At 35.6% G+C, this 72089-nt stretch overlaps 1 protein-coding gene and 1 long non-coding RNA gene across 5 annotated transcripts; one reads left to right on the top strand and one right to left on the bottom strand.

The window, feature by feature from the left end:
• The first annotated feature begins 16951 nt into the window (after window positions 1-16951).
• Window positions 16952-23221, top strand: LOC115919078. Its single transcript, XM_030999208.1, has 6 exons — window positions 16952-17010; window positions 18421-18471; window positions 18716-19594; window positions 20200-20318; window positions 20850-20960; window positions 22114-23221. Exons 2-6 carry the CDS (start codon window positions 18450-18452, stop codon window positions 22387-22389), a joined length of 1407 nt encoding a protein of 468 aa, XP_030855068.1. The 5' UTR covers window positions 16952-17010; window positions 18421-18449; the 3' UTR covers window positions 22390-23221.
• A 6237-nt stretch (window positions 23222-29458) lies between these two features.
• LOC105440558 lies at window positions 29459-57590 on the bottom strand. Of its 4 annotated transcripts, none has more exons than XR_004066620.1 (9): window positions 57317-57590; window positions 46263-46342; window positions 42665-42715; window positions 41505-41555; window positions 40255-40305; window positions 38990-39040; window positions 32399-32446; window positions 30582-30705; window positions 29459-29555 (listed from the first exon to the last, which is right to left on the bottom strand). It is a non-coding gene; the product is annotated as an uncharacterized LOC105440558 (long non-coding RNA). The 4 variants fall into 4 exon arrangements; XR_004066619.1 differs by having other exon boundaries at window positions 46263-46345; XR_004066623.1 differs by lacking the exon at window positions 42665-42715.
• Between the last annotated feature and the right edge of the window lie 14499 nt (window positions 57591-72089).

Below are 72089 nucleotides of genomic sequence, written 5' to 3' on the forward strand. Positions count from 1 at the left end.
GTGCGCCATTTTAAACAAAGCCAATGACCTAGAGGTCATGTATTTATGCGTAAATTAGGATTGTGCCCATGCAAATTTTGATAATATCACTGCCCTACGCGCTGCGTTGTGCGCGCACATCATTATTTGCATGGGCGCAATCTTAATTTACGCATAAATACCACTGGTCAAAGGTTATTGGCCCCGCTTCCGGGGCCAATGACCCGAGGTCAACTGTCTGCGCATGCGCACTGATACAACTGTAAACTGGTGTATTGGATTTGTTTACTCGTCAATTAAAATGGCGCACACAACCGTAAACTGGTGTATTGATAAAATTGTTTAGGTATTTTCCCCCCTTTTTTTAAATTATAATAATGCACGAGTTTTAAACTTGACGACTTTCAGAAATGTATTTTTAGAAAATATCATTTTAAACAAAAAAAAATGTAGTTCCTTAATTGATGGGTCACGAAAGTAAATGATTTCGGCAAATGGAAACCTTTCGCCAATCGGAGACTCATCTGGCCGATCGAGGAGACACATCTCGCCAGTATAATTTGTCTAGATTTGTCTACTAAACGTGATTTTACAGAGACACATCTCGCCACGACACCGGCGTTCCACTAACTGAGCTGTTTGGCCGTTTAATGTTCCCTGTCTCCTTAGTTTTTTTCAAAATCTTTGTTAGGGGCTGCCAGCCGGAAGCCATACAACCTTTAACTGCCATGTAGCCAGGGATATACAATTACAATCCTAGGTGATTCATATGAAGGCATGCATTATAACCACTGAACGAACACAAAATAATCCGGGTACAATTTTGTTTTCCTTCAATTTCTGTCATGTTTGTATTTCATTGAAAAATGAAACCACATAAATTATTGTTATTGGAACTTGTTTGGGCCTATTCTATTTGACGAAACGGCTCGGTTATACTTCAATTTGGACTTTGAAATTGTAATCAAATCATTTGGATAGGCATATTTCAACTGTTTTCAGGCCGCAAATGCTTTCAAAATGCATGGTCATTGCTCTTATTCTTGTCTATGACATTTATTGTGCCCTTTTAGAACCTAAAATTGCTATGAAGGTAATTTTAGACCCCAAAATGTGTGAAATCTAGCCAATACGATCATACCAATTCAGCTCCACTTTCCAAAAAATACGGTGACCGTTAATCAATTATTTAATTTTAAAAAACACTACATGGGACGGCAGGTTGTGTGTAATATAACCTACACAGAAGTGCCAACAAAAAGCCAATATCGGCTTTGGCTCTAATACGACGTAAAAGGCGCTATTTCGTTTTTTTCAACGGCTTTTTCAAATTATCTAATATTTGTGGTGCTACACGAGTATTAGACATCGTTATATTTAGGGATATTTCAGCCGTCTCTGAACCGATTTTGATCAAAGATGATTTTGTCATTTAAATTGTATGTTCTTTCAAATTTGACACTCAGTTTTTCATGATCTCACTACAAAATAATTTGTGTAGCGCCCTCTGCAACAGAACTGATCTATCCCTTTAACAAAGAGAACTAAGATTTCTTCATTAATATTAGTATTACTATTACTATTATTAGCATTATTATTATTATTATTGTTATTGATATTTTTATTAACAGTTTGAATATAATATGCTTATCAACCATGTCAACAAGAAGCCACTGTAATTTATCCAGGGTATGGATTATATGTTGTTGCCAAGGAGTGCGAGTCACTATGCTCCCTCGAGAAAAAAAAAATCGGATTCCTTACCATTAAGTAGTTCGCAGTTCCGACCAGTGTAGGGTTCAGGACAATAGCATACATAACTGTAACCATATCCAACACACCGTGCCTGCTGTTCACAAGGATTGGGAAAGCAGACTGCTAATACAAAAATAGGGTAGGTATACTTGTATAACATGCATAAAAAATCACTGTAGATTGTAGAATATGGGGTTAATAACGTGCCTGTACACATCGAAGTAATAAAGGGGACTTTGCTTGAGCATTAGCATGACTTGTATGGGTAGTCAGTGAAATATCTATTTTCCGCTACGACCCAAAGAACCAAAAGAACATGTTGCTGCTACTGGCCCAGCCTGGCCGCCATGTCATGAAACAAAATATCCTATTATGCAATACCAATGTAAGCCTACTGTTCTTGCTAAATCATTCCAAAATATCTCAGATTGCTGTATTCTATTATATATTTATATATTCATCTAATCTAGGCAAAAAATGCGCTAATAATCTATTCTGTTTTTAGATGTGCAATATGGGATTATATACGTTGTAAAAAAAAAACACGTGGTGAGTAAGCACCCTCTCTCGGACAATAGCGAGAGGACATGTTTTTGACATAGTTTATAGTCCTTTGGTGTACAACCAATCTTCTACTATCCAAATGGTCTATTTCCATATGGCCTCATCCAGCCCTTCTACTTTTCACGTGGTCCAATAATCATTTCGTCTACTTTTTATTTGGTCTATTATCCATAAGCTCTGATATCCATCATTGATGATGATTATAATATGTAATTTAATGGTTATTACACCATATGGAAAGTACTCTTAAGTACTCTAATGGGCATTAGACAAATTTGGAATCAAACCGATTTATTGGAGATTAAAATAAATGAAAAATATACCAAATGACTGATAGCCCAAATGGTAAATAGACAAAATGATAAGAAGACGAAATGATTATGAGACGATGTATATTGTAGACAGGCTGAGTGTAGACCATATGGGAATAGACTACTTGGGAAGTAGACGAACTGGTTGCAGACTAAACGGCAATTCACCGTTGACATTGTTCCTAACTGATGCATGTGGTTCATCTGTTAGCCCAATGAAGGGGTGAGAGAAATATCTATAAAACTGCCCCCCCCCTCCAAAGTAGATTTATCTATCCATTCATTTATTTTGCTCTTTTTTTATACAGGGTGGTCCTTTTAATATCGCGTACCGATCTTCCAAGTGGCACTGTTTTTGCAGTTAAAATGCATAACAAAATATTATATAACGTATAATACATCATAAAAATCAACGACAAAATACAAAAATACAAACATATATAAAACTAAGATAAAGAACAATAACATAGCATAACTCCAAAAAACAGGTTTACAAAATATGACAATACAGTCATAAAATGTATATATAAATAGGAATCAAAGGACTGAAATCGGATCTCAGAGGGCATTCACAATTATACTTATCTGTGATCCTTTGTAGTGAAGGGATTTTGTGAAACAATCAGTTCTAGGTCTTGTGATAAAGACTAGAGAGTGTGCTTCCAGTCTCGTATGAATGGAAATTATATTAAAAAATCGGAGTAATAATTGTTACTTAGTAATTGGTATTTTATTCTTTGACAAACCGATTGCCAAGAAATTTAAGATAACACGGTAACAAGAAGTGTAGAAATCTGCGTTTAGTATAAGCCTGGCATAGTGGGTTTGTAATTGTTTAACTCTAGTAATGTTACATATTACACTCTGTCCCCCGTATACTTTAGTCAATGTACGATTAAAAAAAAATATTATTATATTAAAGTCATTATAAAAACACATTTGGGCAAGAGATATCGATTGCGTCTGCTAAAACCAATAGTGTTTTTGTATTTATTACATAATATATAAATGCGACAATTCCAAAGTAGGCAAAAGGCATTGATCAATGCAGTGTACTTACATTCTTATTTAAGTTGTTCGAAAATGATGATATTTCTTCTTTAAATGCCGTAAAATCAGATCAATGCAGGATTTTACTATTATTCAATATTCTAGTATACTGTTGATTTTTTTCAGTTAAGATGACAGTGGGTTATCAATGAGGATTATTACAAGTGAAATCTCCAAGGATAATAACATTTGAGTAGATTGTACAGGTTGTTCAAATTGGAGATATGCTTTAGAATAGAAGTCAGTGGAATAATTAGGTGTTCGATATACAATAGCAATTAAATGAAATTATGGATGTTCACATCTCACTTCAAACCGTTACATGTCCAGGTTTTCATGGTATAAATCATTTGTACGGGTGTAAATCCAATTCTAATTAATATAACAAGCAACAACACTTCGTGATGTACTTTTATCTTCCTATCAAGAATCAAGGCTTGAATCACCTTTCCCAGCTTCTTGCAATTCGAGTATACCGAATGGATCATTTTGATAAAACAACAAGAATATCTACAGAATCGTGTGAGTCAATAGGCCAATCGTTGAATAAACGGGTGTTATTGTTTCCTCTACCACTGTCCCATTAGTAATAGCATCACGATCCGCGACATGGAGCTGTTTGGCCGTTTATGTTCGCTGTCTCCTTAGTTTTTTTCAAAATCTTTGTTAGGGGCTGCCAGCCAGAAGCCATACAACCTTTAACCACCATGTAACCAGGGATCACACCCACGATACAACCTGGGAAGTTAATTTTCTTCACCATTTGATTGAGATTACGCCCCCTGACCCCGTATCCACTTCTTCTACGCCTTACGAGATACACAACATATTACGGTCATAATAAAAATTTGTCATATCTGATGAACTGGAAAACAAAATACGTTGAGTTCATCCGTCGCTTTAATCTCAAATCGCACATGAAATTGAAATTCAGACAATAGAGTAATTTGTACTAGTCCACTCTACATAGCTGGTGACTGAGAACAAAATATTTGTCACATCGACTCTTCCTGGTTCAAATAGAACGCATGCTTCCCATTTCATACGCTCCCTAAATAATGCGGTCAAGCAATTACAATCCTAGGTGATTCATATGAACGCATGCATTATAACCACTGAACGAACACAAAAGAATCCGGGTACACATTTTTTTTCTTCAATTTCTGTTATGTTTATATTTCATTAATGAATGAAACCACATAGATTATTGTTATTGGAACCTGTTTGGGCCTATTCTATTTTACGAAACGGCTCGTTTATACTTCAATTGGGACTTGTTATATTGTATTCAATCATTTTGGATAGGGACATTTCAACTTCCTCTAATATGATATCTGTTCATACCATACCATGTTAACAATAATTGTTTTAACATCAGGACCAACATCCCAACATAACAAAGATAACATATTCCATACGTCAGATTGGGTAAATTGAATTGAATTGGATTGATAATGGTTGTATTGAGAATAAAAGAATAGCAATGCATCGCGGCCTAAACGGCCAATTGGACAATGTTTTACTAATGTAAAATACAATATATAAAAACATTCATATACAAACATCAAAACTGAACGTGAATGAGTAAATTGTATAAACAAATAGTTCACTTTAAAAAAAATTATTTCTTATTTGATCTCCCTAACTCATTTTATATAAAATGGAGAAAAAGAAAAGTGAAGAAGAACATGATAATGGTGAAGAGTAAAGAAAGAAAAGAAAAGAGGATATTAAGATGGTAAAGAAGGTGAAGAGGAAGAAGAAGAGGAAAAAGTATAAGAGAAGGAGGAAGAAGAAGAAGAAGATAGTGAGAGGATAAACAGAGGGTAGTGCGAATAGTAACACTATCATAAGGTATCGATATAAATATCCAAGCATTACACATTATACAAAGTACAAACGATAGAGGCGAAGTTTATATAGAAAACACGTATGACTAATTGTACGAATTAATAATAGCTACTCTAAGTAAAAGGTTATAATGTTTTATCCAGATTATAAACAGGGGAATTATAAGAAGAAGAAGCAGACGAAGAAAGGGGATAATTTCAGTCATTTAAACAATTACAAATGAATGGTTATCATAGATTTTTAACTTCGATACAGAAGATGTGGTGTATTTATTATAAGGATACAAAGATTAGACCCAAGTATGAATATAAAAGAGGTATATATATATATATATATATATATATATAATATAATATACATAAAAACTTGATTTCATTACATTGTGTGTATCAGTATTTGAAACTATAGTTTGCATTCAAGTATTGCACTTTTTGGATTACATTATAACTATAATATTGGTGGTATGAAACATCTGTTTTAGTGTTAACTAGAATCCTAGATGCGTTTAAGTGGTGGTGTGTGGCTTTTGGTTCACTCTGTTTGTTCGGCAACGTATTTCGGGTAATTTCTTAGTATGTCTAAGAACTCTTTTCTGAGTAATCTGGGATAAGATGTTCTTTAATTAGTTACTGGAAATACATTTTCCAATGTAAGATGTGCACAGCGAATGTCTCCTTTGCTCAAGTGTTTGCATTTCAAAGCAGGTATTAAAAAGCGTTCTTATAAGTTGTATACTGAGCACCAACGATGATGTGGAGGGCTCGCTTTTGGAATTTTTCTAATCTTTCGCATTGTTTTTTGGTGATGCCGCTATTCCAAACCGGTGTTGCATATTCAAGAATGGGCCGAACATATTCATCATATATGGTTAACAAATTGCGACCTGGAAGGCAGTGCCTTTTAAGATACGTAGTATGTGAAGTTTGCTGTGTGCTCTTTTGATGATATATGTTACATTTGATTCCATTTTCAGGTCACTTTTGATCAGAATGCCATGAAGCTTTATAAAAATATACTTTCTATTTTACTATTGAATTATATAAACCAAAATGATGGTATTTAACATCGGTCAGTACGTTACGGTTATACCAGTCCACAGAAATAATCCTTCCATCAAAACCTGTCAAATGAGGCCATCCCAACACAGAACTTGGCCTTTAAAGACAGTTTGCCTTTCTAGACATCTTACACAATATTTCTTTAAATGTATATATATATATATATACAAATATATGCTTGTTTTACTAAAGGCGTCATTAGAGGGTCTTTTGGAGTGAAAAAAAATGAGTCATTAAGTAGACATTGCCATTAGGAGGACAATTTGGTGTCCTCTTAACGTTGTTTACGTTTAATTTCTCATAGAAGGTCCAATTTTGTTATATATCTCTCTCGATATATGTAATTTTACTAAATGCGTCATTGGAGGGACATTTGGAGTGAAAAAATGAGTCATTAAGTAGACATTAGGGTAAGGTTTAGGTTTAGGGTTAGGGTTAGGGTTTTTATGATGTCCACTTGATGTTCCATGTATAGGGTTATATATATATATATATATATATATACATATATATATATATATATATATATATATATATATATATATATATATGTAAAATGTGAATACTAGCCTTTATAAAAAACATATTTTGTTAAATTTGCTGAAACAGCAGACTCTCGTTTTAAGCTGAGAGCTCTGGTTCGCAAATCGATATTAGTTTCAGACTTAGAGTGCCTATATTGTCACCAGCCGCTTCTAGCTGTGTAGAATGCATGTATACCTCTTTGGTATGATGTTTATTGTGTGACTTTTGTGTGTGTGTGTGTGTGTGTGTGTGTGTGTGTGTGTGTGTGTGTGTTTGCAAAAGTTTGTTTTATCGCTTGGTCTGTAACCATTATCGTTACGCTTTTGTTTTATCCATATGCTGCAAAAATGCTGAGAAATTAAGATAGCTCAGTCATCTTTAAACGATGTACAGTAAAAAATATCAAAGTAGTTCTACTTCTTGTCGGAACTTGTTCATTATTACGTATTTTGTGTTTTTGTTCTGTTGGACAGAAAGTAATGACTGAAATAAATAAATGAATACAAATTAATTTCTTGAATTTTTAATCATATAAAAGCAATTCACAATCTTGTTGGAACTTGTTCTTTATAACGAGAGACAATTTCGTGTCGTGTCTGTATATAAAATAAAAAATCTTGACAGAAAGTAAAACAAACAAAAAACACGAAAGTGTACAGGCGTTAATGCTTTTTTGCATCAAGTTAAAGGGGAAACTATTTCGTGAACGACTTTTTCATGAAGAAATTTTGAAATACCGCCATATCCTGCGCTCTTTTTTGCCTTTTTTAATCCACATTCGACACAATTATCAATAACTTCTGTTTCATTAATAGGAAGAAAGAATATAGATTGAGACCTTCTTTTTTGAAAACGTATAGAAAGGTTTTGTGGGCGTGGGGATGTTATCAGCGAGATTGCAAAATATGTATTAAATGCTTCAGCAATGCCTAGGGAGTCTTTTACGACATTACCATTATAAATAATGTTATCCAAATATATTAATTTTTTTAACTTTCCTGAAGACATCATTAATAATTGTCCAAGTAGATGTTATATCTTTTTCGTGAGTAGAAAACTGGGAAGAAAAATAACCCTTTTTTCTGACGTAGCACAGATGTTAAAACATTACGATATGAGGTTATTTGAATTTAGCTTCATCAGTGCAACAGGATTTGATATTGTAAACAAAACTATTATAACAGGGTCATAGTAATCCAGACCTGGCGACTTTTTAATAGTTTGGTTTGAACGGTGGTTTTATTGAAAAATGAGTATTAAACAGAGACAAACATTTATCAATGAACTATATATGCACAGTCCACATCATTAGTATCAAGTACTTCAGACCAGTTAACTTGGGAAAAGCTCAGAAATAGCACGAGATGCTGTTGTACGCTTTACTGTTTCAGGTCTGAGACTGAACATGCGCGGTGAAAACATACCTAGGGTAGTGGTCTGATATGTCGGCGATAATAATAGTTTGGTCACTACAACAAGACATGTTTACAAAAATGTTATCAATCAGTGTTGATGAAGCATCTGCATCTATTGTAGGCCTAGTAATGCATGGGAGGAAGAAATTAGAAATCATGGTATCTAGAAAATCTTGACAATATTGAATTTCATTACAGTGAAACAGATTTGAATTAAAATCTCCCATTAAAAAACAATGATTGTTGACGAGGGATGGTGAATTTAAAATAGAGAGTAGTATATCCATACATTCTGTAAAGTTGCAGTCGGGTGGCTTGTAAATTTATCCTACTATAACTCTTTTTCCCGTGGGTACATCTACTTTGATATAAATACTTTCAAACGAATCAGTCATTTAACACAAATTGTCCTTGCCTTCAAACTCGAAGTCATTGCTTACGTAAAAAGCTACACCACCCCGTTTTGTTGCTCTATTATTCGAGACAAATTAATAGCCGTCTAGAGTAAAAGGTAGGGCGAGTAGCTCGGATAGCCAGGTTTCACACAGACCGATGACAACAAATCCTACATTAATGGAATTTAGAAATAAATGCAATTGATCATACATTTTTCAAAGACTTGTTATATTATAATGCAGAGCTGTGACATTATTCCTAACTAATGACAAATTATCGTTTGTAAATAAATATTGGGTTTACAAATAGACAGAACATTTATTATGCGATGAAGTGTCGCTCTCATCATTAACCAAGTTAAAATCGGGCATTTCGGAATTCAAGCGATTTGTCATTTTCTGTTCAAAATAAGAAGTGTTTCGACGGTCCACGTTTGTATTTCTAGTGGGTACTGAGTCATGAAACGCATCAGATAATGCTTGGAATGGAAAATGACTTATGGCGAACTAACAATAATTCGGCGGATAGAAAATTAACGAGATAACTGCACAGGTTCAAACATATGAACAATTTCTTTTTAACAAACATGATTCACGTCATATACTTACCTTGTGCCACAGCCTGTGATGCCAGCAAAAAAAGAATTACACAATCTAAAGTGAAGTTCATCTTGCTCGGCATCGTAGAATTATTGAATCTTGTAAAATGGTCCCCTCTGCAAAACTGCATTTATGTTGCGAAAAAGGGAAGAAAAGGGAGAATGAGGAAATGAAAAAATAAAAGCGAAACGTCGTCACACGCAGGCGCGTACGCAGGGGGGGGGGGGGGGGTTGAGGGTAAACCCCCCCCCCCCCCTTTGTATTGTTTATGTGTGTATTTTGGAGGAAACCCCCCCCCCCCTCCCCCAACGGAGCAAAATGTCAAATTTTCAAATTTCGAGACCCCCCCCCCCCCAAAAAAGTGTCCTCTTACCCCTCCCCCTCCCCTTCCCCCCCCCCCCCCCCCTCTCCTCCCCTATATTCCCCTATAGGAGTAAAGATACATACCATCATACCGAAGAATAAAAGAGAACAGACGAATAGCTTCGACTATTTTTTTTTCTTCAACCTTCACGATAAATATAGCCTAAGGGTGACACGTTTCTATTCTAGTATTAGCAATGGCATGGTCAAATAAATACCATTGAACCATCATAACACATTGTGAATTTCCACGCTACCGTACACACACATACACTATATCCGGTCTTACAATTTCCTGATGAATTCTCTTTAGAAGCTCAGTGAGTGCCAAAACACATTCGGTAAAGGCGGAAATTTATGAATGTATTTTGTATTTTGTTCATATGAAACGCACACTGCTTTTCGGGTCTCATTCCTTTGCGTTTAACGTGTTTTCCTGACCCTAAACGGGCAATCAATTCTTTGTACTAATTTATTTTGTATGAAAATCGAGAAATAAGAGTAAAAAAAGGGGAAAAGATTGACATTAATCGGATCAAAAATGTGAAAGTTATGAGTGTTTAGAATGTGAGATCACTAATCTCAAATAGCCAATTTAGTTATTGGATTACAACGTAGTCGCGGATAACTCTCCCGTTTGTCCAGTGTACAAAAATACCACAAAAATCAGTTTTCTTAGAAATGGCCTTCTCCTTTGGGGCACTACTCAATATGTATATTATATATATCATATAATTAAAGCCTCCCTAAAAAAAGACACTCACGAGTAATGTTAAACATTTAAACAAAGATGTTTTAGAAAAGTCGACCAAACAAGTTTATGCTGTTAGTATCCAAAAGGCAGTTATACAAGGAAATTATTATATCATTTTACGGTTGTGTCCGCCAGTCGTGTCATAGTTCCTTTAAAGGGTGACTAAATTACAACTTCATGTTGATTTTGTTGATCTGTAATAATGTACTGTACATTACATATCTTTTGACTCTTTGATGTACATTTATGTCATATATTTTATATTATGTGTTATATTACTTTTGTTCTACCTGCTAAGCTCCACCTCTAAAAAAAACACCTCCAAAAGCAAATGACTTCTCTGACAGTATCGTTTTATTGACTTTCGTTCTCCTTTTAATCGTGGCAAGTTGGTCCGAGAAAGAGGGTGCGGACAACTAAATGGCGTATGTCCAATATTCACCTGCTGCGGGGGTTAACTTATGGGGCTTTCACATATTCACTCTGGGGCCCGTACGGCGAGTAAAAACAAACATTTTGGGAATTTTCGGCCGGTGTCCGGCCGGTTGCCGTAAAGTTCCTACGGGCGCCGGGACAGTTTTTTAAGCCGTACGGGCGCCGTGGTGCTGAGTTGGCTGCTCCCAATTCTCCCGGCGTTTTTATCCGACCGTTAGGCCGTGTGCGTGTGCGCGTGTCTGACTGCCTTTGATCAATGCACTGTTTAATTCCTCACCCAATAACTTGGCGCAAGTGAGATCTGGCAGTCTTGTAAAGATTGTCTGATATTCAATTTCAATTCAATTTCAATTTAATATTTATTGTCCATTTCTGGATATTTGATTCAGTGATGCATGCAGAGATTCAAATGAGAATGGTACCTAAATGTATTGGGAGGATAACTCTATCAAGATATATCATGAAACCCATGATTAAATATTCATACTTCAAACAATACAACTTTTAAAAGATGGGACATTTTTTCTGACTCGCTCTGTAGTTCAGTGTACCGCACGGCACCCGGCCGGGCGCCTTGAGAACCCCGGCCGGGCCCCGGCAGGGCACCTTCCGGGAGTCATGGGTACACCTGCTCATCGGACGGAGCCCGTAAGGTTACTGGTCGGCACTCGGCCGGCACCCTGCCGGCACCCTTACGGGCGCCTTGCATTTCACTCGACCAATTTTCTCTGGGCACCTCCCGGGCGCCGCGGAATATGTGACCACACATGCCGTAGAAATGAAAATCGTACGGTCTCTAAATCCACGGCAAGGCGCCAGGCAGGAAAAGTCGTACGGGGTCCGGTTTATATGTGATCTAGGCATTACGCCGACTAGGAAGCCCCCGTCTGAACATGGCTTATAAGCTGACAAACTCTATTCTACAAGATAACTATTTTAGAACTACTGTTTGTTTCTTTGTTCTCTCATAAGTCATAACGATTTTCGCTTGAATTGGCTTCAACAATTAGGTACCCAATGCACTAAGGTTGTTCATACAAATGCTTTGTACATCAGGTTGAATGGGACGACATGTTTTTCCCAACATTTTGCATGTGCTTAGTGAAGGCATTGTTTAATAATGTTTCCACTTTTACAAATCTCAGATACATGCCCCTACCTTATCAGTGTCTGTGATATGGTGTTATATTGAAGCCCTACAAAAATAGCGTGTCAAAATGATCAAGAAGTGCGTCAAAAAAGTAAAAGTCTTTCAGTGACCAGTTTTACCATACTCATTTACCCTAATGGCTGTAGTGTTGTAAAAATCCGTTGGGAAATTGGCTTTTGAAATTCCGAATTCCAATCCTAAATATCTTGATAATCAAACATGCGAGTGGCTTGTAAACGTCATGGGATTCATTTCTGACCTAAATGTTTTGATTATGATTGCAGAATGAGCTAAATCCAAGTTTTTGTTTAGAATCAAAGGCAAAGTTATACCGTTAAGGGCGGGAGAGACATGTAAATCTTTCTTTCCTTAATCAAACAGTTTGACATCACTAGTATCGATACCTTTCCCCCAATCGTGCAAAACTTGCATTCACCAGAATCAGAAATGTCTTAATACTAATTAACAACAACAGATGAAACCGACAAAACAAAGAAACATATAAGGGTAGATTTTTTTAAAAGCCGGTCTGGTTGGTTGTCGGGCTCGTGTGCCGTGGATAATCAATCCCTTGAAACATTGTCAGGAGGCATCGGTCTCACGTGCTGTCGGTCTTGTGGGCCGTTGGTCTAGTGCCGTACTGGACCTTATTGCGAATTTCCTCTTTTCTGTTTTGTCGGTCTCTTGGGCTGTCCGACTCGTGCACAGACGATCTCGTGGCATGTCGGTCTAATGAAAATTAGTGAATGTCGATCTAAGGGTTGCAGATCTCGGGAGCTGTCAATCTAATTGCATGAATCTTGCAGTGTTGACTGGTAGGCTTGCATAAGTAAACCTCAAATTTAAAAGTTTCTCATGAAATAGTCCAGATAACTTTTTAAGGGTTCACTATCAACGGCCCAAGATTGACACCCAACCAGAACGACATTTTTGTGTCTATCTGCCCTCATATATATTAATTTATTTTGTCGTTTTCGTTGGTCAGTTGACATTGAAGTTCATTTAGTGCTATAAAAAATAATAACCACTCTCCTGCAGGACTGGGGGATTTTTAAAAAAGTCATCTCAAACATCCCCTTTAAAGCCCCACTACACTACGTATAGCTAACTGCGCCCTCTATATATCAAACAATGCCTAATCGGTGCCTGTCGGTCCCCCATGATCTTCTTTTTATTATGTTAATTGAGAGCTGATTTGATGAAATAACCACCAGTCGGTGACCTTGCAGGGAGGTATAACCCCCCCCCCCCCCTGGTCAAACTATTACAGACGGGCTTTAACAACCCGTGTTTATACATCATACCTGTCTAATTCTGCTATTGATTCCTTGACATCGCTTTGTGTTAACGCCAATTCTTTATAGCCCGAATTGAATTGTGTTCGTTGAAATCATTGCCTTTCAATTAAAGATTGTATTTCGGATATTCAGCATGAATAGAATGTTTGTGCTTGAAAAGATGAAGTCATGCAGTGTGATTTTGCGATTACCATATTGCAGTTTGCATGGAATTCAGCAATCAAGTACATCGTGGGTATTAAGAATAGCATCTACTGTAGTATACTGACTGTGAAATTTATTAGCACAATAGACCCCCCCCCCCCTTCTCGTTAAAGACTGTTTTACTAATAGTTTCACAATTAGCAAACTCAAATACATGTACAAACAAATAGACAACGCTTCAAAGCTGAATTTCATGAATAAAAAGAAAATAAAATGTATATGTTGAAGAAAAAAGCGTATAAAATCACGTACCATAATATACATGACATAATGTCCACGCTCATCTTGAATACAACGCTTTATCCTTGGCCTCTATATCTCTTCCCTTCTAATTCTCTCTCTCTCTCTCTCTACCTCTCTCTCTCTCTCTCTCTATCTCTCTCTCTCTCTCTCTCTCTCTCTCTCTTATTGTCTATTTTTTTCTTTCCCATCCCATCCGTGTATCTTAACGTTTTAATTTGATTTCAACTTCGACCCTAAGCCGGTCGAACAAGAAAGGGAAAGAAGGGGAAAGATGGGAAGAGAAGGGAAGATAGAGAGAGGGGTGAAAGAGGGGAGAGAGAGAGAGAGAGAGAGAGATAGGGAGAGAGTACGAAGGAATGAAAGGAACAAAGCCTTGTCCAGAATACTAGACATCTTCAATACGTCTCGCTGCTTAATCAGGTAAACGTCAACGATGCGTTGCATAGCAACCGTCTCTGCCTCTCCTTCTCAGCAGCCGTATACATCGGCACAGCACGATCGCTATTATAGCAGTGTTGGGCGAGCTAAGGAGGAGGCAATCAGCATCTTGGGAACACAGCAAGAAGAAAGAGCATCTCAATCGGAGGCTGTGCATTCACAAGGTCGTGCAACCTATTAAGACGGCATACATTTACTGGTGAACATTAGCTGGCATACAGGTAGGCATCTAAAATGAAAACCATGGTGGTGATACATAATCTTTAAGTGAGTATTGGTATGCAATTGATGTGTCGTTTTGATGAACATGAGCTAAAGTCTTGTCGTGATTCGTTTGACAAGGGAAATGCGTAGCCAGGAAGCGACATCACATGCTAGTTTATGTGCTCATTATTATTCAATTCATCAGTCTTATGAAATGTTGTACATGTACATAACACTTGATTAATTATGCTCCACTCACAATCGACATTCATTTTGGTACAAATCTATACAGCAATGCAAGAGAGTTGATGTCAAATGTAGAATTACATTTCTAAAAATAACCATCATGATGTTGATAATCAGACCATAACGTTATTCGATGGAGCATGGTTGAATGGTGGCATTTAATACAATGGAGTGCTTTTTAGATTGTTCGACAAAATTATGTTTTGCATCTAAAAGTTTCCCCTATAATCAATACCACTGTATGAATAAAATTTGTTTTCGTACTGTTATCTTCGTCTGCATTGTCATTATATGTTGATCAATTTTCTCAGCACCATCAGACTGGTTAGAGAATAGAAGTATGACCCAAACCATGTCGAAATAATAAATAGTAGTTACTGGTACAATCAAGTTCAACTCTATCTCATGATTATAGCATATCGTATAGATTTCTTGAAAATGAGGAGGGGGGCCAATTCAATGGTATTTGAAATAAAATGTTCTTGTTACGTAAAAACACATTCTAAGGATCAATTGCAAAAGAAATAGTAAAAATGATTTTACTTGTGCATGCAGTATCGAGGTTAAAGGAATGAAATTACACAATTAATTTTGATACCGTATTGTCTAGATTTTTTTCTCCAATTTGTCTTGCTTTCATGCCATATGACATACCAAATAATAATGATTAAATAAAAGATGGTTGACCGAAAAGGGAAAGGAAGAGGAGCGGGGATATGACATTATTTCGGCCTAAGCGTGTTTTTTCGACAGCTCCTTTACGCGTACAGATCAATAGAGGAGTCCCCTGAATTCAACTCGACTTGAATTGAAACTCTGCAATGTGTTTTTTTCTCCAGACTTTACGATGATATAAAAACTTCATTGTTTTAGTCAAACAACGACACGCCTTGTGTTACGGGAATTTAACAATGCATTGCTATGTATGGATTACATAATGCATGGCGGTGTATATTATCGTGTTATGTCCATGATAGAAGTACATGCATACATTAGAGATGAAGAACTACAAAGTGGTTTACAAAATGTCTGCTCTTTCATAGCTACTGAGACCGGTATGAGGAAACTTAATCTCGTGTTACCATGCCAACCATTTATTCCACAGTGGAGCCGCCTCACCCGTTTAAGTTGCACACATAGCGGAGTATCCGCGCGTGATGATAATGACGTGAGTGTATTGAAAAAAGAACTCGGACTTAAAATATACACTTTAAAGAGTGTTTTCTTTTTAATGGTGTGAAATCCCCTACATGGTACGTCATACACGGACAGTGTTTTGACTCTCTCGAATCTCATCTGAGTTTTCAGTTGTGCTTCTGAATTATTTTTATGACAGTGGTGGTTTAAATTACCTAATTATGATAATCACTTTACCACCCTAGTAAATTCCGTCTTTGGTTTCTAGTTTATTTAAAAACACTTTCATTGAGAAGGAGATTTCGTGAAAACGACGGGGTATTGGAAAGTAATGGACAGAGACACATCAATTGCTTTGTATTTTTCTTTTGTTTTCTGTTTTGATTGATCCATTCTTAGTTTTCAGTTGTGATTCTGAATAATTTGTATTACAATTGTCGTTCATATGACAAATGCAATTTAAGAGGCTTTCGTCACTTGTTTCTTGTTTATTCGTTTATTTGTGAACATTTTCTTTGTGAAGGAGAATTCGTGAAAGAGTATATTAGACAGAATCCATTAGAAATGAAAAATATAACATAGTTAAATGAGTGTGTCATCATTTTTGTTGTTTTCGATGTTGTTATTTAATATTTTTTCCCTAAATTGATATGTTACCCATTTCAGCCTTATGATGTGATTATAGCATTTAGGTAAAATATTACAACACGACTGCAACTATTGCAAAAAATCAACATATAAATCATATTCGGATTGTGTAACACGTCATCGTCATGTTTGCACGTTTCCATTGGTGATGTACGAGGATATTTCAATTGCCTGAGGTTGATTTTTAGAAAGTAGTTGACATCGTATTTTACGTGTGTGTTTAAAATAACTCAGCTGGAAGTAATACAAAGTACAATCGAGGTTTGTATTTTGATCAGTCCTTATTAATCCTTCTGTTTGATTAATTCTTGTAGGGCATCATTATGAAGCACTCACCGCTGTGCAGCTATTCGCCCAGCTTAATCTTGGCATATGTATTCATCTCTGGTAAGTGAACAAAACGTCATAACTACATAACCTGACGCCGTTCAACAAACTTAGTATAAATGGCCCACAAAATGGCAATACGTCCAATCACATACAGCGTTTTTTTATACCCAATTTCAGAATATTTTGTTTATTGTTCAATTTGACTAAGAATAATCAGTAGTAATATTGATCAAAATGTTTGATTTAGGGTGATCAAACGTTGATCCATGCTGCATACTATTTACCCAGTATTTCTAAAGTGTCCAAGGGGGCTTATTTCGACGGTTGGCGGGGGCCGGGGCGGCTTTTTTTTAACCTAGGCAAGCCATTCTATTAGTTATCAAAGCGGGTTGGAAAAAGGTCACAACCAAGTAGACTTTGGTTATGTTTTGCTTTGCCTCACATTTTATAAAGGCAAAGATGGGAAGGAATAATTACTGGGATTTGAACCCACTACTCTGAATTATAGTACGCTGACCTTATCGGTTGAGCCACCCAATGGGTTGATAAAAGGTGGGTTTGCATAATAATGTATGATGAAGGAGAAAAAAAATGCAAAAACCTAAAAAAATCAAATCAAACCCTAAACCTCACCATAACCAAAACCAAAAACCCTAACTAAACCCCAAATGCATGGAACTCAATTCGAGCAACTATTCGTATATAACTATAGCCTACTATCATAAGATGGTACTTTAAGTATATACGATGACCAATAGCATTCAGTTTATCATTTACCCCCAAAGAAAGTCCTGATAAAAGTCCTAAAAGGCTAAATTTATCACTTAAAATCAATGGTATCATTATATTCCTATGTGTAATTACCCAGATTGATTCTGTTATGTTGTGTTCTTATATTCTGTGGAAAAGACCGTGCATCATTTATTTATTTTCTATCGAAAAGAATAGACGAAAATACATCAGGCAGTCATCCTTGTGGAATACAATAACAGCCAAAATAAAAGCTACAAGGATTTGTAATGACCATGATGATTGTCTCATTTCATTGATTGCACACAGTGTGTGGTATAATCATTTTTTTTCGGTTGAATGTATTTATCCGCTCTGGAAATAATCAATCCTATACGCCCGACTTCAGCCAGTTATAGGAATACCCATTAATGCACCGTCGTATTAGCAAAATAATAGCTCAGACCTTATGAAAGTTTAATTATGTTAATTTTCTCTCTCACGTGTTTCATTATGCAAATGAAGTAGTATGTTTATTCAGTCTTTTTGTTTGGGAATGTGTTCTCTCTCACCCCTGGCCCCTATTTGTTGCCCCTCTCACTCTCTCTCTCTCTCTCTCTCTCTCTCTTTCTCTCTCTTACTTATCCGTCTCTATATCGCTATCATTTCTATCTCCCAACCCCCCCCCCCCCCTCTCTCTCTCTCTCTCTCTCTCTCTCTCTCTCTCTCTCTTTGCAGCCCTGTTAGCCTGTATTTGCCTGGATCCAATGAGTTGCAATGCTCAACAGAGTAAGTATACACATTTGTACGTAACGCTCATTTTCAGCAGTCAGAGGTGCATTTTGCTGTTGATGTTTTGTTTTTCTTTGTCAAATTTTATTATTGTACCTGTGTGAAGTTAAATCCCTAAACTTTTGAAAAGTCCACACGCAGTCTCGTTTCCTGCTACCCACTATCTGCCAAAATATGAATGTACTGCAAAATACTATAATATGTTTGCTTACATTGTTTCTTTCTTTATTTTGTCATCTAGCCGATGACATGCAAACGACTGATATGATGCCCACGGGTAATGACCACACGATGACAACATCGATGATGATGGATGACAACGACCACATGATGGCGACAGACATGATGGCCACCGATGAGCAACACATGATGTCGACATCGAAAATGATGAGCGACAACGATAGGATGATGACGACAATGACGACGGCAACCGATGATCAACACATGATGTCGACATCGAAAATGATGAGCGACGACGATACGATGAGGACGACAATGACGATGACAACCGATGATCAACACATGATGTCGACATCGCAAATGATGAACGAAGACGATAAGATGATGACGACAATGACGATGACAACCGATGATCAACACATGATGTCGACATCGCAAATGATGAGCGACGACGATACGATGAGGACGACAATGACGATGACAACCGATGATCATCACATGATGTCGACATCGGAAATGATGAGCGACAACGATAAGATGATGACGACAATGACGATGACAACCGATGATCATCACATGATGTCGACATCGAAAATGATGAGCGACGACGATAAGATGATGACGACAATGACGATGACAACCGATGATCATCACATGATGTCGACATCGAAAATGATGAGCGACGATAATCCAATGATGACAACGATGATGACGGCAGCCGAGACGACCACGAACGATGACCACATTACGTCCGAAAAGACTTCCATGGATGGACATCACATGATGACGACGGATATGAATACGATGATGCATAACATGACGACAGACATGGGATTAGAAAATACATCGCAAACGGATATGAAGCCAACGATGACACCAACGATGAACATGAATATGACAACAGGGATGATGTCCGAGGCTCCTAAAGAACACATGAACGGTAACATAACGTTTGTCTATGGATCAGGGTTCTGTAACACAAAGCGTAGCATATGAACCTAGGAGTGAATTTTGAACGTGGTGATCAATGCAATCTATCGCACAAATCAATCTTACGATCATTGGCTAAGCTTTGCGTTGCGGGGCCCTGGTGTGTCAAAGTAAAGAAAAAATGATCCACTGAGTTAATGTAAGAAATGGCTTAGATAGAGGGGTACGGGAGCACATACCCCCCCCCCCCCCACCCCCCACCCAATCGAAGAGCAACACAAAGGAGAGAGAGAGAGGTGCTCAGTGGATTAGCCCATACCATGATGCCATTGTTTATATATTGTTAGTACCAATACGTTTGAAAATTAACGCAAGAAGATACTCATAATTGAACGAGTAATTAGTGTATTAGTGTTGAGTCAAAATCATGTCCTGGAAAATAGTTATTTTCAGATTTACTACTTCATATCTCCTTAATACTATACTGCTTTTCACATTTCTTTGTCAGAAGAATAATTTCAAAAATTCTTCATTTTCGTTCAGTTATGTCGTCATTATCATTGATAATGTTATTATTGAGTTGATTAACAAATGGAATTTAAATGTATCTTTCAGATAGTATGACGACTATGATGAACACAAGTGGTATGATCCATCGCACCACACAACCACAACCAACTATGGCGTCATCAGACATGATGTATACTCCCACAATGCACCATTCATCATCAGTGGTAAGATAGATGTGTAAAGATGTCAACAGATTTTCGTTGCAGTTGTTGTAGTTTTTTTTATACGTTTGGCAAAAAGACAATTTCATACAGTAATATAGGCTTTCCACTACCGACTACTTCCCGGAAGAGAGCTTTCATCAGAAGTGTTGCAGGGTATAACTCTTCACTCCAAAACCCCTGAAAAAAGAACAATTAAGAAAACGAAGATAATGAACAAAAGAACCAAAGAAGAAGATAATGAACAAAAGAACCAAAGAAGAAGAAAAAGAAGAAGAAGAAGAAATCGAGAAAAAATAAAACCAAATATTGCGCTGGAAACTAGTGCCATTGTTTTTAGACGTTTACAAATTGCTCATGTGGATTGAATAAACTTGGTGTAAAGCCACATCTGAAATGCCTTGATGAATTTCCAACCCTTTTCATATCCTTGCCGGACAAACAAGCAAACTTTAAAATTATCATGTATTGTAATATTTGATTTCTTGCCTCGTTGAAATAATTTACTTAAACCTTTTATTGTCCAACCCGCAGATGGCGCTCTCCTGTTTCTCGTGTCAGGCCACATTGAAGACGTCTGATTGTTATGGCATACAGAATGACTCATCGCCCGTTGCTACCTGCGCACCTAATGAGATATGTGGGGTAAGTTGTATGACACCTGACCAGGGGCGGTGATTTCTTTTCATGACCGGGGGGGGGGGACGACATGCGACGTTTACTTGTTCATTTTGAATGATAGTACGCGAGGGAGCGTAGTGACCGAATGAGATTTGTATTTCATTTCATTTGTATGACATTTGTATTCGTCTAAACGCTGCGCTCTTGGGCCATCCAGCTATACATTTATTTTTGCAGTTTTTTAAAAAATTTCCGAGGGGAAGATCCCCTCGCATCCAGCGATCGCCGCCCCTGCACCTCACATTCGTACAGCAGGGTAATCTATATATTATAAATAGGATATACATCATTGTATCTTATGTAGATGTAGTACAAATATTTGCGCGACATTGTAACCACAAAATGTTGAAATTTTTACTTATTTGATAGATTCTAAAAATAGAAAATTTATAATCGAACAAGATATTCGAATTTGATGAAAAAGAAATTGCTTAATTTGTTTAGATTTGTACTACTTCTCTCTCTCTCTTCTTTTTGTCTCACTTTCTCTCTCTCTCTCTCTCTCTCTCTCCACCCCCTACCCCTTCCACAAAATCATATTTCAACATTTCATCATCCAGTTTTAAAACAATTCATGTTTTATCGATATTCATGTTGTTTTTATAATTAAGGAACAATAATCGGAAAAAAACTCAACGAAGAGTTGTTCGTATTGAAAGTCGTCATCCTTCTTTTTCGTCCCCTGATGAAATTCCCATACCATCTTTATTACACGCTCGCTGACTGGCTTTTGATTCACTTGGGGCGTCATTGAGAACGCCCGTAGATTTGGCAAAAAACCGTTTTGGATTTTAGTACCTCGGCAGTCACTCCGCTGTTACTAAAGTAGCTTCTCGATTTTGCACACGAACCGCAGATTCTTCGTTTGCGTTGAGCTTGCGAAAACACCACATTGAGCTTGTCAAGACGGGACATGCGTCAATTTGTAACGCATTTGTGTTGCACAAAGATCATTCTCCCCTCAATTAATTGGTGCCTATTGTTTTGTGCAAAATTGCAAGTGCGACAAAGGAGCGACTGAGCGGAGAAGCGACAAAGGAGAACTGAAGTTTGTTTAATTATCATGTTAATGTTACTATCATCATGAAACAATTATTTCTTCTTTTTCTCCTTCCAGACTGTAATGTATGACCAAGGGTCTGGAACTGACCTCGTTAATGTCTCACGGGTCTGTTTCGCTGAAGATTGTCCCAACACCGAGGTCGATGACATTGCTTGTGAGATGTCTAACGCGCCACATCGCCGCTGTGTCCAGTGCTGCTCGGAACATAGGTGTAACATGCACGTCAACAGCAAGGCAGTGACATCATTCACTCAATCAAAAATGGCGTCGCTTCAAGGTGGCCTTGTGTTTCTTGTCTTCGTTTTAATGACTGGATATTTAAGATGTTGAAATATCTAAATACGATGAGAAAGAAAAATTAGCCTTTACCACAATATAATACTGTCGAAAATTTTCCCTGATAGGTCTACATATTTCCAATGATTGAGTTTGTGTCTTTGGTATGCATCACGTGAATAAGGGTTAGTACAGACTTTTAAGTTTCAGGAAGACTTAATTAAATCACTGTAAAGTCTTTAAAAAAATAACCATAACAAACCAGAAAAACGAGCAAATATTCAAACAGATGTGTATATTAAAGGTTAGTCAATCTGATTATTTGTGATTTATTTAGACATGGGCACCGTTCTAAGTAAAAACTATTTTCTCCATTGATGATTCAAGTAAAATATTTTGAATTATAAGAAAGTAATGATTAGTCATTTCAGCTAAACCTAAAGACATACAAATATTTGTGTATCATGTTGCCTCATAAGAAAGAAGAATAATATTAGGATGCCTTAGCAAACATTTTTATAAAGTTTCTATTCTTGTATAAATGAGGAGTCAATGTGCAATTTATAAATACAAGGTTATACATGTAAAGATTTGTAATATAATAAATGGTGGCCATTGTGTATATGAGACTATCAGACGATACATTGGGCCCTCTGTCAACAAAAACATGTTTTCAATAACAAGTGTCACATTTCTATGACAGGCTTGCTATTAGCCAATCAAAGGCAACCATTTCAGGAGCTTATAAGAATTATTTCAAGTTGTTATTGATAACAGGTTTCATGAAACAGGGCCCTAATGATCCTGCTGATGTCAGATCATATGGGCAGATGGTCAATTAGTTCTAATTTCTGTTTTGTTTCGTAGTTAAAGTTATAACTGTTATTCATATAGCCTATATAGATTGTCGTATAACTGTGGTTGTTTTAGTCTGATCATTTTATTTTATTACCAAAATCTGTTTTTCCTTTAGTTATTCATTTAATTGTGAAAAGAAAAATCCTCACCGATATCATCATCACAATCACCATTATCTTCATCATTTTGTTTGTATTCATTGTGATTTCAGTTATGTTGGCATGTATACAATGATTGTTTTTGTTTTTTTGTTTTTGTTTTTTTTTTATGATTTTTTTTTTTTTTTTTTTTTTTTTTGGGGGGGGGGTCAAACATTAAACACATCAGAAGGCTCAGTGGCTTAGTAGTAGAGCAGAGGTCTCGGAACCGGGAGGTGCCGGGTTCGAAACCATGTTGATGCGCTAGTGCCCTTTGGTAAGGCATTAATTCTCATTTCTAAGTCCCTCGGAGAGGACTTAAAGCCGTCGGTCCCCTGGTTGCTTACTTTGAAGCATACACATGCTTTTGTAGCAGTCAGGTAAAATCAAGCAAACATTGTTACCCCACTCGATGCGTATGGTGCTTTATCTTCTTTTTGTCGTATAATTGACGTTCAATTTGAATTTCTCCATGCAAAAATGTTACGCTTTCCTCTGTGCTTTATCAAAGCAAGTGATTATTCACACATATCATTGCAGTCTACTTGCTACAGCTCCTTGAATAACGATGTATACCTATTAATATACAATCCTTAGTTTATCGGAATATGTTTTATATGTACATATTTTATTTTTATTTTTTATTTTTTTGGGGGGTAACGTATGTATTCATTGGTTTTATCGCAGTGTGTGATATCTGTGTTAGTATGTTTAGTTAAATCTTAGTATATCTGTGTCCATCTTCGGTGAATAAACAAAATGTATGGTTTGATTTATTTGTTTATGTTTAAACAAACTTGTCTTTCGTCTCCTTCTTAAAGGTACGGAATCGCCAAACGTTATGCATATGTGAACTTTTACCATGTTCGTATTTAGATGAGAGAGGGGGTATGAAAGCAGGCATACAGAGGAAATAAGAGAACAAGAAAGAGAGAAAGACGTTGAAATAGCGAGGGAGAGATATCATATTAGAGAGATACCTGTAAACAATGAAACCGGCAGAGAGAGAGAGAGAGAGAGAGCGGGGGAGAGGCATGGATAGAGACAGATGTAGAGACATGTAAACATGATAGAATTTGAACAACCGCATATATCCATAAAAACAACTCCATTTCAATACGGAGAGAAAGAGAGAGACGGGGACAGACAGACAGAGACAGCGAGAGAGAGAAAGGAGAGAGTTACAGAGAAATAGAGATAGAGAGAGAGAGAGAAAGAAAGATAGTCTGAAAAACAGACAGACAGAGAAAGAGAAAGGGAGAGAGAACAAGAAAGAAATTAGAAAAGACAAACGGACAGACAGACAGGCAGACATGATTAAGCAGATACATAAAAATGATGTATTCATATAAGGAAAACACACTCTGTATCAAAACAACTCCATTTCAAAATGCTAGAATTTCAGCTCAAAATTGTAAATGTTTGTGAATTTGGCGCCTCTGGCAAAGTAAGGGATCAATGCAATGATATTTCAACAACATAATGCAAAATGGTTCCATTCAATGACGATATATACACTAGCACAATGGATATCTAATGGGGCATATTTCAATTCAAACGATTTTAGCAGTTGGGGAAGGATTTTAAGGATTTGTTTTGGCTGTCGTCCCGAGCAATCGACGGCACTATGGTTTATTGACGCGGTTATCACTTCTTGCTCTCTTATGCTTGTACTATCTTTTGTCTTCACGTTAAAACGCAGTACGAAGAAATGTGTCTGTAGGTATGAACGCGTCTATGCAGAGTCCTATTAAACAGAGGATGTCATCCCATGGTTTTTGAATATCCAAAATCTTACATTATTAATAAAAAAGAGATCAATATGATTCATGAAAATGTCTGTCATTATACCCTTACCTTGTCGCTTCTCCTATCTTTATCCACTCTCTCTCTCTCTCTCTCTCTCTCTCTCTCTCCTTTATTTAAATTTGATTTCCTCTGTGTCTCATGTTTGCGTGCGTGTGCGTGTTTGTTTTTTTCGCTACTTTTACCGCTTTCTCCCTCTCTTTCCCCTCCGCCCCCGCCCCTTCTCTCTCTCTCTCTCTCTCTCTCTCTCTCTTTATTTCGCTTTCTTCCTTCTCAGGGATAGAACAATAATGAAAAAGGGCTAAGGAAGAAAAAGGGATTGTAGAGAAGGGAAAAAGAGAGAGAGAGAGAGAGGGGGGGGGAGAGAAGGGAAGATATGTGGGTATGAGAGAGCGAGAGAGAGGAAAAGGGACTAGAGGGAAATAATGGATCCGTGTAAGGTTGTGTGGGCGTAGAAGGAGTGGGATAATTAGTATCCGGACACAATGATGAAGGCTATTGGACGTGACATCTCTCCGGTTTGATATAGAGTCCTTGTTTCACGCGTTGATGAGAGTGTACATGTTTCCTTCCCCCTCTCTCCTTTATTTTGCCTTGTCTTTTCTCATAATTACCTCGCTCTCTATCTCCCTCTCTCACCCCTCCCCCCCCCCCATCTCTCTCTATCTCTCTCTCTCTCTCTCACTCTCTCTCTCTCTCTCTCTCTCTCTCTCTCTCTTTCTTTATTGATCGATCTTCCTTATATTTTCCTTTTTATCACCCGTATATTTCGTTTTCTTATATTAAATCTGTGTCCATTCATTTTACACTTTTTATTTGTTTCCCTGTGGTGTGTGCGTGTGTGCGCGCGTGTGTGTATCATTTACTGACATTTTCTACCAGAAATGTTCTACTATATCACCTTTTTCTCCTTCTCAGTTTGCTCTGTCTCTGTCTCTCTGTCTGTCTCTATCTCTCTCCGTCTCTCATGGTAAAGTTGTTGTCCACTTTTTGCATTTAGAGCCCCTCCCCTTTCTGCTCACTCAATTATGAGACTGTGACATTTTCATGCACTTTGAATAGGAAAATGACAACAACTTTACCCATTACCAGGTTGACAAAATGGTAAAGTTGTGACACAGGTTTTTTCACCATGATTTGACATTGAAAAGTCAAGAGAATATAATTTTTGCAGAGGGAATAATCCATTCCCTTATAATAATTACTATGATACAGTAATCCACTTTTATTCCCTCTCCAAATTTGAAAAAGTATCCTCTTTAACATAATACTAGACAACCCCTAATGTGACCAACATAGTGAAGCAAATGTAAAAAATTGTTTTTACTTCTACTTGAAAGATCAAACTTTTTTTTCACTTAATCTTATCACACATTGTTCTCTTTTGGTATTAGTACTTAGATAATATATTTATGAAAGTAATTTAACAGTTTGTATGTTGATATAAACAGCGATATTTTTTTAAATAATTTTTTCTCAATGGAATTTATTGGGCATCATAGTCATTTTCTCCAGAAAATATGACCATAACATGGTAAAGTTGTTTCACAGGAACCAGTCAATTCTACAGTTTTCTTCAATGTCATTGCTCATTTATATAGAAAATATCAATCATATAGCCTCAACAAAAAAAATTACCCTAAAAAACAACAATTTTGACTCTAAAACTCTAACCCTAATCGTGTTACTTGAAAATTTCGCCTTTGTTTTCTATTGTTTAGTTCACTATTTTGGTAAATGTGTGCCAGATAAAAATGACAGTAAAATGCAAATAATACAGGGAAATGCCCTATTATCAAGATTTCCTATATTTTGAATATCAAAATTTAATGAAAATGATCATCCCATCCTCCTAAAGCTTAAAAGTAGTAGAGAAAATATGTTCTCACTTTTTCATTTTTTAAAGTCCCCAAAAAATAATTATAGCGCCCTCTACTGCCACCAAAAGTTTTCTAAAGTAATGCCTTCTACTTTTTGTATTAACTATTCTTTTATTCTTATAATGTGTGTAAATAACACCAGTCAATAATACTACATGCTGCATTTTAGTTACATGTGTATCATTTTCATAGCATTGAAATTTTCATTATTCAAGATTGATAATAATCACATCTACAAACAGTTTTAATCTCTTTTATTTAAAAAAATACATGTAATTTAAACAATTTCTCATACGGTGATAGTTTTCTATCCCTTATTTATTTATTTTTTCCTTCAAAGCAAGCATTATGCTTTATAATAACTTGTGGACACCCATGGCTTTTAAATACTGTATAGCGGAACTTGAAATTGAGGAATAATGCCTTTAAAAAACGGCAGTGAAGCTAGAGGGGGCAGAGAAGGGAGCCTGTGCCCCCCCCCCCTTTCTCGTCCTATGCCACTACAAAAGTACAATTAACATACAGATTCAGTTTGCAACCCAAAATCTGAGTTATTTGTACAGCGCATTTGAACATGTATATGGAAAATACGCTATATAAATTCAGTATTATTATAATTATTATTATTATTTGAACACTGTTCAGCCACTGATCCATCAAGCCCCAAATAATGTAGGCCCAATGTTCATTTCTGTTAGTAATGTACCAATCAATAATAGTTGATAAAAACATTTCAAAATCTTTATCTGCATAATTACATTATTTCCTCTTTGATGACCACCCCCCCCCCCCCCCCCACACAGTCTTTAAAAAAATCACGACTTTTTTTGTTGTTTTGTTCCTGTCACATAATGTTCTTGAAGGTATATCTGCTTTATTTGCATCTTATATGTATGCCTAACAACCAATAAGGAGGGCAAACAGAAATGAATATTTATCACCACTATTGGTTGTTGTTCTTGTTGATATTTCATTATGTATCACACTGTTAATGTTTGATTTTTATGTTCCTGGAAATCATATTAATAATTAAGTAAACTAAATCAATCAATCAATCAATCAATCAAAATCATCATCACCCTCATAATTATCATTATCTATTAGATTATCTGATCAACAGCATATCTCGACAAAATGAGATATGTCGATTAAGAGATTTGATTTGTATTGTAACTTGAAAAACCATTCTGCTAAATAATAGTACACCATGCAAATGCAATGTTTGGTGAAATTTTCATCTTCAACACACAATCAACATGAGCATCATCTTCACGATCATCAGATTATCACAATCATTCCCATCACCATAGCCATCTTCACTACCAACACTTATGTCATCATAAACGACATTAGGATATGTAGAACAAAAATATACAAAAGATGTTATATTTGTTTTAAACATATTGCATTGTGTAATGTTTTTAATGGTTGAATGACAAACAAAAATATATAACAGTATAAAGCGGTCACAGTCATAACTTTTTAGACAGTTTTCATATTAAGCATAACAAAAACAAGGGTTAACAATTGTAGCCGAAAAAACCCACAGAGCTTTACCAAAAATGTTCATTTACATTCACAGTAACGAAAGAAACAGAATCTGTTTTTTGCGGTTATTTGAGATTTAATAGAGGATGTTTTCTTGTTACCCTGAATATCAACATCATGACAATAACAACAATTACAACACAAACTTTCCCAACTGAATATAATAATAATATCAAATATTTAGGAGCGCTAAAAACAATAAGTACCATAGCGCTTACAAATACATATATATATGAAAAGAGGACAACAAAATGTTCTCACGTGAAGTAGATCCCATAGATCACTGGGGAAAAGGGTAAGTTTTGAGGGATCTTTTGAAGGTGGCAAGACAGGTAATTTCCCTTATAGAAAGAGGGATGTTGTTCCAAGTCTTTAATGCAGCTACTGCAAAACGTTTTTCAGCTGTTGAGAGTCTAGATTTGGGAATGATAAGTTTACATGCGTCGGCTGCTGAGCAAAGATTCCGAGATGGTGTAATGTGTATATATACAAGGATAAACCATTGTCGTACTTTGACTTTACATGTTACACTGCTACAATCCACCCCTAGGAAGGACCCAGGTATTAATTTTTCGATCCATTTATACAAGTATCTGCATATGCATACATTGGAGCATGGAGCTACCATGTCCAACTCTAAGTACTCTCTGCATCGTGGCCACCAACAGACAAGACTTTTGTACACCCCCCCCCCCCCCCCCCCCCCCCCGGCCATAAAAAAGGCGACACTACTCCGTGCATTGAACAGGCGACAGTATTACTTTCTTGCCCGGACCAGGGAATACAGGTTATACATAACCCCCCCCCCCCTTGCATAGAAGGCAAATAGGTCCCTGCATTGAACAGGCGAACAGATGAAAATACAATGCCATTTTATTTTGTTGACAAGTGACAAGATTCCTTAGTGTTACATGATTAATTTTTTGTAGAAAGCCTTCGCTGAGCATCCTAGGGGTCCTTTCCTAGACATCGGGTCATACACAGCATTGGTCTATAAGGAATAGAAAATGAATTATATGTTAATTTCAATTCATGCACCATATAAAAAATGTACTTCTATGATTCAATTATATGTATTATTTTTTTCATATAATGGCGAGTTTGACCTCATTCCAAGTAGCAACAGCTAACTATGAAATGGACTTGAAGGGTGTTCTACAAAGAGTTAAGTTTGACTTAAAGTCATACGTAAGGGCCAATTTGCATACGTTATTAAACGCAAAATCTCATTGGTAGATTAAGCAACTAGGACTTTAAGTGCCACTTTAAAGGTAAATGTCCCATTTGCAGGCCAAATAAATGAAAAGATTAAATTCCAATGGCATTTGGAAGATATTACTAATTTATAACTTCTGTCAAAAGTAAAGGGCTTGAAAATGCCTTTTTGTGGGAAAACAACGACGATTAGTTGTCAAATCGACATTAGAGATTGCAATCACTGAAGTAAATTGTCTGATTTTCAGACCCTTGTACCGAATGGTCATATAATTTGTGCTGCACATAGACCAGATCAGTTTAATTTTGGCCATTATAAGAAGTGGGTTATTGATGTAGACAAATGCTGCATGTTACAGCTCATTTATGTACTATGTTATTACCAAAGAAAAAAGAAGTCAGTCAGTCATTCAATGTTGTCCGACAGTGAAGTCTATAAAGTAAACGGGTTTCCTTACATAATTTGAATACTAGGACTTTGCTAACGTTTAAATTTCACATATAGGACATACATGCCATATTCATGATTCCTGCAATGTTCTACATAATTTGATGTTGGTTGCAAAAGGGACACAGTATCTTTAAAGTCAAACTTAACTCTTTGGGAAACACACCCCTGATATTGTATAGGAGGCAGTCATAGTAGACCAGTTTAAAAACAGACTGAAAATTCACTTTTACTAAAGTGCATAGGGACTGAAAAGTGATATGATCTATACAAATACAGTTTATTATTATCATTATCTATGCATCTAATACTTCACATAATTTAGCTGTAGTATATGACAATTATTATGCTTACCAATGCTCGAAATGGCCTTTTCTTCATCTTGGACGCATTTGAAAGGGCAGCCTGTAAAATGAGCTTGATCATTGTCTGCTCTCCATCTGGTTAGAGGAGTCTACGCTGAAGGACACGTTGTGTGCTGAAAGAAATGTGGAAAATATCATTTCTTACTCCTCAAAAAATAGATTTCTGTTTCTTTCCAATACTTAAAGGGATCCGGTAACTTTGTCTCAGATTCTGAAACAAAATCCTGGAATTAGCTCATGCTGCAATGATAATTATAAACCTTTAGGTCAGTAAGGAACCCCCAAGGCTTTTACAAGCCGATCGCTTGTCTGATTATCAAGATGTTTATGATTGGAATTACAAATTTTGACACTACAGTCTATTGGGGAAAACAAGTGATGATTTTGAAGCGTGATTCTTTTAGGGCTTCAATATTACACCATATCACAGACACTGATAACATGTAGGGCCGTGCATCTCAGATTTAACATTGTTAAACAATGCCTTTAAAGTACCTACATACATATGCATGTATCTACTAGCAGTGACATTTGTTTACATGGCAAGTATTTTTTTCTTCTAAGTTTGGCGTAACAGAATTTTTGTTTACATTTTATCCCACAGAGTACCTAACATTTCATTCAAATAAATCTTACACACTGTACAAAAAAAATTCCTCTACAATATTTGTAAGTAGGATGGAAAAGACAGACAATTGCCCATTACAAATGTTTTATAGGAAATGTGTATAACAAAAAGAAAAATTATGCTTAAATTTTCTTGGAAAGCAAAATTATTAATCATTTGAATATTGGTTTGGACTATTTATCATCTACAAGAAAGTTACAATCCACGTCTCATTTAAACACACTTTATTGTGGATATACAGTGTACTTTATAGAAAACAGCCCTACATGTATTTCAGGTTCCCCCAGTATCTATACTAAGGTGAGTTTTGAGAGCTTTTGTCACATAAGATTAAACTTGTTTACAAAATGCTGCCCTAATTTGGCAAAAGGAACAAGTGACAACAGTGACATTTCATGTAAAAGAGTAAAAGAGCAAAATGCATCTGTCATTTACACTGACCCCAATGCAATAGCATGTCTTGCCTAACATATCTCTAAGCAGGACGAGTGTTCATGCATAAAATTTGGCCCGGAAGAAGAGCCCACTAGGTATAATATGTCTTTGCTTCCTTTTGACAAAGCAGGGCAGAATGTTTATTGGACAGTTAAGGATGTACAGTGTTTGGTTTCTACTAGCTGGTCTATAAGTACTGACAAATGTTTACAAGTTTAGGTACATTACTACATTTTAAATCTAAACTTATGATAAATCCATTTTAATCACACTCCCAAGTGTGATTTACTTACATGTGACTTTGTTGTGCTCAATTATATTAAATTGTGACAATTTCATAATTTTCTTGATATCCAAACATCCTGCAAGAAATACATATTCCCCCAAAAAGATAAGTTGCAAAAGTCTGCCCAAATAAATATTTCAATACCTTTTCAAGAAATTCCTTAGAAAATATCTATAGCTGATGGTTTCTTCTATTAAGGTTAAAAGAAATGAGTTTTCAAGAAATAAATTTCACTAATTTCTCATGCTCAAATAATATAGAAATCAAAAGATAAAAAACTTTTAGGACAGTGGGAAGGGAACTATATTGTCATGGAAACATTTTTTTCTTTTTAAAATTAACTGTAGGGTGTCCTGTCATATATTAGCTATAATGACTGGATAAATTTGCATAGGGAACAATAGGGATTTTTTTCTTCTCATTTAATAACGTATCAAGATAATTCTTTCAAGCTTACCACAACTGCTTCCCCAATACTCGGTTGCCAACTTTGTACAACAGTAAGCTGTAAACGAAGAGGGAAAACATGAAATCAGTATAATTGCATTAAATTCATAACATTCTATTTTGTTGCTTCTTATTTTAGTGTGATCAGTTAAGGGTAAGCATTCTGTCTTACAGAGAAGAATAAAGTTATCATAAGATCAATTCAAAGCCTATCACTACCTTGAAATTCATTAAAGTTGTTATTTCAATAGGTAAAATGCTTTTTTCTTGGGTCAAACTCATTCAATGTTAATGACTGATGATATAAGGTAAATACATACAAACAAATTGGGAACCAGTGCATTGCCTAATAATTTCCATATGTCACACCACCGTTCACATCATAACTTGCCTCAATTGCTTTTGTTAGGAATTATTGACCTAAGTTACATTAATTGCTTGCAGAAAAATACTTCTTTAACATTTATGGAAAAAATAAATTACACATTGTGCAGTTTTAATTAGTTTAGGACATATACTAAGTTTGTCTGTATTGACTACTCAATTATGAAAGGTGTACTGTTCATTGCAAGTACGTGTAGTTAAAAATGCTTATGTGATCTAACAGAGTAAAATATGAAGCTAATAGCAATTGTAGTCATCAAAACTCCTTAGAAAATTCACTTACAAACATAACTCTCTTTTGCATGTTATGAAAGACAGGGTACAATGTATTCTATGGTTTATTTTGGATGTTACACAATGTTAACATTTCAATCAGATCATCAATTTCTACAAACTCTACACTATAGATGTTTAATCAGCTTGCTTTGTTCTTTGCTATAAACTACATGTACAATGTGTCATTCAAGAATATCACTGAAACATATGTATGAACAAGCAAAACATTAACAATTACAACAACAACAAAATGTAAAAAGTTTCCCAGCCATTTTAAGTTTTAGAAAAAGGGAATCCTAATGCATTGTTCATCCTGAGAATTGGACATTTTACATGTATTTTGTATGTTTCAGGTTTTAATACTAGTTAGTAACAATAACGCTCTTAATCTTAATATGTATTTATCTATTTACTTGATGACCGATGGATGGATGGATGGATTGATTGGTTGGTTGATTGATCTTTACTCTTGCTGTGCCGATATCATAAGTGACAAACAGTTTAGGTTAAACATGTATTTTAGATTGCACATTGCTCCAACATGTATTTGGATACCAAGATATTCAGAGCATAAATCAATCATTCTAGTTATCTGTGAAATGTGAAATATAATACATTATAGATTCATAAAAACATTTATTTTCTTCTTGATCTTTCCAATTTCTCTGTTTGACAATAAACAATGGTTAAATAAGCAAGAGAAAAAGGACAAGCAGTATTAAAGCCCATTTACATGTATATTTCACACTGCATGTACCTTATAAATGTACAAAATACATTTGAGGAAGATACAATATATATGTTTAGGATCATTGAATAAGGTATTAATGCCGTTTTCTTTTATACATGTACATGTATGTAAATCTTGTTGGAAGGGTCAAGCGTTTGAAAGGTATTTGTCATTAGTACATGTGAGGGTAATGAAATGAAAGGGAAAATGTATGAATAAATTCATTTTGAAGAGGCTTCACCTTATTGCCCCCACAAATTGGTAATCCCTTTTCTTGTAATTTGGAAATTTGGCAGAATTACAGCCACATGAACATGTGTTTTACAAGTTTCTCTAATAGGAAATGGATACTAGAACTGATTATTGTTTTATGAATACATACTGTAAGCCCTTGTGCTAATCAATTGTATTTGTACATGTATGCAACCAATGAGTGTGTCTTGTAGAGTGCAAGCCTATTTCATAACATTTCTTGATAAATTGTTATCATTTAAGAGAAGGTTCATTGATTTTCAAAACTAACTTTATTGCAAAGCTAGGTGAAACTTTAATTGGACAAGGTTATCAAAATTCAATGCTTGGAAACATTTGAAGTAAGGATTATTATCAATTACAAAGCGCTTAAATACAGCCCCGGCATAGCACCTGAAGAGCTCTCTGAACACTTGAGATGTGTGACGTCACATTTTGAATATGATTTGCTCAAGCAGACGCTGTCCCATGACATCTCAAACATTTTCATTGCCTGTTTTGTCATCTTCTCTTCAGTTATTTCTCTCACTTCACTACCCTCAGGCTAAATGTTTAATCTATTGCCTCACTCTAAACCTCGTGCATGGTATTATTTTGATAAAAAATGCAGCGATTTAAAAATTAAGGAATCCATGTAACAAAAATAAGACGCCATTTTATTTTCAGCAGCATCCACGGTGGTATGTTCGGCATTTCAAGAGGAAAATTTTATAAATCACCCGATATGGAGTTGACCTCAAACTTGTACGATGGCCATCTGTTAGCTTACCAGTTTCTAGTGATACATAATTTGCCATATATATATATACGGACTTACAGATATATGTGATTTTCTTTGAACAGGCACTGTGAATGCAAATTTAAGTATTGAATAATGGCAGTAGTAATCCTTTCTACATAGATTAGTTACATGTACTTGGTGCTTTTTTAAAAGATATTGTAATATATTTTTAGATTTTAAGCTGGCTTTTGATTCAATCAACCATGATATTCTTCCTTTCAAAACTTTATTGTTATGGAATTCGTGGAGTTACCCTCAAATTTATTTTGCAGTTATCTAAATGATAGAAAACAATTCACTGTTTTCGATTCTAAAACTTCAAGTTTACAGTCAGTTTCCTGTGGAATTCTGCAGGGGTCAATTATAGGCCCCCTGCTCTCTTAAATTCATTTAAATTATTTACATTCAGTCTCTCCCATTTTGAATTTTATACTGTTCACGGACGATACCAATATATTTTATAAGCATAAAGATGTCGAATGCCTGACCCAAAATCTGAACAATGAACTCCTAAAAGTTAGTGAGTGGATAAGCGCAAATAAACTGCAAATGTTATGTTGTTTTACTTTCCAAAGATGTGTGCTAGTGAAGTAAAAATATATATGAATGGGAATTTGATTAAACATACAAATTTAACAAAGTTCTTAATATTGATAAAGATAAAGTGGAAAGCACACGTCTATGAAGTTCTATGCAAAGTGTCTAGAACAATAGGAACTATGAGTAAACTAAAAGACATCTTGCCAACCAATATTCTTACAATGTTATACAACTCACTAATCTTGCTTTACATATCCCACTGTAACATTATATAGGGGTTTTGTAAACAACATTTACTTGATCATAATTTGCTTGATTTTATCACACTTATATATCTGTAGCATATCCATGCCATGTACACTGGGTATTGTTTAAGTGGGTGATTTTGAGCTTTTTGTTATCTACCAAATAGTTTAAATTGACCATCTACATTCTTTGGTTATATGACATCATTTGGAACACGCTCTATGAAAATGAAAACCTGATGATTTGCAAACACACAACAATAAAAATATCAAGAGGAGAGGTTGAAAAATTGAAATCTTACATCTATATTTGCCCCTCATTTAAACTACTGTAGTTAAAGTATGAAAATGTCTGTTAAGTGTTAACAGTCTAGTGTAACGTCCGAAACGTGCTAACAGCATACCAGAAAGTGCTGTTAAAATGGCTGAATAATTTTTACGAGTCCCTTTTGTTGAGATTTTTTCAGATAAAGTACAATTATGGATTTACTGTTTAAAGCAGCAAGCAATGCCTTGCATCACAAAGTGTGGCTTCAATATTGTATGTTTTTTAAATCAATTTTGCAAAAAGTTGAGATATTTTACAGAAAATTTGATTTACTTTTTTAGCATCATATTTCTTAATATCTTTATATTCAAACCTATATAAATTTATCAAAATAGTTTCCTTAACAGGAGTGTTCATTGTGAAATCGTAACTTGCAGATATGATCAAAAATGGTGTTAACAATGAAATTGTGTAATGTCCGAAACAGCCTTCTTGTGCTTACACAAAAATGATTGGATAAGAAAGACCTGATTTGTGTTTTGACTTGTGTAAGGACTTATGATAACTCATTTAATAAACATTTATGAACTCCAGATATCCTAAAATATGGATTATCATCATTAAAATGATATTTCTTGATTTAGACATTAAAAGTAAACTGTTAACAGAAAATTGGTTTTAACTATAAAAAATATTGTAATGATGCATTGCAAAATTTCTTTGTTTTGGTGGTTAGCTGCCTTGAGATGTTCAAAAATGTTATGATAGATAGTTCCTGCAGTTCATATCTTCTGCTACCTCTAATGAAAAAAATTTCGGACGTTGAGACAACTTTTTCAATTTTTGACTTTATTTCTAATATGCACTACTATAATTTGATTTCATTTCATTTTCATAGAATCACTTGGAGTAACTAATAAGCTTATTCAAACTATATACAATCTCATTAATTTATTTTTCTAGTGAGTTAATTGGGGATCTACATTGTTTACAGAAAATGTAACATCTGAAGCAACATTTTCAATTGTACTGTTCCATCAAAATACAGGAGATGATTCAGATTACTGTTAACTTTCTTTAAAGTCCCTGTTCAAAGAAAATCACAAATATATGGCAAATAACGCTTCACTAGAAACTGGTAAGCTAACAGATGGCCATCGTACAAGTTTGAGGTCGACTGCATATCGGGTGATTTATAAAAATACATATAAAACCACCTCCATTGCATCTGGGATATACGAGAGATTCGCCAGAAAAATAACGATGTTTTAATGATGTCACATTATGAACCATCCCTGCCCAAGCAGACGACATCCCACAAAGAATGAACATAATTGCAATGCTATTATTTCTCAAATTATAATGAGTTTAGTGAATATAAATGTGATGGCATTGACACCATTCAAAAAGGGGTATGAAACCGATTCTAAATTCTTTTATTTGTAAATACACAGGATAGGGGTTAATGATCAATCAAAGAAACCACACTTTCAAATTGAAAAAACCCTGAATGATAGCATGGACAGCATATGTTCCCTTTTGAAACGCCGAACTACCACAGTGTTGCAGCTGAAAATACAATGGCATCTTATTTTGTTTACAAGCAATGGATCACTTTATTTAAGCGTTTTGTAACTGATAATAATCGTTACTTTGAATGTTTCCAAGCTTTGAATTTTGATAACCTTGTCCAATCAAAGTTTCACCTTTGCAATAATGACAATAAAGTTAGTTTTTAAAATCAATGAACCTTCTCTTTAAGATCCAATTATGCTCATTAATCATCAATAGAAAATAATCATATTGTTTGTAGCTACATATTTTTTTCAGCTCCAACCAAAAATGGTATGTCAATTTTGTTACAAAATTCTGTAAACAATTTGCTGTTCAGGGATACCTCATGCACATAAAGCAAAGTTGACAATTTTTCATCAAGCTATGGGAGGTCAATCTAGGTCCATACTACAAGAAAAATTGGCAACTGATTTCTAATACTTTATCTTTGAAAAGTTTCAGGCTCTCAAAGAGCCATTTAGCTATTTGGTTTTTAAGAAAACAGTGAGTGCCTTATAAAATCTAAAGTTTTTTTGGAAATTCTGAATATATCTGATAGGGAAGCCAATTTCCCTGACTAACATTGGCAAGTGATTGTATTAGACAAGTTCATGATGTTCTTATATGAAGAGCAAAAGAGTACTGGGAAGTCAACACAAGATTTCTATCTCCCACTTTGAGAGACTGAGAATATCACTGATTCTTAGTTGAATAAGTAATGATGGGAACTTAACTTTATCAATTATCAGTACACCTGTGATACCCTCCACAATATATCCTAAAACAATCCATCATATCTAATTATGTCTTACAGGCCTTCCAACTACAAATAGTTCTTTGACATTAACTAATCACACTCATTGATGAATGTGAAGATAAATTGCAATCACAATTTGTGAAACAAAATCACCATGATAATGTCAAAAACTGTGGACAACTAGGTTTATGAAAATTACATAAGTGAGCTTCAAAGCTTTTGAAATAAAAGAGAGAGCATTTTGAGAGTTCACATCAGGCAACCAGAGGCTGCATAACAATGGGCCTGGAAGTAGGTGTGGATGGGGGGGGGGGGCTCATTTGTACACCAAACAAAAAGGTCCCCCATCCACACTTATATAGTCCGAGCTCGATGCTTGGCTGCACTTGCAACATATTTTAATTTGCAAAAGCAAAAAACCAAAAGATTGCCCTTAAAGAATAAATGGCCCTTTTTACATCATTCAAAACAGCTATATTGATGAGAATGGGACATTATTGGCATTAACTGCCTGAACATCATTAAAAACACAATCCATCTTCAAAAGTAAAGAAGAATTCACTGTTGACAATAACAGTGTTGTATTAAACATTTTGCTTTTGGACATATTTAGGATTGCTGTATATTCCATGAGAAAACATCATTAATAATAGGCATCATTGCAGGGGGGGGGGGATTCCCTTCGTAAACATAGGGGCCTACTGTAAGTAAATTAGAGCAGTAAATGAAAATGAGGAATATCGGTGCTCAAACCTGACTTGCAGAACTTTTTATGAGGGGTATTTACATATCAATACACTAGCCAGAAACTTACCACAATCAAATCGCTTCTTGATCCAGAAGGAACATCCTTACATCCAGGCTCCTATTTGTAGGACATAAACAAAAATGACAGGGGCATCGTCTATGGCAGGTAATACAAATGGAAGTAAACATTAGAAAATCATAAGTTTGAAAACAATTTATAGGTAACGCTGTACAATGTAATTCTTAGTTAAAGAATTTCATTTCATTTCATTGATTGGTTCAACCATTTTTTTAAAACAAACATTCAAAATTACAAGCTCGAAGGCTTGACTGCACCTGCAACATATTTTAATTTGCAAAAGCAATAACAAAAAGAAGCTGATATGCTTTAAAAGACAAACAAAATCAATAGGAATAAAGTGAAAGGACGTGAAGATTTAAGGTACATAAAATGTTTGAAAGAGTTACAAAGACCTACTCTCAGGATTACTATTTTAAGTTTTAAGAGTCACATACAAATAAATCCCTCATAAATGTTCATAAATCAAGTTTGACTGATGATGTCTCTCGTATAACAATATCCTTGAATTTGGTGTGAATTTAAATGGTCTTTATTCCCCTTCATAATGATGCCCCATTTGTAATGATTATCTGTATGTAATCATGGAATGTGCAATAAACATGAGTCTAAGGCAAAATTAAAAGTGAAATGTTGCAAAATGCATTGTAATTGTCAGGAAAGCATTCTCCATTTGTTTGAAAGATGTTGAGGCCTTGCAAAGTAATTATATGCAGGACTAAAAGCTGTAACTGACAGACTTGCAACAAATGTATGATGTACTCAAACAAAATGCAACAAATGTATGATACTCAAACACAATGACAATTTCTCAATCAGCTGATTACAAATGCATTTCATCTTACAAACAAAGTTTAAAAACAAGATTGCCCTTAAAGAATAAATGGCCATTTTCACATCATTCAAAACAGCTATATTGATGAGAATGGGACATTATTGGCATTAACTGCCTGAACATCATTAAAAACACAATCCATCTTCAAAAGTAAAGAAGAATTCACTGTTGACAATAACAGTGTTGTATTAAACATTTTGCTTTTGGACATATTTAGGATTGCTGTATATTCCATGAGAAAACATCATTAATAATAGGCATCATTGCAGGGGGGGGGGGATTCCCTTCGTAAACATAGGGGCCTACTGTAAGTAAATTAGAGCAGTAAATGAAAATGAGGAATATCGGTGCTCAAACCTGACTTGCAGAACTTTTTATGAGGGGTATTTACATATCAATACACTAGCCAGAAACTTACCACAATCAAATCGCTTCTTGATCCAGAAGGAACATCCTTACATCCAGGCTCCTATTTGTAGGACATAAACAAAAATGACAGGGGCATCGTTCATGGCAGGTAATACAAATGGAAGTAAACATTAGAAAATCATAAGTTTGAAAACAATTTATAGGTAACGCTGTACAATGTAATTCTTAGTTAAAGAATTTCATTTCATTTCATTGATTGGTTCAACCATTTTTTTAAAACAAACATTCAAAATTACAAGCTCGAAGGCTTGACTGCACCTGCAACATATTTTAATTTGCAAAAGCAATAACAAAAAGAAGCTGATATGCTTTAAAAGACAAACAAAATCAATAGGAATAAAGTGAAAGGACGTGAAGATTTAAGGTACATAAAATGTTTGAAAGAGTTACAAAGACCTACTCTCAGGATTACTATTTTAAGTTTTAAGAGTCACATACAAATAAATCCCTCATAAATGTTCATAAATCAAGTTTGACTGATGATGTCTCTCGTATAACAATATCCTTGAATTTGGTGTGAATTTAAATGGTCTTTATTCCCCTTCATAATGATGCCCCATTTGTAATGATTATCTGTATGTAATCATGGAATGTGCAATAAACATGAGTCTAAGGCAAAATTAAAAGTGAAATGTTGCAAAATGCATTGTAATTGTCAGGAAAGCATTCTCCATTTGTTTGAAAGATGTTGAGGCCTTGCAAAGTAATTATATGCAGGACTAAAAGCTGTAACTGACAGACTTGCAACAAATGTATGATGTACTCAAACAAAATGCAACAAATGTATGATACTCAAACACAATGACAATTTCTCAATCAGCTGATTACAAATGCATTTCATCTTACAAACAAAGTTTAAAAACAAGATTGCCCTTAAAGAATAAATGGCCATTTTCACATCATTTAAAACAGCTTTATTAATGAGAATAGGACATTATTGGCATTAACTACCTGAACATCATTAAAAACACAATCCATCTACAAAAGTAAAGAAGAATTCACTGTTGACAATAACAGTGTTGTATCAAACATTTTGCTTTTGGACATATTTAGGATTGCTGTATATTCCATGAGAAAACATCATTAAAAATAGGCATAATTGCAGGGGGGGGATTCCCTTCGTAAACATAAGTAAATTAGAGCAGTAAATGAAAATGAGGAATATCAGTGCTCAAACCTGACTTGCATAACTTTTTTATGGGGGGTATTTACATATCAATACACTAGCCAGAAACTTACCACAATCAAATCGCTTCTTGATCCAGAAGGAACATCCTTACATCCAGGCTCCTATTTGTAGGACATAAACAAAAATGACAGGGGCATCGTTCATGGCAGGTAATACAAATGGAAGTAAACATTAGAAAATCATAAGTTTGAAAACAGTTTATAGGTAACGCTGTACAATGTAATTCTTAGTTAAAGAATTTCATTTCATTTCATTCATTGGTTCAACCATTTTTTTAAAAACAAACATTCAAAATTACAAGCTCGAAGGCTTGACTGCACCTGCAACATATTTTAATTTGCAAAAGCAATAACAAAAAGGAGCTGATATGCTTTAAAAGACAAACAAAATCAATAGGAATAAAGTGAAAGGACATGAAGATTTAAGGTACATAAAATGTTTGAAAGAGTTACAAAGACCTACTCTCAGGATTACTATTTTAAGTTTTAAGAGTCACATACAAATCAATGTTCATAAATCAAGTTTGACTGATGATGTCTCTCGTATAACAATATCCTTGAATTTGGTGTGAATTTAAATGGTGTTTATTCCCCTTCATAATGATGCCCCATTTGTAATGATTATCCGTATGTAATCATGGAATGTGCAATAAACATGAGTCTAAGGCAAAATTAAAAGTGAAATGTTGCAAAATGCATTGTAATTGTCAGGAACGCATTCTACATTTGTTTGAAAGATGTTGAGGCCTTGCAAAGTAATTATATGCAGGACTAAAAGCTGTAAACTGACAGACTTGCAACAAATGTATGATGTACTCAAACAAAATGCAACAAATGTATGATACTCAAACACAATGACAATTTCTCAATCAGCTGATTACAAATGCATTTCATCTTACAAACATTATTGGCATTAACTACCTGAACATCATTAAAAACACAATCCATCTTCAAAAGTAAAGAAGAATTCACCGTTGACAATAACAGTGTTGTATAAAACATTTTGCTTTTGGATATATTTAGGATTGCTGTTTATTCCATGAGAAAACATCATTAAAAATAGGCATCATTGCAGGGGGGGGGGGATTCCCTTCGTAAACATAAGTAAATTAGAGCAGTAAATGAAAATGAGGAATATCAGTGCTCAAACCTGACTTGCAGAACTTTTTATGAGGGGTATTTACATATCAATACACTAGCCAGAAACTTACCACAATCAAATCGCTTCTTGATCCAGAAGTGACATCCTTACATCCAGGCTCCTATTTGTAGGACATAAACAAAAATGACAGGGGCATCGTTCATGGCAGGTAATACAAATGGAAGTAAACATTAGAAAATCATAAGTTTGAAAACAATTTATAGGTCATGTTGTACAATGTAATTATTGTTACAAGAATATCATTTCATTTCATTGATTGGTTCGACCATTTTTTTAAAACAAACATTTAAAATTACAAACGATGTCAGGGTTCTTGTTAATAGCCGGCAACCGGCTATTTTTTCCGGCTGTAATGGCAATCGTAGCCGGCTGTAAGCCTCTCCAAAAAAAAAAATAATAATACAAAAATCACATCATATTCGGTCAAGTCGCTATCTCAAACCCTGCTGGTCTTCAGACTGTCGGGCTGAGCATTCCCAGCCCCGGACTATGGCACAAATTGGGTCATCCTGATAAACAGAGACCACTAATAAACAACATAAAACATGTCTTATTATTCCTCATCTGAACTTGATATCATGATTAACCTTGCAAAGTTACTCTGTGAAGATAGCTGATCTGTGACGTGTTTATATATGCCTTTGCAATGCAATGTTTGCACATGGTCAGGGAGAGAGCTCCCTGCATGTATCATTGCCATATGAAATTATGTGGAAGTGTGTATCACACACACCCAAGACACACCCTGCAATGAGCTGATCCAAGTTAGTGACCAATGAGGAAGGTTCTCTAGCTATGTGGGTGGAGTTTGATACCAGCATAAATTACAGGTTGGTGACCGCGCGTGCTTTCACTGTACCCAGTTCAGTGGGAGGTCAAGAAGCCACGCCCACAAGTGTGCATGTGACAAGCATGAGCTCTCCATCTGTGTGTATGTACAGTGTATTTGGGCGCCGGAGGTTTGTGTGTACATGTGTGTGTGACTGAGAGAGCACGCATGGGCTAGCATGTCCCTGCATGTCCCTGCATGGACGAGGCAGGGACATGAGTAAGACAAGTAAGACAAGTGAGACTCGATAGAAAGGATGGCTGTGTTAATCGGCTGAATTGAAGAATGATCAAAAACTTAAATTACTCACAATATCCAAGACTTTGTTGATTGATATTTCTAAAAATTCAATTATTATTGTTATCAATATTTTTGTATTTTATTTATATATGAACATTATTTTAGGGGGCGAGTCGTCAAGGGATGGATATTAATATTGAGAGAGAGAGAGAGAGACTCGGGGGAGAAGGGATGTGAGAGGAACTGACCACAGTTGTGAGCTGAGAGTGCAGTAATAAGAAAAGGTACATGAGCGATGAACACATTGCAGAGAGAAGGGAATAAAGAGGGTGAGAAAAGAGAGAAGGGGGCTGGTTGTTTTATTGTTTACAAATTCATTCATGGGAATTACTGCTGCCAGAAAGCTGGCGCGCAGCGGCCAGGGTGTAACATTACACTGCGGTTTCTTTGATTATCTTTATCATCGGCTATTAGCACATTCCAAAATGTATGCAAATAACGGTTAACCGGAGCGAGAAATGCTAAACGGTTTTGATGAATGCGGTCGGATAACCGTCGGTTAAACGGTTTGACTCAGGCCTAGTGTGAAACTGTGATTGATTTGGCGATGCACGATTCGATTCAGAATACGAGCGCTGCACAACCGGTGCGGCACGCTATACACATACACTGTCACAGAGACTAGACCGTAGACGTACGTTCGTAAACAAGCTCAAGCCAGCGAACTCCGCTCGCAATAATTTAAAGAGGCCAGCTCCAGAGCTCGCTCTGCGTCCAAATGATCACCCGCATTGGCATTGCTATTTATACGTCGTAATCCTAAGTTAGATCTACCGTATTATGAATAAAAAATGAAAATTTGTACTCATATGTACTCAGAACTTTGTCCAACACCGATATAATCCTTATATCTATTTGATAATTGTTTCAATACAACAACAAAAAGGTTTTTTTCTGGATCTTTTCTTTTCGTGTTGTAACATTTTTACTTTTACTTTTAGCGATCTATTTTACCGATTCGAAAAACAGAGGTGGCATATTGCATATAAACGTTAAGCGCATGGCGATTGGAAGAAAAGTACCGAAAACTATTTTTTTTTCGTAGGCCTAGAGTCTATAGAAATAATCATTAATTATTATTTTTTTAATTTTTTATCGCAAACGATTTTCTTCACTGACAAGGTCCTGTAAACGTCAGTTAACCGTTTTTGCCCAGGACTACCTTGTATCATTATCATGTAATTCAAAATTGTAGATTCATCACAAATATGATTGATTTATCAGAAACAATAATGGAGCATTTTCATTTCATATTGTATATCATATGAAAAGTAAGTTATTCAGCCAAAATATTCATGATCTTTATCATTAAACTATGGCTCATACAGTGTGGTCATATCTTCAAAAATAAGGCTAAGATAGCACCAGAGAGCATCTAAAACCCTAAAGCTTCCAGGGCCCTTGGGCGGGCCCTGGACCCCGGCCGCAAGGGACTTCGCGCTTCGCGCTCGTGATGTGCGCTTCGCGCACATGGTGATGTGCGCTACGCGCACAGAGATTTTTCTTTTGCAATTTTAGTAGCCTCCTGTAAATCATAAATAGCCTGCTATCAGAAAAATTAACAAGAACCCTGGATGTTCGAAAGATATATTCAAAACATATGTGACATACAAAGTAAAAATGGTAGAATCATTGACATATAGTAAAGACGTGCTTAAGGATATGTCAGGAGAAATAGGGTTCCAAATAACAGAAAAATTGTTTCTTACAGATTTAAAAAATATAGTTGTTTCCTGGCCAAAATTTAAATGAGTCTCGCCCACGAGTATTATAATAATGAACATCATTAAAACATCAGAAAGCAATCAGTGAAAACTGAAGAAAAAGGGAAGTGTAAAATACAAGCAGTTATGAAATTTGAAAGTATGCTCAATTAATCAGAAGTTGGATATCTGCAAAATATTTTAAAGTCTACAATTTTTGGGGTAGAGAAATAGTCATCAATTTCTACTTGTTTTCCAAAAAATCATTTTCTAGCACCTGTGTCCTATTGAACCAGGGAGTGCCTACTAACTCTTGATTATGTTGATCTTTCTTCAAAATAGATCTATTCCTTTGATCAATTAAGGATGGTTGTGTTGTGATAATTAATGGGAAGGCTTCTCTCAAGAGAAAACATATAATTACAAAGTATTGTGTTTAACTCATCAACTTGAAAACTTTAACATGTCTTAAATGTCTTAGCTTTTATATAGAGTTCCCTTTAGATTTCACTATTTTGTTTCTTGCTTTTTTTAAAACCAACATAATAACAAGATGGACATCCACTTTCATGACTGGTGTTACATACAGGTACTTCCCTATTTTAAAAATCATTATCCTTATTGACAGAACTGTAAGCGATGTCAGAAAAACAAAACTTGTTCAACCTAAACAACAAGGAAGTCTACAGCTTTTTCAGGCTGGGGTAAAGACTGAGATGTTACAGATACAAACAAAAAGCCAGATTCCTAACTTACAATACAAATTAAAAATAGAAAAGGACTTTCATTTGTGTAAAAAAAATTGGCAAACTTACAGTGCTAGTTGACACTCTCTTGGAAGAACAGCTCTGGAATCACTGGGAGCACCTCCATTCGTAATTCTCATCTCATTCATCTGCTAAGAGACAATGACCAAAACTTGTACATTCAAGAGATGCCTTAAATTTACATTACCTTAGTTTTAGCAGAAACATCAAATTTTTCTTTTAAAATTGAAACCAATTATGTCATGTAGTGATTATTGAGCATTACTGGTATGACTCCAAACTTTAATAGCGCTCAGCAAGTTCAGCAAGCTCAGCAAAATAAAGTTGGAACTAAAGTTGATTAAAAATGGTAGTTTTAATTATTAAAATAGAAAATCAACATACTATAACAAATACAAATTAGATAAATTGGAATGTTTTCTGTGACTAAATAATTCTGAAATTCATAAGATACATCTAAATTAGACTCTAGACCCAACTCCACTTCTCAACTAAATCTACAAACACCCAGTATGGGCACATCATAGGTATTTACATGTGTACAGTATGTTATTGAGGTTTTATCAAGCTGATGGCCATGCCCTTACTCGCACTAATGTAGCCAGGGGACAGGGCGACACATGCCTCCTTAATAATGCTTTTGGATAAAACTTATTTGTTGTTGTTGGTTTTTATGGCGTTTTCCATAGTCATTGGTAACATTGGTAAACCAAACTGACGTTATTGGTACAACAAACTGACAGAATGCAACACACATACCAACAAAAGGTATAATTTACAAACAAAAATGGTAGAAGAAATACCATTTTCCAGTTGTGAATGTGTGAAAATTATCACAACTCACTTGATTCACTCACACAGAATTGTAATCTTTAGTCAGTTGTAAAATGTGTCTGCCAATGTTATTTTGATTATATTTGGTTATATTTACATTTAGGTCCAAAGGATGAACAGGACAACATGATATGAGCTTAAAACTTAAGCATCATGCTCTGTTATTAGCTTTGGAAAAATTGTCAGAAAATTGATTATGATGTACCCACATCATGTGTGATTTACCAACAACAACAGTTAAAGAATACATTTTCAAACGGTAAAGTGTAAAATTGTCTCAACCTGCTTCCTTTGCTCACTTAAACAAAATGTACTTCCTGTCCTCCATCTGAATGAAATTTCTTTCAAGTTTGATGGAGTTCCAAAGGACCAACAGAAACAGAGTTTACTAATGTATACCTAGCTTGATAATGAGCATAATTAATACAAGACCTGTTTGACAGCCATTAATTAAACCTGCAGTAAAGATGTGAAACAGGCAGGAAATCAGAGGACAATGATATTCTGGAATTAGATGACTTCCCTAAGCTGGGGGATGCAAAACCTCCCACTCCCTTCCCTTCCCCAATTCAGGGCAACCAGCTCATATTAAGGCAGCAATTACTTGCCTTTAGCCACTTTTATTGGGTTTTCATAATTTGTTGATAAGATATCAAACATAAATCAAGTCAATCAAACAAAAAACAAACAAAATGCAGCAATACAACAGCATACAACGAAAACAGTGCTTCGTAACTATCTACATGTAATAAAAGCAGTCACTTTTTCTCTTCCACATATCTATCCTCTGTAATTAGAAAAAAAACAAGTGTCTAATTTAGTAGAGGGATAAACATTTTTGCATTTAAGTATCAAGTATGTAGAATTTGAAAGATTAAAAAAGCAATCATCATAATAATTTTGCTTTTGTAGATATACAGACAGGATTACAGATCATAACAATTAAATTTCCTTTTCTTCCAGAGAGGGAGAAAAAGAAAGTATTTAAAAAAAAAGGTAGTTTCAGAAATTAATAACTGTACTCATAACTTAAATCTCCATTTCCGAAAATGAATTGGAAGTTTGTCATTTTTCTTAGCAATACGATATTCAATATCTTTGTTAACGGCAATACATGTACATGCTTTATAACCGTAAAAGGTTGGGGGTTTATTTTTGAATTTGCAAACATACATGTAAGTATAATATTTAGGTCAAAGAAACAAATATATTAGGAATTTATCGACATTATAACTAAACATCTTTTCAAATGTTGAAACATTTTGTACATCAGGCTTTTTGGTTTCCTGAAAAATAACTTTCATATTTTCATCCCAAATGTGTTTTACAATAGGAAATTCAATAAAAAGATGTACCGGTATATAGGTTTCAGGGGCATTAATTGTTACAAAGGGAACAGTTGGGGGAGTCCTTTCTTTTGATTTTATACAAAATATCATTCAAACCTAGTGCTTTAAGAAATAAATTTAAATAGAAAGAGTGCATACATGTACTTATGGTGGATTTAAAATTATTTACATGATTTTTTTCACATTTGACCTCATCAGAGTTGTGAAAATCATTCCTAAATATCATTTGTTTGTATGGAACACCTGGTTTTAACATGACACTGTATGCATATTTTGGAATTTTCTGAGTTTTCAAAAGTGTGGACTGTGGTTCTAATTTCTTCAATAATTTCATGTGGGGTTAAGTGAGACTAACCTCTCATTTTGTTTATTTTTCACATTCAAAAGTTGCATTTCCTCCTGTCCTGTGCACTAATATCATAATCAAGAATAAGCTCCTCAAATAGTTTATTACCAGGGTGAGGAGGGTTGAGTAAATCACTAATAAATAGTTACCTCTGTCTAACCTAGCTATCCTGATATATGAAATGTTGCTTTCATTTTGAGCAAACGTTTCTATTCAACCAAATAAACTGACAAGAACCAATTGGGAAAAGGGTGAATCAAATTCAGCTTCCAAATTTTTTCCCCTAAATATATAACATGTTCGGAGAGACTTGGCCAATTGACTTGAGATTAATCTGTTAAGAACATATTCAGATGCATGTGTGTTCCATAGAATATCCTTACTATCACTAAAATTGTTACAAACAGAAATTTAATAGACTTCCACCAACTGTCATAATTATCATGAAGGAGCATTTTAACCCATGACATTTTTTGTGAAACAGACGAAAGTAGGGGTCAATCATTCGTAAACCACCCAAAGAAAATTCATTACACATGTATTGTCTTTTGGCCCTACCATTTCCACCACTCTATATACATCTAAACAACAAAGTATTTAATCGTTTGAAAAAACTCTGTGGTATTTTAACACATAAGACAGAAGGAAGAAAAAAAGGAGTAGTGGCAACAATAGGGTCTTTACAACATAGAACTTCCCAACAAGGGATAAGATTCTACCAGCCAGCACTTTAAAGTCTTTTTAATGGATTTGAGTTTGGTCCTATGATTAAGTTCATATAGTTGATTTAAATTCAAAGAAAAATGGACACCTAAAGTTTTTAAAGTAGAGTTATTCCACTTTTAACCGTTAACAGAAAAGGAAATGCATAAGAGCCTTTCTTAGAACCAATCCATATTGCTTCTGAATTAGATATATTGAGCTTACAACCAGAGCTATCAGAAAAATTACCAATAGTGTCAAACAATCATCTAAAGGAGGTAACTGAGCCATCAATAAAAGATACTGTGGAATCATCTGCTAACAAAGATATTGTTATGTATTGCTAGAGGCATGAGCGTCCCTGGACGGTGTGTGGGCTCTATAAGTTTACACTATTATTACATTATTATTATATTTTCAATTGTTTAAACAAATTGTTGGCTTACACCCAGTAGATGCAGGTTCAAATCCCACTAGTTCCAAGATTTTTTCTGACTTGTTTTTTAATTACAGATCAATCAATCAATCTTTATTTACTGGGTGTTAGCCAGCAATTTGTTTAAACAATTTAAATTTCTCCCAGGAAGCATTACATTTATAAAGATATATATTATTTTCAACTGGTACTCCTTCGCTTTGAAAGTTTTGTTTAATAGTAAGAGCCATAGTTTCAATAACTAATAAAAACAAGTATGAAGATATGGGACTTCCTTGAAAAATATCATTTTCTCATGTTAATAGAATTTATCAAATTTCCATAATTATATACATAACTTTTTTGACCAGAATAAAACATTTATATCCAGTTAATGAATTTATTACTGAAATTAAATGCTGTAATACACCAAGAAGGAACTGATGAGAAACACTGTCAAAAGCTGTCTGAATGTCAAGCAGAACAATTGCACCTGGAATTTTCTTTGAGTCTGTATAAGATTCAATTTAAATCTGTTATCAACCAGAAATTGTTTCCAATATTCCTACCCTTTAAAAAAAAAGATTGGTCAAGTATGACAGACATTTTTTCAAACGGTTTGCTAAAGTTTTGGCTAAAATCTTGTAGTCTACTGTTAATAAGGAAATAGGTCTAAATTTTGGTAGATAGGAAGTATCTTTATCTTTTTCAGGAATCTAAGTAATAACTCCATTCTTTTGAGAGGTAGACATTAGTCCATCCTGCAGAAAAGAAAATTTACACAAGTTTAAAAGCATATCAGAAAGGTCTTTCCAAAAAACTATATAAAATTCCACAGGTAAACTGTCCAGTGATGGTGATTTGTTATGACTCATTGAATTAAGTGTCTCCAACAATTTTTGCTTAGTAATGTGTTTTTCAAGAAAATCTTTATGAACTTCATTTAATTGAGGAAGTTCAATGGAATCTAAGAAATTAACCATTATACCATCCAAATTATTATCATTGCATCTTCTCTTATACAGGGCTTGATAAAATGAATGAATTTCTCCCAAAATCGTTTGTTGATTTACAATAATGTCATTACTATCATTCTCTAATCTAAATATACTCTTCTTTTCTTCTACTCTGTTTTATAAATTACAAAAATATCTGGAACTCTTCTTCAGTCCATTGGATTAGAGAACGAACAATAAAACCTTGGGTTTCATCATTTTTTTTCATTATTTTTTGTCAAGAAGCTCAGTATTATCTATATCTGCACCTAATTTGATATCTAAATTCTCAATATCTTTAATTTTTTTTTAAATATTGATAATTCTCGGTTTCGTTTTTTCTGGGACGCAATGTATATATAAAAGAGGTTTTGAACTGTGACATTCAGTAATTTTGTTTCACCTTCTTTGAAGCTTGGATTAAAAAGAGGGATGTTTTCACCAAACTGATCTGATAGTAATGAAATAAATTGATAACCAACAAAACTATTGTATATGGTATACACTAAAAACATAAATCCATTAACAGTCCCTCTGCTATGAAAAACCAGTTCAAATATTCATCATTAGTTGCCATATTTGTGAGAACAATAAACTTAAGAGCTACAGTGTTATTTTGGGCAACTGAAAAGTCATGCATAAAGTAATAACAGTAGACTTGTATTATACAACATAACAAATCCTGGTTATTACTGCAAGTTTTACAGGTTACATGATACTGTATTTTTCATCTCAAATGTTGATCACTATCTTTTAGAGTACCGGTAAGTTTTCTGGTAGTTTCATTTAGAGTAAGTTTTCTTATACATATATCTTTTAGAGCAAGTTTTCTTGAAGTTTCTTTTCTTTCTTCTAAATTTTTCACTGCTTTGCCTTGAATTATTTATAATCCTTTCCTTTTGTCATTGCTCTATAGAGTAGTGTCTTTATCATTTCTTCTTATTTCATTAGCTAAAACAAAACAAAAATAGTATATCACTTTCTTTAGAAGTTCTCTATTTTCTATGTTCTCTATAGCATCTTCAACTTGTTTTCTCCTGACTTGAAATAGAGTTCTTGTATCCATAATTAACATTATCTAAGAATAGGGTCGCATTTCATAATACAAAATTTTTGTCGTTATTCCTAAGGGTCCCTATTCATAATACAAGAAAAGAGTCACTATTCATAATGCGGGAAGACAGTCGCTATTCATAATGTGGAATGAGGGTCACTATTCATAATACGAGAAGAGAGTCATTATTCGTAAGGACCACTATTCATAATCGAAGAAGGGAGTCGCTATTCATAATACGAGAAGAGGGTCGCTGGTCATAATACGAGAAGAGGGTGGCTATTCATAATATGGAAAGAGGGTCGCTATTCATAAAAATTAAATAAGCAGACAGAATGATAATAAGAAAGGGAAATATTGGATGGGGGACACCCCCACGGCTATGGTAAAGCTATGGGGGAGGGGGCGGCTCATGGCCCTGAATATTTGTTGAAAACTTATATTGAAAACATACATTTCTGAACAATTAAAGAAAAAAGGCATGCCCCAGTAATCTAAACAACCCATCATCCCGGGCCCCCAATCATTAATCAGCCCCCCGGAAATAAATATAAATGTCTGACATCTGAATGTCCGAGTTGTCATCATTGGCATAAAGGGCAGGGGGCTGGGGATATTTCATATGTAATGATGTGTTTGTTCTGCAATTATCTATCTTGTTTCATGACAATTTATGTCGACCTCGTTTGGTTTGTTCACTTTATTGTAATTTTATATTTTGGTTTGGCTGTTTAAAGTTATTGATTCTTTATATATCGTGTGTGAACCAGAATGCATGCAGAAATGGATTTGATTAATTATTGCGTGTATTTTCCGTGTTTGCTTTGAATTTATCATGTCTCAAATTGATTAATGTTAAACTTTTTCTGAACCTGCACGCATATTTGTATTTACATTCCATATTTTTCCTGTTTTTGTTCTGTATTTATCATTATATCCTGCCCCCTTGTTGCTACAAGGGCTAGATATCCCACCCCCAAAATAATAACATAACCAAATTTCTCACATATTTTTGTTGTTGTTGTTGTTGTTGAACTAGACCTTATATCAGACCTCCTTACCCATCATCATCACCACCCCCACCCAACAAAAAAAGACAGTAAATGTTTGGTTTATATGCAGATTGCATTACTGCAAAAAACCTCAAAGGTCCAAAAGTGTTCAAGCCCCCTTTTCCCCAAACAAAACACAATATCAAAGTGCCCCCCCCCCCCTCCCCGACTCTCTACAGGGAATTACTTAGCTTCTGGTCCAGTCCAACTCCTAATGTTTTTGGTGTTAGGAAAGTTTCAGGAAATCAAGATTGTGGATGAATAGAGTTAGGTTAATTAGTATGATTACCGGTACTAGTATCCTGAGGTACAGGTGTATGTATTGAAAATCTTGAAACTCTACATTGGCGAAAATTGAAAAGCTTCTGGGTGCCTGTCCTTGACTTTTGGCACTGGATATGACATATGGCTAAGGCTATATAATTTGTACGTCCATAGGTCCTATTAAAACCATTTCCTACTAAAACATTGCTGTATAAACAATTACTAGTTTCTAAAATAGCATGGGCCTGCTTGTTCTACTTAATGTCTCAGTGGCGTAGCCAGGATAAGATCAGTAAGGGGCAGAGTGGTGGGGCAAGATTTCTCACAATGGGGACAAATTATGATAGGATAAGTTGTTATGCTTTACTTTATTTTTGTCATCACAGAAGTGGGGCAAATATATTAGCTAGGTTATGAGGATGTCTCTATATAATTATCAAAGATAAAAGGTAATATATACTTTTAAAGGTAAAGACCAGTATTGGAAACGCCCCAATTTCAAAAAATGAAATGGAAGCTCTCATTACCAATCATGTGAAAGAATATGTTTTGACTAATACATGATGATAACAAATTTGCCGGGAAACCGCCTACTAATTCATATATTTGGTAAATTTGTTTCTCTCATGGTCTGGTGAGAGATAAAGGGTAGTCCCATATACATCTTTCTGTGTATAGTGCTTGTAACTTTACGACAAATGGGCCAAATTTCCTATCATTTTGATGATTCCAGAACCTTGCAGATGCTAGATGCTAGATGATCAACCTTTTCTGATCGATTCCACAACGTTTCTTTCACAATGCAATCGCATGACCATTACTGGTCTTTACCTTTAAAGAAAGACATAATACAGGGGACGCCAGCACTGATTGCATATGGCATGACGGTCACAAAATCATATCTTGTTTGGCTAAAAATCTTGATAATCTCGTATTATAAATCGCCACCCTCTTCTCGTATTATGAATAGTGACCCTCAATACAAATTATGAATAGCGCCCCTTCCTCATGTTTATAAATAGCAACCCTCTTCTCATAGAATTGAATAGCGACCCTCTTTTTGTATTATGAATAGCAACCCTATTCTCTGTCCTTATGGGTAGCGACCCTCTTCTCGTATTATGAGTAGCGACCCTCTTCTTGTTTTATGAATAGCGACCCTCTTCTCGGTCCTTATGGGTACGGACCCTCAATACAAATAAATAGCGCCCCTTCCTCATGTTTATGAATAGCAACCCTCTTCTCATAGAATTGAATATCGACCCTCTTCTTGGTCCTTATGGGTAGTTACCCTCTTCTCGTATTATGAATAGCCACCCTCTTCTTGTATTATGAGTAGCGACCCTCTTCTCATATTATGAATAGTTACCCTCTTCTCGTATTATGAATAGCCACCCTCTTCTTGTATTATGAATAGCGACCCTCTTCTCATATTATGAATAGTTACCCTCTTCTCGTATTATGAATAGCCACCCTCTTCTTGTATTATAAATAGCCACCCTCTTCTCATATTATGAATAGCGACCCTCTTCTCATATTATGAATAGCGACCCTCTTCTCATATTATGAATAGCGACCCTCTCCTTGTATTATAAATAGCGCACCTTCCTCATGTTTATGAATACATGTAGCAACCCTCTTCTCATATAATTGAATAGCGACCCTCTTCTCGTATTATGGATAGCAACCCTCTTCTCATACATGTAGAATTGAATAGCGACCCTCTTCTCGTATTATGAATAGCAACCCCTTCTCATAGAATTGAATAGCGACCTCTTCTCGTATTATGAATAGCAACCCTCTTCTCATAGAATTGAATAGCGACCCTCTTCTAGTATTATGAATAGCAACCCTCTTCTCATAGAATTGAATAGCGACCCTCTTCTAGTATTATGAATAGCAACCCCTTCTCATAGAATTGAATAGCGACCTCTTCTCGTATTATGAATAGCAACCCTCTTCACATAGAATTGAATAGCGACCCTCTTCTAGTATTATGAATAGCAACCCTGTTCCCGTGTTATGAATAGTGCGCGTATCCCTGCGTGTATCTGACGCGAAGGCAATCTGCATGTAATCGAAAAGGCTTGACTCGAACTTTAATTTATCTTTATAAGGAGTAAAGCATAATTTGTTGATTAACGTTCTATTAGGTCTTCTTCGATGTTGTATAAAACAAATAATGAATGTTTTTCATTTGTTTAATAGTGCAAATATTTTCATTCGTTGAAAGATTAACGTTAATTCTATTCAACTCGGCTGACGCCTCGTTGAATAGAATGTTAATCTTTCAACTCATGAACATATTCGCACTATTGAACTCATAACCATTCATTATTTGTATACTATGTAATGACCCTTAATGTGAATTATGAATAGCTGCCCTCATCTCACATTATGAATAGCGGTCCTTATAAATAATCATGCCTTTATGAATAGTGACCCCTTTTCCGTTTTATGAATAGCGAGGTTACCCCTGTAGATCACCCCTGCAAAACAAGGGGTACGTAAAAGGGCTGCTATATTAACCAGCAGAGCCAATTGGCCCTCTGCCCCCTCCCCCACAATTAGTTTTGGGAAGTTTTTTGGGGGTTGATTTGAAATTTCATTCTTAGAAGCGACTAACAAATAGTGGAAAAATACAGTTTTTAAAATGTAAAAATGTAAAGTCTTTTCAAAACGTACTTGCTCTGCTTACCCAAGCAAAGACTAATTTGATTCTGATTCAATATTTACAGAATAACTTATGAAACACATACATGTATGACACAAAATTACCAAATACCTTGGACTTGCCCATACACGAGCATCAAAACAATATGGACTTGAAAATTTGAATTGTTGATATTTATCGTTCTAAATTTCACAACTATCCACATCAGGATGTATAACAAACCAAAGTACCAGTATTGTGAAAGAAATTAGCTGAAAACACAAGATTGGTTGGCTTTTTAAAAATTAGTTTTTAACCTTAGAAACTGCCATGGACCCCCCCCCCCCCCCCCCCCCACTCGAACAAAGCTTCAGTCTTGTAGTTGTATGATGGGGAGCCCTTTGTCTGTGCATCTATTATTAGAATACATACATGTAGGCGATTGAGGCCCTCCCCCCCCCCCCCCCCCCTCCGATCGAATAATGAAAAAAAGGGAAAGAAAAAAGAAAAAGAGAGAAAAAAAGAACGGTAAAGGAAAAGGAAGATAAAAGAAGACGATTAGACCCCTTCCCCCCTGATCGTAAATTTGCATTCAATTTTCTGACTAGACCTGTGCCCCCGTATGATGCCAGCTAGCCCCCCCCCCCCTCAACTTCTGACTCTAGCTACGCCAGTGCATATGTTCGGGATTTATGACATGATGGAAACATTTTCAAGGGTTGTAGTATGTGAATATAATTACTGAAATAAGACTAAATCAGTACTAATGTTATGTAGATCTAGCCTATAGTAATCCCAGACAACTCGCCCTAAAGACAGCTCGCCCTTGGAAAACTCGACACAATACCCTGGACATCTCGCCACAATACCCTAGACAACTCGACCATGGCGAGTTGTCCAGAGTATTGTGGCGAGATGTCCAGGGTATTGTGTCGAGTTGTCCAGGGTTGAGATGTCTTTGTGGCGAGTTGTCTGGACCCCGTCTAATGATGTAGCTGCTAGCTGTTCGTTCCCCCAGTGATTTCTTCTTAATAACATTATATAAATTAGGTACCTGTCCTTGTCTAGACCCTCTACAGATACTACACAAACCTAACATTACACTAGTCCAAATCAAACAACACAGTAACACTAAACAACAGTTATAGTACTAGTATTTATAGTATATTAGTACCTGCATGATCTGACATGTACATCATGTACATGATGTAGGCCTAGGGCTAATTTATTGAAGATACATACAATAATGTATGTAGGCGGCTAGGCCTACCCTGATTTAATTAACATTGACTTGTAGTTGTACACATTACTTGATCTTACTGTTACTAGTGTTATAACTAACCGTTCTACGACAGCACAGTCACAGTCACAGTGGCAATCAATTAGTCAAGATAATCAATACAACAAAGATGATAAGGCAACAAGTATAATTACTCACCCATAACACCATCATTCTGTCAAACTGTACATACATGTATATATGTAGGACTCCATGCATGCAGCATGCGCATCCATCAAGCGCCTTGGTAGTCTCTTTTAAAGTCTATGCGATAATACACGCAGGAGCAGGCCCGTGTGTATTGTCAATGGTGATGACAACACATTTACCAATTTTCATATGGAAAGTTGTTGCTTTGGGCAACAACTTTACCAAATCGGTAAAAAAAGCAACACATTTACCATTTTTGCAACAACTTTACCATTCACAGGCAACAACTTTACCAAAAATTGGCAACAAGTAACCCTCCCTCCCTCTCTCTCTCTCTCTCTCTCTCTCTCTCTCTCTCTCTCTCTTGTTTCGTGTGTGTATGTTTCCCTACATCCCCTCTCTCTCTCTACTACATAAACAATGACGCCCCTGTTGTGTCTCTCGGTCACATTATTCATCTGTAATACAGCGTGACGATATCACGCTACTCTTAATCGATTGCTTTTGTCATGTTTATCCTATAGATCCTTCAAATAAAGTGTAAAATATGTAATGTTTTATCAATTTACGCACCAGTGTCTAGTTTGGATGACAGTGTCTTCTTCGCATGATATTAAAGAGGTAAACTATAAATCGTAGACACACCATCTTTGCACTGTACATGTAGGTACTAAAACTAAAGACTGCCTGTAATGATAACACGATAGTTCATCTTCCAAAGTCAAACAATTGCACACCAGGCCACCGTTGCATTAAACTTAACACTGATACTAACTTTGTCATCAATGTCAACTACCATGGCAACATCGCTCCATAGCCAATCAAATCAAGATTTTCATGGAAGTTACCATTGATGGTAAAGTTACCATCAATGGTAAGTTTTATGCAACGAGGTCCAGGGCATCGTTTCATGAAACTGTCATAGGTTCACCGCCATCTCGTTGGAACACGTGTAAAATTTAATACAGGCATTTTATTTGGTTTTCGGCGAACTGGTATTCATGACGTTTTCGTTAAAAAAAATTGCCCTTTTTTATTGCTGGTTTGTTTCATGTTGTTTTTACGTTGTTGTTTATAGTAAAAAATGATTCACTTTTCCACGTTATTTTGTCGATCGCTGAGCCGTTAGTCTCCTATGATGTCCCCATAGTCATGATAAAAGCACGATCTAAATGTACTGTTATACATGTTTCTGATCTCCTTCTAAAACTGATCGGGTGGGGGGGGGGCAAATAATTATATGAAAAATGCGCATATCCTTCTTCTTGTTCTCTCTCTCTCTCTCTCTCTCTCTCTCTCTCTCTCTCTCTCATTATTCTCCCTTTTCCGAGAAGGGAATCTAAAATTGGCTGTGTGGCTACCACATCTTCTTCGTTGTAAGCAATGTTGTAAGCAAATTAGGGCAGAGTAAAAGGGCATTTCATTTCACATTCTTATTTTGTGGGATTTATGAGTATCAACAACCATATATGATAACATAAACAGAAACATTAAGCGCTGATAATGATCGCAATGCAGAAGCCCCCAACAATACAGTACGGTGGATGTCATTACCGGATCGATATCCGAATAAAGGTAACTACTTTTGTTTGTTTTAAAAATGTATCTGTAGAATCCTTCTTCAAAGGTGACGAAAATGATGCTGACACTTTGCTCTTCGACTTCGAAGTGCACTTTCTTCCTGCACGGGATAAATTTGGCGTTAGGGTGGAGAGATCTTAAGTGCACATCGCAGGCTTTTCAGTAGTGATAAAATCACTCGGGGAAAATCAAATCGTTTTATGCTACTCATGCAAAAGATAGAATAGATCCAAATGGGTATTTTCATAGGGAAAGAAAACTATCATCAGACCGAGGGCTTTATCTGTGAGGGGAAGAGGGATTTGAAAAAGACCTTCGGCGGAAATGGGTGAAAACACGTAAATATGTCACGAGTCACGTATATCATCTACTGTACTTCTATCGTTTCCTAACATTATTATATTCTTATTTTACATAAAGTTTGAGATGTTCATGCATATCATGAAGCCTTCTCTTGAGACTTCCATAAATTTGTTAACAAATTATGCAAAAGTTATTGTTTTCATTTAATGACTGATTCTATACTTCCTATGCAAAGCAGAATTATTCATTAAAGCTTTATTTTCTCACATTTGACTGCAACGCACATTAGTCAAGTCTCTGAAAAGTGACAAGAAGACATACATGTAATTTGTGTCGGTCTTGTGGGATGTCTAGAGGTATTCGGTCTCGTGGGGCATCGGTCTGTTGGGCTCTCTATTGGTCTGCGGGTGTCTCGGGACGTCGGTATCGCCAGCTGCAGCATGGGTTAAAAGTTATTAAAAAAGTACAGGGAATGTATTATCCCAGTTCCCGTTTTTTGTTTCTATATATAATCACTCTTTCATACTGCAAAGAAAAAAAGACAAACATTGGATATAAATTCCCTATAAAAGTAACCAACTCGGGCGATTGTGGTTTAACTTGCAGTAAACTGTGATCGTGATTGAGCAAAACATTATTCAAATTATCCATGAATTGCCTCGAAGTTGGTAGGACTCAAAATGACCCTCCCATAGGGCAAGCTTTACCCAACCTTTTTACTATATGCATGTGATAGATATTAGCATTTTTTGGTCTACACCAACTCCCCAAAGCCATATCACTTTATCCAATCACTCCTTATCAAATCACATGATGATTGAATAATATCATCATGTATATCAGCTATCCTTTGCTATAACAAAGAACTCACAGGCACAGAGCCCGTGTATATACATAATGGTTGTATTAATTGCGCTATCCATAGTCCTCCTTCGAGACCATGTATTCATAAAGATATAGAAACCGGAAATTTCAAAGAATGTACAAACTATTTCAAAACAACTGGACAAGATGACCAATTAAAACCTAATAATATGAGAAACGGCCAACATACATCATGTATGCAAACAATAATATTTTCGAAAAATTAACAAGGCAATTTAAAACCAAATTAATTGCATTGGCCATTAGATTCATAAACAGATAAAGTGATATGCCAATGGTCATGATCATACTTGCCAATAGGTGAGACACAAGGCTATTGGAATAGTGTTAGGTCAATGGGCTTTTTTCTTCCTTGCGGCCTTATTATGACAGGCAGAACAAAATTTGAACGCATATCCCTAGTGGTATCTCACCTGCTTTGAAATTACATTATCATAAAACTGGACATCGCTTTATGTTTGTCCCATCGTCTTACGGGAGTTAAATTGTCTTTCTTTTTTGTCCCCCTCTTCTTCTTCCATTTTTGTTTTACTTGTTGTTGTTCTTCTTCTTCTTTTACTTCTTCTTCTTTCTAATTTCGTTCTCTCTCTTCTTTGTTTACTTCTTCTCATTCTTTCCTCTCCTCTATTATTCCCCTTCTTGTCCCGACGTTCTCAATACCTTCTATTTATACCAAAGAGGTCATCTGAGTGTGTATGAGAAAAAATTATTATTTTGAAAAGAATTTCGTCACTATATGAAAGTGCTTAATTTGTGATCTTTGCGGAGACTGATAGACGTTTACCACCTTGAAACTAAGGATGATCTCTACCGTAACATCCATTCACGCAATATGAACTTGGTGAGCGGGGGCAAAATTGCGTCCATCGGCCTCAGTTTCTCTCTTCAATCAGAGGTCACATCATTCATTTACAACCATAACTAGCTAGCTCAGGTGCTCAGGTGGGCTTAGAATATGAAACTGTATTATTTTTATTTTCTTTCTGTTTGGCTATGGTGTCTTCATCTTTTGTCCTCAATGTTTGGTATAAACCCAGCTTGTAAATGAGCTCGGTTTCGACATGTAGAGAGAAAAAGGCGATATACCTTCACTATTATGCATTTGTCGGTGAAATGATGGTACAGCCTCATTATCTATATCCATCAACAAATGATCAACATACATTGCTCTACAATTTCAATGTCTCATTGTGGCAGATTCCCTCGTTATTTATATTACTGTACATCTGGTGTCTGCCCTTCTTTCTTTTTCTCTTCTTCTTTAATACGTATGTCTGTCCTTCGTTCGTTCTTTTTTCTGTCAGTCTGTCCATTTGTTTTTCTTTTCGTAAAGATGATTGACAGTGGATATCCTGTAGAAAACGATACAAACTTGTAATATTAACGTAAAGGACTATTGATATTTCCTCTGTAAAAAAAAAGGAAAGTGAACTAAATAACTTTTTTTTTAATCCCTCATTTCTAAAACCAGTAACAGAAAACCCCACACCCACTTTCCTGTTTACGACGCCTCATTGAAGTAATGACGTTTGTGTTATTTAGTGGACAAACCTTTTTATCCGAATGTCCTTGTTGCCTATAAAATATAGTCATTAACAAAGCAAATATCCAATACAATAGACTGCATACCAGAACATTTCGCCTACTAATGATTGAATTCGTATTTACCTCTCTCAAAAGTTCATTACCATAATTAAGATTTTCTTTACCCATGATCATGATATGTAATTGCGCTAATTCATATTGTCACTCTGTCTCGTATGGGGACTGTAAACAACATATCCAAAACAATGAAAAGAAAGACTTAGAGCGTATCTTGGGCTCGTTTTAGAATTTGTATGATTAGAAAGTGATAATTTATTAATGTAATAAAGCGGACTATGTTATATGAATTGAATCGAACATTGCCTCAAACAGAGTTATGTATATGATGGCTAACAAGATTTAATTGGGTTAATGGTAGAGGTATTGTGGTCAAGTGGATTATTTCCCGGTGTTTGCTCAGCAAACTATCTGCAACAGATCGCCCACTCAAAACTTTTTAAAATTGCTAGTGAAAGGTCGCAGCTTTTTCTTGTTATTAAAAGTCGGCAAACGGTCGTACGTCTGGTGTGACCCAGGCTTTATAATGGAATATGACATAAGAATGTATGTACGATACATTATAGGATATTGAACATAATTATCTTCTCCTTTTTGGGGGGGGGGGCTGTGTTTTAGTATGATGGAAACTGTACGGATAATTCGGTTGATCTCGTTTTCATCCCTTAATTCCCCCGCCTTGTCTTGATCAATTCTCTCAAACTGCCCTTTCTCGGGAATGCTTCTTCCAACCTCGTGTCGGGGTAATCTCATTTCAAACATTTTATCTCTCCATCTTTCCCCCTATAAACCCACTTCGGAGCAATGCTAAATGAAGCATAACGCCTGTAAATCGGATATGTTTCTTTTTCTCTCCCAAATTCTGGTTTAAACTGATTTATTTTCCTCATATCATTTCCTCAGTCACCATCGTACATGTATATATTATATATATATATATATATATATATATATATATATATATATATATATATATATATATATATATATATCGGTTTAAAGCTAACTTTACACTGATTCAAATTGTCTCTTTATCTCTTTTTTTTTCTGTCTTATCACTCCCAGCCTATGCATTATATGAAAAAATGTATGCATCTAGACACATCACAAAATGCAGATACATAATACACAAATACTTAGTAAAGATAGAGTAATACACAAATATTGTACTATTTCATACAAAGTCCATGTAATTTAAACGTTTTCGTGATATGTTACTACGTTAAAACATTTAAAAATTAGTCCTTTATACCTGAAAACAAAACTAAGAATGCTCAAATTTCTAAATAGTTTCTTTAACACACATGACTTAAAGACTAGAAAAATATTATAAATACACACACACGCACCCACCCACCACACACACGCACACACACAAACACCCATATACACAATCGCAAAGTACATCAAAACATTTTAAACATATTTATAAAAAGCAACGATGATCCATCGAATCGGAATGCAAATGTATAAATAAAGCCATTTCAAGCAAAACAAAACACTAGCAAAACAAAAAAGGAATTATTAAATAAAACAATTCTCACAGGCAGTGGTTTACCATTGTAACGTTAACTTCAAAGCATATTGCAGCTAACATGCTTAAAATTTGGAAAGTGCATAAAAGGGTTTCCAGAGTCATGAAATAAGCTAAGCAATGAGGTGTTACTTGATTCAATTGCATATATCTATACACTGGGGAGAAAGGATGATATAAAGTTAACAGGATACTTGTATATTTGTTCCCCTGTTCTTTATTTCCCAAGTGAGCGAGTTGAAATTGGGTAGCGTCCCCATTGCTGCCGGAAAAACAGGGATGTGATGATTCTGTAAATCACCCTTCTGAAAAAACACTGATGCAATTCTGTGATACATATCCTCTCACCAATCGAATGAAAGGATTTCAGTAGCTTATATCAATAAAGGTATCTTGTTATCTGGTTATTAATAACATTTGTAATCAAACAGGCCCAGAAGTACTTTTAAAATGCATATCAATTCTAATTATACGATAGTAGAATAAAGATTTTGACTTCGTTACAAGCTTACAAGCAGGGGTAATAATACCAGTTAATTTTAAATTTCGTTATTATGGTCTACGAACAGTTACACTTATTTCATGTGTCAGTATTAATAACAGTCGGATTAGGAACCCTAACCGATGCTCACTACTTTCATTTGGAATGTAGACATGGTATAGGGCATTACCATTTTCATTATAAATGGACAAAACTAACAGGTTTGCTACTCAATACTTTGTAGGTCACTCAGTAAATGGAATGAATCGGGAAAAGGATAAAAAGTATCAATGCCCAAACAAAACGTAATAGTGATTGGCAATCTACTACTTAAGAAACACTCTTATACTGGTGAAAAATTTGAACAAATTTGAACAAACAATTGATGCGATAGGAAAGTACAGATTTGCTCTTCATTATCCAAAACCTTTTTTGGTTGAATAATGCAGACAGAAATTCAGAATGTACCTAAGTGGCTTAATTGATTGACTTGCAAAGTGACCCTACAGGTTTTTGTGTTTTGCTAAATTATAAAGTTGCTTGTCAATAAAGTCAACTGGAAGTGATGTGTAAAGAGTGCTTAATGTATTATTTTCGTTTTCAATAATGTAACATTGAAGAAGAACAAAAATATTAACGTTCTTCTAGGCCTTTTTTTATATAATGACGACTCCTAAAAAGATGTGTTACAATCTAGAAAAGGCTGGTGTACATCGAATAAGAAAACAAAATATGGGTAACGAGCAAAATCTTTCAATGAAAACAGGCCTTTTCAACGAGGCGCAGCGAAGATGATAAAAATTGAGATATCGTCGACCTCTAGCCACAACCCAAATAAAACCACCTTGACCTCACCATCCCCCTTGAGTAAGGGCGATCATCTTCTATGAGAGTAGTTTTAACTCTAAAATGACAGAATTATCTGTCCTATGTCAGAGCAAATAGATATTGATAATTATCTGCATATGTATTCGGCGTGCTCACTTCTGCGCGTGAAGAAAGACACTCTCAATTCGTTGGCGTCATCTGGGTGGAAAGATGGATTTTATTTCACATGGCTGGTGAAAAATGTTAAGACAACAAAAAAATAGCAGGAGTTAATCGTATGGTTATATCTTACCCTCCAGATGTTACGAAATTGTTATGTTGTTTGTGTTTTCACTAATGTTTGCCTGTTTACCATAAAGAACATGCAAGGAGAAACTGATGGAGCAAATTAAAGGGAATAATTTTATTTCCCAAATATTAAAAGAGTAAAAAAGAAAAAAAACGTCAAGCATTTTCTGTTATAAATCCAATCATTGATATTTACAACATTTCTTGTCATTTTAATTTGTTTTTCTTGTCTCTCTCTCTCTCTCTCTGTTGTATCATACTGAAAAAGTACTCGCCTCCTTTATGCGAAAGAAATAAAAAAATTAGCATCGCTGTCTGTTCGTCTCTATAAATTATCCCCCTTCATTTTCCCTCCCCTATCTCTCTCTCTCTCTCTCACACACACACACACTTTCTGTCTCTGTCTTTATATTCCTCTTGTCATCCACCTCTCTCTCTCTCTCTCTCGCTCTCTCTCTCTCTTTCTCGTGACGGGATTCGGAATGAATGTAAATTCTTATTTTTTAGTAAGCCCATCCCTCTAGGGCAATGCAATACATACAAAGCTTAACAGATTCAGACATTTTCTACCCTAATGTACCTCCCCTAGATTTTTCCTCTTGCGGATTATTTGTTAAATTCCACCATCCATGTTGCTTCCCTAGTTCGAGCTTTCTTCCTGTTTGCCAGTGCATGACTGTCTTTAGTTTTTCCGCATATCAATTAAATGCTGTTCGTGGAAATTATTGAATATGACAGTCTAAGAAGAAATAAAAATGCTTCCATAAACGTCATACGGTGAACTGCCAATCAGAGAGCTCAACAATGCAAACATATACAACCACACATTCGAGTTATCCGCCAATCGGTGCCCCGTGCTATCAGCAGTAGTGTGACGTCACGTTACAGGCTAATGCATATTCAAGAGAAACGGTGCAGGGATGGCGGTTATAAAAGGCCTTGCTGAGCAGCGTTGCGTGTCCCTAGAACCTATCAGAGTCGCCAAGAGAAGTTTACCGTATGTTTGAGTCGTTTTGGTTGTAGCCACGGAAAGGCGCAGACATAGGGTGGAAGTGTGGCAATCATTTAGTGACTTTAAGCGGATATTTCTTATTTTCGTTTCTTTTAAGTTTTAATCTAGTTTGGAGCAGGTTTTTTTAAAGCGTTCGTTTAATCTTCAAGCTTTTAACGATTCTTCTCTGCGATTAGAAGAAGAAAAAAACTACACAGGACCAACTAACATCTGGTAAGTCATAAATTCCAAGATTTGCTTCATAAGTTTATTTAGATTAAAACTATTAACTGATGTGTTGATTATTAACCTGTATGTTGCTACGGATATAACGTGAAACAGAAATACTTAGTCACTACAGTGAATTAAGGTTTCAAAGCAAAAAAAACCTCATGTTTAGACATTTCCTGAAACATCACGCATGGCAGAGCACAGATTAGATAGTAATTTTACTTCAAATTACGCTTTACAGAATTAGCATTACATAACAACGGTATCAATTTGTAACACCTCCCCCCCCCCCCCTCCCCAACAAAAAAGGAGAAATTATACCAATATTTTGTTATCATGCATGGGTAATCGTATTCCAATGTTGGTGGTTAGGTGGAAAGGAATGTGCCTGGTGTACATTAAATATTATGTGTTGGTAATTTATTGGTAACTTGCTGAAGACCTTTTGAATAATCTTATTCGGTTGATCAATCTCCGTTACAAAACAGGGCGACAAACACTGTCAATTGTTTGAACATTTAATGTTCATTCTAAATTTGGGAGTTGATTTTAAAGGAGGCGTTCCCGGCTGTAGGATGTGACTTAAAATGTTAGTCGTGTAGTTTTATCTCCATCATAGCCTTATTTGCATCAGTCGTCATTCAATCTGAGACCAATCGAATCAGATTGATAAAAGGTGTGGACACATGTATAATAAGCTTACGGAGACCCTGAATTTCTTGTTTGCCTCATTGTATTAACGGTTTTCATGCATTTGTTTAACCGAACGCATTATTCACATGCCAATAGTGGGGCGAACGGTTAAAGAGAAGCTTTGGTTCTGATGAAAAAGGGTGAACAAAAAAATTATGAGCATTTTTTTCCTCTCAATTCACATGTGGAAAACTATGAAAAGGGGTATTGCCTTTGGATCTGTACGGGCTGACATCATTAATTTGTGTAAGAATGGCTAGAAATAGTTCACAGTTTTGGCCCATGTTCTGATGCCACATATTTGCATAGTCCCATGTACCCAAATCCATGTCCGGTTCTTGCCACTTTTTTGTGATTTTGAGTCATAATTTTGACCATTTTCAGTCAGTTGTTATAATTTTGATGGTTCCAAACCCCCAAAACGCAAACTTATTCCCATTTATACAACATATTCGACCATTTGAAATATTTTTGCTTAGTTTCCTTCACATTGCAATGGCATTTCCAGTACTCATCTACCAGTACTCATTTTCAGCTCTATGAGTGTGCATGCCTGGTATAGGGTGTGTGCGGTTGTGCACAGTAGGCTAGGGTCCTAAGGTTGAACGGAGCTGGTATTTTCTCGGGGAGCATGAGGCGTATCGTCTCGTGACCATCGTACCACGGAAGGGTGGCAACGATGCGTTTAGAAGCAGCAAGTATTAATTAGGCCTGGCCAGCTAGAGGAGTCGCATATGAGGTGATTTATTTCACCCTGTCTATGCTGGCCGGGACCGAACGGTGTCGTCCTGGAACAGCGAAGGGTGAGGTGAGGAGATAACCAAAGCAGGAGATTGGGGTAAAAGTTAAGACCCAACTGCGCCCTCTATATAGCTAAAAATGCCTAATCGGTTCCTGTTGGTCCCCCGTGATCCTCTTTTTCTTAGGTTAATTGAGAGCTGATTTGATGAGATAACCACCTGTCAGTGACCACGCAGGGAGGTCTTATCCCCCTGGCCAAACTAGTGCACTAGTAATGGAACGTTTATGGTGCTTTCTTTATTCACGATCTGTTTCTCTGAAAACTGAAATCAGGAAGGTTATGTCCGTTTAGAAATTTGTTTTCATTGGTATGAATTTTAGAAATGGATTTAAAGATAGAAACAATCATAAGTAGTTACAAAAATTGGTAATTTAATAGTTCCCGTCCAAATTTGAATCATGGTTAATCTTTAGTGGAACAAATGCAATATAAACAAATTCAAACGAAGAGAATGAGCTAGAGACATATAATAATAATAATAATAATAATAATAATAATAATAAAATAATAATGTGTGTGTGTGTGTGTGTGTGGGTGTGTGTGTGTAATTGGGTTTTACAGACGTGTATCAATCAGATATGATTATATACGTCTGGGGACCGACCTTTAACGTCACCATCCGAAAGACGTGACTCAGTTTCGAACTTGCGTCCTCGGCTGAATCAATAATAATAATGGTGGCTTCTTATATAGCGCAAATGTCCGTCACGTTGTGACGCTCCTGGCGCTGTCCCGATTATTACCCTTAGCAAGACAGCCACTACGGCGCTCTAGCATTTCAAGGAATTAATTCCTGCCAGGTACACATTAACATCACCTCGGTTGAGTGTGGCAAATGTAGATCAATGTCTTGTGCCAAAAGAAATTAGTGCCGCGGCGGGACTCGAAACGCGGACCTTCAGATCAACAGTCCGTAGACGTATCCACTCGACCACAACACATCTAACATATGCAAACAGAGTGAGAGAGTAGAACAGATCCAATGGTAGACAGAGAAGATGTGTAGAGCAGAGAAAGAAGGGTATGAAGAGAAAATATACAATGTTGTTTAGCTGCTTACACTAACAGAATGATATTCGATTATCACTTTTACAAACGGCTATAAAAAGCACGAATATTATTATATCTTAAAGATTAGCATCGCGGGGAACTGCAGCTTCTTTGTCCTTTATGCCACCTATGACATACCAATGTCCCACATTGTATCGTAAAAACAAAATTTACGAAGGATTCCTTTTTTCAAATTTGTAAATCTCTGACATAATGTTCTGATACATGTGGCAAAAGCAAAGTTGCAAGTCTCATCAAGACAGGATATAAGGACATGCATGGTGTATTCTCGATACATTCGTCAAATCCTATTGTTGACTGTTTCCATTATTGTTTGTGCCGAGTAGCACTCGTGGAAAATCAGCGATGGTAGCAATTGGCTAAGGTGGAACATAAAGAGTTCATATCTTTACCAGATATTCGGTAGCTACGGAGTGTTTCCACTATGAAAGTGCTATAGTAACTTTCGATAATAGCAGAGTCTTTTGTCCTTTGAATTCATAAATTATTTTGATTAACTTTCTATGCTATAAAAGTGCTGTAGAACCTTCAATGATAGCCCTAATTAAAATAAAATGTAAAATATGCCTGTGTGTACATCACATTTGAGGTGTCAATTTGTTCAGTAGAAATATATATCATGATATACCTCAATATATAATAATTATATTTGAAAAAAGTAAGAGAAAAATAATTCGCCTTAATATAGCACTAGAAACATATTCTCATTGGAAAAAAATATATATATTTATCTTTATTTATAATAAACGTTCGTCATGTTTTTTGGAAATGAACCCAAACTCCAGAGCAACCCTTGATGTACTTTTCTTCATAGCCGTCTAAAGAGCGAAGGCTTTAAAGATCCGGGGGGGGGGGTAAATGAAACTCAAATATCAGTTAACATGATGAATTCAATATCTAGTAATGGTTTAGCAAGATCAACATTTCTCTATCAGATGATCCCTATGAAGTTTACTAAGGCTCCGATAAAGCCTTTGGTGACATTCGAAAATTAAGCAAAATCTGTTTCTAAATTTTCCGTCAATTGCAAGATTCGCATACATCAAAGCGTAACAAACCTAATGACGGACAGGAGATCTAATATCCATACTCGCTTAATTAATACAAAGCAATGTTTATTTCTCGTTATTTTTTGTTCTCTCTCTCTCTCCCTCTCTTTATATCTCTTTCTCCCTCTCTCTCTCTCTCTCTCTCTCTCTTCTTTTTTTTCTTCTTCGGGGTAGGGTCTACATGAAACGCAACAACATAAAGTTTCACTTTGCTTGATGGCTTATCAAACGGAAGAAAGAAAAAATATATATATATTAAAAATTATCATCTTGCATTTAGCACTGCCAAAGGAATACATGGGTATATATACCGATAACCTGGTCCTTCGAATGTGACTTACTGTACTCCAACATGCGCCTACTTTCATATCATACCACATGATCTTTTATTTGACTTCACACCTCCATGGCTTGGATTTGACTAGACAGATGGCGTCGTCATAATATAACCTGCTCGTTTCGTCAACAATCCACACATCATGTGTCACGACCATTAACACAGAAGTCGTTGGATTGTATCCCTCCCTCTCTCTCTTTCGCTTACTCTCTCTCTCTCTCTCTCTCTCTCTCTCTCTCTCTCTCTCTCTCTCTCTCTCTCTCTCTTCGCTTACTCTCTCTCTCTCTCTCTCTCTCTATCTATCTCTCCCTCTGTCCTCGCGAGCTAACCTTTTCTAATTAAAAGTATGTATTCCTTCTCTTTCTATGATAGAGAATATTAAAGTGCATGACTAAAAATGTTACACATGAGTTTATTATCATTACATAATGTAGCACGTCTGTCATTAGAGCCCTGAAAGGCAAAATGAGCTAACCGACGTTCTGTATTTAAAAAGATAAGCTCAACATCAATCTAGACTATTATTATAGTTGTAGGGTCCATGTATCTTCTGATACTATGTCCATTATCAGGGACATGTTTAACCTTCAAACAGGTTGTTCTCAAAAGTAGGAAATTGTGGGCTTGGGCTCATTTTGATTCTCCATGGCTCACTAAAAGACACATTTCATGTCTCACATCTCATGCATTCATCCCCCATCCTCTTATTCTGCCTTTCTTTCTTTCTATCCTTCCTCGGTAATCACATCTCACCCTTTTGATGCCTTATTGCTCTCTCTCTTTCTTCTACCCCATCTCTGTCTCTATGTCTGTCTGTCTCTGTCTCTCTCTCTCTCTCTCTCTCTCTATCCTACCTGCCTTTCTCTCTCTTCCTCTCTCTATTTCTGTCTCCCTCTCACCCCTCTCTTTCTCTCTCTCTTTCTTTCAATGTCACTTTCTCTGTTAAGTAGTAGATTTGAGGGATCGGAAGATTTGCTTTCGTAAATAATATTTGTGTTTGATTCTTAGAATGGTTTCGTTGATCAACTCCGTTTGTAGTTACCACGTTGAGTGATTCTAATGATACGAAGGAAATATTTCATAACCATTTAATAACTAGTGATCGACACAGACACCTGCCCATTACCATTACAATGTGGATATTACTCAATGCATCATTTGAAACAAAATTTAGTTAGATACAAGCATCGAAGAAATTGACATATAATCATTTTAATTATTCGTATTATCGTTTGTACATGTACCGGACCATAGCATCCAGGATGATACAAGAAGTTTTTTGAAATAAATTCATTGTAGGGAAATTGAATAACTGCTTGACTTTCCAATATAATTTGAAGCAAGTAATCAACATGGAATTATCTGATTATTCCAATCTGGTATATTATTTCTTTCGTTATCGTTCATTTCATGTGAGCTGGTCACTATATTTCATGTTCACATGAAAAATACTAGAGGATAATGTTTTAGAGCAGATACTGCGCATCCTTTACAGTGCCGAGTAAACGGCCTTGTAAATGTTAAGGCACAAATAGGGAAACCTTTTTAAATGCAAGAACATTTTTTTTGGTGAAATAATTCTTCATTTTTCAAGTTGGCAAAGTCACTTTTTAATGTAATAATAGTTGGGTTCCTATTTCATCAAAATAATTCAGTATACCACTTTGTCCACTTTTGAAAAACGTAGTAATTTGTTATTGCTATTCGGATAACCTTCCTTAATTGTATTGATATAAAAACAAAAGATTCTACAACGATTTATACAGATCATCCACGTTTCCACCGGAAATTTCAAACTCAATATCCCATCATCGATCTGCAGTCATACGAGGGATGTATAGAGTGAGAGCGAAAAGCGCGCCAAACACGATTCAGGTGTGATGGTGGTTGGTTTAAGCGCGGGAAAACGAGTGTCAATCCAAGGCCGTGGCAATAAGTCATCGTCTGCAAGATAGATATTGCAGTTAACGTAAATATACTAGCGGAGCTAGACCTTTGTTTCAGATTGTGAAAGAGTGGAGGGTGTCAGAACACGTTTGCCATATTTCACGTTTTCTAAACACAAAAAGGATAGAATGAAGGCTCCTTGAAATATTAAATTTATCG

Source organism: Strongylocentrotus purpuratus, unplaced genomic scaffold, assembly GCF_000002235.5.
Source record: "Strongylocentrotus purpuratus isolate Spur 01 unplaced genomic scaffold, Spur_5.0 spur5_contig_861, whole genome shotgun sequence".
Classification (NCBI taxonomy): Eukaryota; Metazoa; Echinodermata; class Echinoidea; order Camarodonta; family Strongylocentrotidae; genus Strongylocentrotus; species Strongylocentrotus purpuratus.

Excerpts from the sequence above, each read along its gene's own strand:
- LOC115919078 (XM_030999208.1), top strand. The coding sequence starts at position 18,450 with ATGAGTTGCAATGCTCAACAGA. Across the intron at positions 20,319-20,849 it reads TGCACCATTCATCATCAGTG|ATGGCGCTCTCCTGTTTCTC; the intron begins GTAAGATAGATG and ends TCCAACCCGCAG. Across the intron at positions 20,961-22,113 it reads CACCTAATGAGATATGTGGG|ACTGTAATGTATGACCAAGG; the intron begins GTAAGTTGTATG and ends TTCTCCTTCCAG.